The sequence below is a fragment of the Oryza sativa genome, chromosome 4, assembly GCF_034140825.1.
Source record: "Oryza sativa Japonica Group chromosome 4, ASM3414082v1".
NCBI lineage: Eukaryota > Viridiplantae > Streptophyta > Magnoliopsida > Poales > Poaceae > Oryza > Oryza sativa.
Window position 1 is genome coordinate 20,839,171 of NC_089038.1, and position 57,099 is coordinate 20,896,269.

At 42.2% G+C, this 57,099-nt stretch overlaps 6 protein-coding genes and 1 long non-coding RNA gene across 10 annotated transcripts; 5 read left to right on the forward strand and 2 right to left on the reverse strand.

The window, feature by feature from the left end:
- Positions 1–2,901: 2,901 nt before the first annotated feature.
- Positions 2,902–7,920, forward strand: LOC4335795 (OVARIAN TUMOR DOMAIN-containing deubiquitinating enzyme 6). The gene is made up of 8 exons (XM_026024784.2): positions 2,902–4,292; positions 4,561–4,722; positions 6,069–6,146; positions 6,622–6,700; positions 6,795–6,940; positions 7,050–7,118; positions 7,248–7,416; positions 7,512–7,920. Exons 1-8 carry the CDS (start codon positions 3,594–3,596, stop codon positions 7,760–7,762), a joined length of 1,653 nt encoding a protein of 550 aa, XP_025880569.1. The 5' UTR covers positions 2,902–3,593; the 3' UTR covers positions 7,763–7,920.
- A 21,215-nt stretch (positions 7,921–29,135) lies between these two features.
- Positions 29,136–30,442, forward strand: LOC9266763 (small RNA-binding protein 11, chloroplastic). Of its 2 annotated transcripts, XM_015778682.3 has the most exons (5): positions 29,136–29,325; positions 29,414–29,476; positions 29,560–29,628; positions 29,731–29,837; positions 30,060–30,442. In XM_015778682.3, exons 1-5 carry the CDS (start codon positions 29,199–29,201, stop codon positions 30,168–30,170), a joined length of 477 nt encoding a protein of 158 aa, XP_015634168.1. In that variant the 5' UTR covers positions 29,136–29,198; the 3' UTR covers positions 30,171–30,442. The 2 variants fall into 2 exon arrangements, with proteins under 2 accessions (XP_015634168.1, XP_015634169.1); XM_015778683.3 differs by lacking the exon at positions 29,414–29,476.
- Positions 30,443–30,849: 407 nt separating this feature from the next.
- LOC4335798 (probable F-box protein At2g36090) lies at positions 30,850–32,065 on the reverse strand. Its single transcript, XM_015778681.3, has one exon. The coding sequence runs from the start codon at positions 32,021–32,023 to the stop codon at positions 31,088–31,090; it is 936 nt and encodes a 311-aa protein (XP_015634167.1). The 5' UTR covers positions 32,024–32,065; the 3' UTR covers positions 30,850–31,087.
- An 8,389-nt stretch (positions 32,066–40,454) lies between these two features.
- On the forward strand, positions 40,455–42,010 carry LOC4335799 (photosystem I subunit O). Its single transcript, XM_015778435.3, has 4 exons — positions 40,455–41,168; positions 41,256–41,340; positions 41,449–41,628; positions 41,745–42,010. The coding sequence occupies exons 1-4, from the start codon at positions 41,102–41,104 to the stop codon at positions 41,839–41,841; spliced, it is 429 nt and encodes a 142-aa protein (XP_015633921.1). The 5' UTR covers positions 40,455–41,101; the 3' UTR covers positions 41,842–42,010.
- Positions 42,011–44,279: 2,269 nt separating this feature from the next.
- Positions 44,280–49,874, forward strand: LOC4335800 (putative pentatricopeptide repeat-containing protein At5g37570). Of its 3 annotated transcripts, none has more exons than XM_015778509.3 (5): positions 44,280–46,449; positions 46,568–46,683; positions 46,770–46,924; positions 48,675–48,775; positions 49,477–49,874. In XM_015778509.3, the coding sequence occupies exon 1, from the start codon at positions 44,400–44,402 to the stop codon at positions 46,035–46,037; it is 1,638 nt and encodes a 545-aa protein (XP_015633995.1). In that variant the 5' UTR covers positions 44,280–44,399; the 3' UTR covers positions 46,038–46,449; positions 46,568–46,683; positions 46,770–46,924; positions 48,675–48,775; positions 49,477–49,874. The 3 variants fall into 3 exon arrangements, with proteins under 3 accessions (XP_015633995.1, XP_015633996.1, XP_015633998.1); XM_015778510.3 differs by having other exon boundaries at positions 46,613–46,683; XM_015778512.3 differs by having other exon boundaries at positions 46,619–46,683.
- Positions 49,875–51,711: 1,837 nt separating this feature from the next.
- LOC9271494 (uncharacterized) lies at positions 51,712–56,874 on the reverse strand. The gene is made up of 5 exons (XR_010740759.1): positions 56,669–56,874; positions 56,403–56,479; positions 55,003–55,113; positions 53,827–54,807; positions 51,712–52,094 (listed from the first exon to the last, which is right to left on the reverse strand). It is a non-coding gene; the product is annotated as an uncharacterized lncRNA (long non-coding RNA).
- On the forward strand, positions 53,595–54,549 carry LOC4335802 (protein GL2-INTERACTING REPRESSOR 1). The gene is made up of 2 exons (XM_015781544.3): positions 53,595–53,701; positions 53,814–54,549. The coding sequence occupies exon 2, from the start codon at positions 53,839–53,841 to the stop codon at positions 54,187–54,189; it is 351 nt and encodes a 116-aa protein (XP_015637030.1). The 5' UTR covers positions 53,595–53,701; positions 53,814–53,838; the 3' UTR covers positions 54,190–54,549.
- Positions 56,875–57,099: the final 225 nt, after the last annotated feature.

Sequence of the window (57,099 nt, forward strand, 5' to 3'; positions counted from 1 at the left end):
CATGACAAGGATGAAATGCATGGAGATAAAATGATATGTACCACTTCTTATCTCCTACTTTTTGATAGGTTCATATATATGATTTCCATGTTATTGATATATAAGTGTGAGACTAATGTTTACTTGAGTCTTATCTTATTTAGTCTCATTTACATTGAGAACATGGAGATCATGAAGGTATATGTTTTATGTTGGTCTACATTATTACTACATATGCCTTCTCTTTATGTGTATAGGATAAACCCCAATTGGTCATTCTCTAATTATGCATACACTTGCATCTCTTGTATTTATTTGTATGCATATATTTAGGGGGAGCAAATCCTATACATTTATTGTGCATGTTCTAGATCCATGTTGTTCACCTATTATTTATATCGGATCTTTGCACTTGAGCTTGCATACGAGTATATGACACTTGTGATGTTAATGAAAACTCAACGAACATATCTATATCTTTCATATGCAACCGGTTGGTCATCAAGTGAAGGATGACAACCGATTTGTTGAGACTAATGTTCTCCTTTGAGATGTGAAAAGGAATAGGTCCCACTACAATGAGGCTAATGAATGACACCATGGGTTAATGGTCACCAAGCCAAGGACATCGTCATGTTGGCAAGAATGAAGTCAAACTTGTGATGAGAATAAAGTCTTGACAAAGGATGGTAAAGACCTCGGCATAAATATGGTTCAACTGGATGGTCACAAGTGTTGATCTTGGCTCAAGCATTAACCCCAAGTTGGATGGCGCAAGGCAAAGGTATAATGGAGCTAAGAATGTTTTCTTAGTCTTTTCCCGGTCTTGGTGTTTGGTGTAGACCGGATTTGCTAGATAGACGCCGTACTATCAAGAGGGGTCTATGAAGCGAGAATGTGGATGATCTTGCGCCATATTAGTTCATATGCATGTAGGTGCATTTGGTGGGCTTGTCTAGCCAAGTGTGGTGAGTATTCTCAAGTCCTAAACAAAGAGAGATGTGGGCAAATCCTATAGGTTTGGGTAGCCTCATGTGGTTATGTCCGGTGGAGTATCCTTTGGAGTGTGAGCCCTTTTTCCCTGAGAAAAGTTGTGTTTCTTGGATGGATTGTTCATGGGTTGGATAGCCCTTTGAATAAGCTTTCCATAGAGTCCAAGAACGCCAAATTCCGAGACCCGTGTCAAGAAATATCGCCGTTTTACTAACGGTTGGTTGTGCTGAAAAGTGACCTGCGGTCTGACCGTGGGCCTTAGGACGGTTTGACCAGGCCTGTTAGCCGGTCTGACCGGCGTGATAAGGCCGGTCTGACCGGCTTCAATGGTCTGTTGCACTGGTCTGGTTTATGGTGGCGATACAGAGCCACCAGAGCCGCAACCGGTCAGTCCGAGCCGATGACGGTCTGACCGAGCCGTGGACGGTCTGACCGGCCTCTACACTGCGGTCAGACCGACCAAGTTGAGTGGGCTCAATGATTGCCCTGTAACGGCTAGTTTTCTAGCCGTTACAAAGTAGTCCGGTCTGACCGGCCTCACAACAGCGGTCTGATCGGCGGAGCACAGAGTTGGGGATTTCGGTTCCAACGGCTAGTTTTGGTGGTTGGGGGTATATATACCCACTCCCCAGCAGCAAGGGCGAGGTTTTGGCACTCCATTACATTATCTTGAACCCTTGCAAGAGCTCTCACACCCTTGGGCACTTAGTTTATCTAGTGAGGTGTTAGAGAGTGAGTTAAGCCAATCCAAGTGCATTGTTTCATTGTTATAGCTAGTGTGGTACTTGATCATCCGCGGCAAGCATCCTAGACTTGTTACTCTTGGAGGTTGCCGCCTCCTAGACGGCTTGTGGAGGTGTTGCCCGGTGACCTCTCCGAGGAGATTGTGGAGGAGGCCTGGCGCCAGTTGTGAGTGGTTTGGAGTTCACCACCTTCGGAGTGAAGGAAGAACTACCCTAGTGATCGAGGCTTTGGTAGTCCTCTCCGTGGGCCGGCTCCCGCCTTGCCCCCTTTGACGAAGGGGGCGTGCGATGGCTTCGTGGTTGAGCGGTGGAGTTGGGCTCGCCTCAACGGGGATTAGGAAACCGGCAAGTTTCCGAACCTCGGTGAAAATTCCTTGTCTCTTGTCTCCTTTATTTTGTGCAAATTTACTTTGAGCAAGTTTACATACTAGAGTTTATTTGTGCTATTATCACCCTAAGCTTGCAAACCTCAACATAGGCTAGTTTCTTTGTGCATTTACTTGAGACTAGTTGATTTAGGTTTTGAATTGTGCAAAACCATTTTGATTTACGCTTCCACATACGAAACTCGGTTTTAGCCAAAAGTTTGAAAAACCGCCTATTCACCCCCCTCTAGTCAGCCTCCTTATCCTACAACCGCTCGCCATACTCCGGTCTGATCGGCCTACCCTAGCCGGTCTAACCGCAACCATCAGACATGTCCATGTTCATCACTTGATAACATTATTCATCATCACTCCTATCTGACTGGTATACATGCCCTGGTCCCCCCGGTCTGACCGGTGCAAAAAAAAATCAATTATCCCACATGCCAATTAATCAAGATATGATAGTCTAATATTCTAGAGGTTTCTATAGGGGTAAGATGTGTTTGTGTTTTTATAACTATGAGTGTACGCATATTATGAACGTCTGCATTTGTTTCGTGTTTATAAGAAATATTAAAGAAGCTTCGCCGATTATTCTCTGGAATTAATCACTGCCATGAAACTGCGAGACAATAGCTGACGAACCATCCCGTGCAAATGCCACAAACGCGGGCCACTGGATTTCCATCGACGCAAAACCAACAGCATCGCGACGTACCGTCCATCCCAACGGACGCTGCCATGTGGGCCCCACTTGTCATCGCCTGGTAGCGCTCCCCCTCCACGTATAAAAAGTTTTGCACACCCAACCTCTCTTCGCCCCTTCTTCCATCTCCATCGTCTTCGTCCTCTTCCGATACCTCACCTCACCATACAGCTGCTTTCTCTCTCTCTCTCCATCCACCCGAAGCAGAATCCCCAAAACAACAGCGAGAGAAAAAAAATTCACGCGGCGAAGCCAAAATTTTTTGTTGATTTCGATTTGGACATAAACCCTAGCTCCAATCTCCCCATCGCCGCGTCGGCCCCGAACCCGTGCGCCCCCCCATCGCTCGCTGAATCGAAGGGCGCCTACCAGTCGATTCCCCCAAGACGAGGTAATCCGCTCGACCCCCTCGAGAGAGAGAGAGCCTGGGAGAGAAATCGGTGTTGTTTTCTGCTGAATCGATCGGGTTGGCGGGCGATTTAGGGTTTTGGGAAGGGTGGCTCGCCGCCCTCTCCGAAGGGGACTAGCCTGCGCGTCTCGATCTCGCGGGGAGCTAGGGTTTTGTGATCCGAGTGCGAGGAGGGACTGGTGTCGCCCTGGTTCTGATGAGAATTGGCAGTGGAATGCTCAGATTGGCTGCCGGCGACGACGAGAGGAGCAGCTCCCTTGGCAGCGGCGGCGGAGGAGGCGCCAGATTCACCGCCCCCAAGGTCCGCACGCGCGATAAGGGCGCGCTCGTGGCCCTCTGATTCGAGGAGGGTTGCTGGTGCGTAGACGTGGAGCCTTCTCTGAGGAGAGTGGGAGATGACGAGGATCTTCGTGCAGCGCGGGGCTGCCGGCTCCTCGTCCAGCTCCAGCCGCTCGGGGTCACAGACACTGCAGCAGCAGCAGCAACTGCAGGCGACATCAGCGGTTGCCCGGGAGGAGGAGCTGCCGCCGCAGCCTCATCAGCATCCATCGGAGCTCACGGCTTCAGACAATATAACTGACCATCTAGTGGAGGATGCTGATAACAGCAGTAATAGTAATAAGCCATTGGGGCTAGATGATCCCACATCAGAGAGTTCAAGCTCTGCAGAGGAGAGGGCTGTTATGGAGAAACCTCCCAAAGACGACTCCAGTGTGATCGATCCTGCTTTCTTGGTGGAGGAATTAACAGGCCTCCAGTTTTCTGATCAGTTTGAGCAGGAAAATCTAGTGCAGTCAGGTATTGGTCCATCACAGATTGCTGGTGCAGCATCACACCCACCACCTCCACCAGCTCCACCAGCCCCACCACCGAAACCATCGTCTGGTAATAATGGGTTAAGGAGAATGGGGTCTGGAAGCTCAAACAATGCACGGATTGGATCTTCAAGAAGGCCAGTTGCTTGGCCACCAGTGGCAGTTCGGTCATCTGCTTCGGGTTCCCGACCTTCTTCACCTAGATCACTTGCTGATAGTGAAGGGTATAATAGTGCAGATGAGCAGGGCCCCTGTTACGCCTCTAATTATTATGATTCGGTATGATCTCTTGTCTGCTTCTATTTTATATGAAAACTTTAATATCGTATTTCCTATATCAGCTTTGCCATTTGTCAATGATTGCATGGCATGAAGATGATGTCTAGGATGTGGAGATAATGTCATAGATCCTTTGGAAGTTTGGATCCTTTGTAGTTGCATGATACAATAACATTATTCCTTTTATCGTTAATGGTAGGTTTGTCACATTCGCAAACAGGCACCTTTTTGTTTTTGACAACAACTAATGTAGTTTATATTTCCTCAGGAAAGGGAGCGCATGTTTGAACATGACCTAAGACGAGTGAGAGGATTTGAAATCAATAAGATGGCTGAAGATGGGAATTGTCTGTTTAGAGCAGTTGCAGATCAAGTTTATGGTGATCCAGAAGCTTATGACATGGCTAGGCAGATGTGTGTTGATTACATGGTATGTTTATTGTTACATCTATATCCTTTGCCATTAATCCATAAACTAGATTCACAAGCTTGGAGGCAGTGTTCTAACATGTTAATCTGTTGCATTCAACCTTGCCCCTTATTTGTTCACTATTGGCAGGGCTAGGCAGATGCGTGTTGATTATATGGTATGTTGTGTCGTTGCATCTGAGTAGTAACACCGTATATTATATGTATTCCGTCCCTAGGTTCAATTCATAAGCCAACATTAATATTTGGTTAATATTTCTCATTCTCTACCCTGTCGCATAATTTATCTCACTATTTTATACTAAGTTATTGGCTCTGTAAGATCTTGGATAAGTTTGGGGAAGCAATATGGGTAGATGGTGGAACATTACTAGTTTGAGACAGCCTGCAGTTTCGTCTACTGTTAGTTAGGGTTGAAACATAGTTGCAACTTGCTTCTCCTTTGCTGGTCAGGGTAGATATTGGTTTCTGCTGTTCTGTTTCCTTAGAGGTAGCACTCAGCTAGTTATACAGGAATTAAAATTTAATAATGAACTTACCAAGGGAAAAGTGCTGTCTGTTCTACCTTTTGACTTACATATTTTGTGAAATGACATATTAAACAATTATATCGTGTGCAACAAATGTGAAGCCATGCCTAGTTCATTGTTAATGAAGCATTTGATTCAAGTTCAAGTCCAGACTCAACTGTATCGTTTATCGTTGAACTGATAAACTTCTTGGCAAGGATCTATTTGTTTGCAGCATGATTTTCTTCACCGTCTTTTGCCCAGTCATCTACTTTCACAGTTTCACATGGAAAAAAAGAGAGAAGTTTTGAGGGATGCTCCTGTCTTTATGCCAGCAGGACCTTTTTCTTTCCTAGTGTTCTGTTTTGGTTTCTGTATTTTTTTTAATGCATCTCCTGTCTACTATGCAATCACCAGGACATTGCTTTTCTAGTGTCTTTTTCTGTATATTTCACGCATTTGGGAGTTTTCTTTAAGAAGTTGAAAGCATTTGGAAGAACATACCAATTTGAGTTTGCAGCATGGTATTAGGCATGCATTGAAATCGTAATTACTCCCTGTCGTCTGAGTTACTTGACACATTAGCACCATGTGCATAGAACAAGGAGTATAATTCAAATTTCTGATGTGATTTTGATTGTATACACATCTCATCCACAATAAATCACTGTTCCTGAAAGGGGCATTCTGTATTCTGGAATATATTGCCTCGAAAGCCCGAAGTAATCCCCAGTTTCCTGAAACCTGAATACCTGATCTATTTTAGACTATGAGGTAACAGTGACTTCCCCTTTGACCAAGTGGCTGATATGCTCATTATTGTTATCAATTCTTCCAGGAAAGGGAACGTGATCATTTCTCGCAGTTCATGACGGAAGGTTTTACATCATATTGTAGGAGAAAAAGAAGAGATAAGGTATGCTATTCAATAGATCCTGGCTGTTTAGGATATATTCCAACTGCTTGCTGCTTTTCCTTACACTGAGTGTCTTCGAACCGTTGTGCTGTGCTTGTGAACATCCTCGTATTTTTTTTTTGAAAATGTTATGAAACTAATGTTTTTCAGTCAGCTGACTTGTCTTTTATTTTAATCTACTATAGAGCATGTGCGCCCCTGGAAAGCATGTTTTTCAGCTGTTTGAATCTTGTTTTGCAGATCTTAATGAACGTCTGCATTTAATTTTTTTAACCATTTATGCTTCCACACAACAGCTGTGCATTTTCCCTGACTTTCAGAATTTCTTTTTTTTATTAAAAATAATGCTATCATGTAGATACTGAGCGCTTGTTTTTCAACTTCAAAATAAAATTAGGACTTAGGACAAGGAAAAATTTAGAACCTTACCTTCTTCCACTGCAAATAATTTATGTTGACATGCTTGATTCTCAAGGTATATGGGAACAATATGGAGATCCAGGCATTTGCTGAGATGTACAATCGTCCGATTCACATATATTCCTATAGTACAGGTAACTGTAACACATATGTTGCTATAGGATTTTAACCCTTCTCTGTAGTTGCATAAACTCTTTCATAGTCTCATATTGTTTGCTCTTACTGCAGAGCCCATTAACATTTTTCAAGGAAGCTACAATACAGATGTCCCTCCAATTAGGCTAAGTTACCATCATGGTAATCATTACAATTCGGTGGTTGATCCTCGTGGGCTGACAGTAGGGGCAGGCCTGGGATTTAGTTCCCTTAGAGGGGTATGTCTTGGTCCATGGTTATCATTGCCCTTATAGCCTATTCTACAGTTGAGTGTTTGCCAACTGGTATTCTTTGTTAATAAATGAACTTCATTTCCTTTCTGTACAGACAAATAACGTTGACAGGGATCAGGTGAAGGCTGCAATAAAAGCACAGCAAGATCAGCAGATTGAGAATGTAAGTACTGGTAATTGTTTTCAAGGGGTACTTGCCATCTCAACATCTGCACAAATTAATCAGGTTTACCTTGAATTGTTAGAGTATAAACCGAAATATACTTAATTCTTTTCTTGCCGGCAACATCAGGCACTTCTGGCTGAAGGACGACTATACTCTGATTTGGAGTTGACAGAGAAGGAAATAGAGCGGATGGTGATGGAGGCCTCACGAGCAGAGTATCTAAAGCAGCAGCAACAACAACTTAACTTCAGAGAGTCATCAACATCAGGGGCAGAGCCATCTTCTTCTGCTGCGAGTAAGCCCACCATTCTTGGCATTGGACTACCTGGTAGACCACATACAGAAACTTTGATAGGTTTGCTGAAACCATCATGATTTCCTATTCTGCAGTTAGTGGGTCTTCTCGGTCAGCTGGGACTGCCGATAGAGTTGGCGAGGAGTGCTTCGTTCTCCCGGACACCGTGCTAACCCGCAGCATGCAGCTCCTCCTGGCAATGGGCTTCAACTACATCCAGGTCATGGAAGCCTATAGCATATTTGGCGAGGACGTCGACTCAATGATCTACTACCTTGTGGAGATGGGAGGCACCGGAGCCTCTGCAGGTGGTAGCAATCGCAGGAAAGGAAAAGCTGCTGAGTGATCTGTGTACCTTTCACCGGCTATGACGAATCGAAATAAAAATAGTTATGCATAAGCCACAGGAGAGGGATGGCAAGACTCGTGGATTAAATGAGCTGAAATGTCAATATACTTTCCACTGTATGGAGTGATAACAAAATAAAATTCACTTCTTCCATATGTGGCCTGGCGTTTTCATGGCTGTCGGCACTTGTCCACAGATGTCTACACGGAAAACCCTAAAACATTGTACTACCTCCGTCCTATATTACTTGCTTTTTTGAGTTTTTTAAGTTTTTGTTTGTCAATGTTTGATCATTCGTCTTATTCAAATTTTTTTGGAATTATTATTTATTTTGTTTGTCATTTGCTTTATTATCAAAAGTACTTTACATATGACTTATCTTTTTTTATATTTACACTAATTTTTCAAATAAAATGAGTTTTTGTTTGTCAATGTTTAATCATTCGTCTTATTCAATTTTTTTTGGAATTATTATTTATTTTGTTTGTCATTTGCTTTATTATCAAAATTACTTTACATATGACTTATTTTTTTTTATATTTGCACTAATTTTTCAAATAAAACGAGTTTATGTTTGTCAATATTTGATCATTCGTCTTATTCAAAATTTTTTAGAATTATTATTTATTTTGTTTGTCATTTGCTTTATTATCAAAAATACTTTACATATGACTTATCTTTTTTTATATTTGCACTAATTTTTCAAATAAAACGAATGGTTAAACGTTGCAAATAAAAAATCAAAAACGTCACCTATTATGGAACGGAGGGAGTATAATGCAACCAAAGGTTGCGAAGGAAGTTGTTGACGTCGAGGGATTCAAGCATGAGTTCTGGCAGTATGCCAGTATTACCAAACATTGTATAATGCAACCAAAGGTTGCGAAGGAAGTTGTGGACGTTGAGGGATTAACGCATGAGTTCTAGCAGTATGCCAGTATTACCTGCAGGCTCCGGTCTCAGCTAGATGCCATAACTGAAAGTATTTATTATAGCTAAATAACACAAGATTTGGAGGGAGAGATGTCCCTCTAAACAGCCGGACGTCATAACTGAAAGTATTTATAGTTAATTAACACTGGGTTTTGTAGATTTAGAGGGAGAGATGTCACTTCAAACATTTTTTAAAAATAAATTATGAACATGTTGGAGATTGAATACAGAATAAAACCACACACCCATTGTCATTGCACTATTAAGTGTATCTCAAAGTTGTACGCACGGAGAGTGGCGTAATTCTAATAACCAGATTTATTTGCACTTAACAGTATATTTGTAGTTTTACGCACGGAGAGTGGCGTAATTCTAATAACCAAATTTATTTGCACTTGACAGCAGAAGTTTTGTAGGTATTTTTGTCAAGCCATCCATGAGATTTCATTTGAACGAAGTAATTCTAAGTCATGAGATCATCTATTAAAACTTCTCAATTCAAGTTTCTCAATATAATGCTCGTGTTTCTGAATGCCTCATAAGATTTCTCAATATAGTGGTTCATAAGTTCTCTCAATGTTGTGCGTGATGTAATACCGATATAAATAGTTTTGCTTGATCTACTGAATCACAAAACCATTTGCCATTTTTAGCATTTTCCATTTGTATTCTATACAGTGAACACATTCCTCGAGCCTGAGCCTGAATTTGAACGCAGCAGCGCTTTTCCAAAAAATAAATAAATAAATAAATAAATAAATAAATAAATTGAACGCAGCAGTGCCAATCAACACTACTGAATCTGAACCGAATGAATTCACACCGGTTACACTATAAAATACAAGTACATTTCTTTTACCATTACCGTTGCTACAAACAAACACCACAATAAATTCAGACAAAATTTTCTGACACACTTTGCAAAATCGGCAGCCTCTTGGCAGCACACATCTTTCTTGCAAGAAAGATCCAACATTTCAGCCAACGAGTAATCCCATCAAGAAGAAAACAACAGTTTCTGAATTAGAATGCAATATCGAGGAAATGGTGGTTGAAACACTGAAACTGATAAAAACACAATCACTAGAACCAAAGCCAGACATCGTTTGATCATGTCTTTTTGTATCGAAAAAATATTATTACTATTTATCTATTTGTAACCGTATGGATCATGTCATTTTATATGCCACAGATATACTTTGAATCTTTTTTTCTACCATATTTTGGTATAGACCAAAATACCCAATCCACACATGGAGGAGGAGATGCATTTGTAAGCGACAATGTAACGTTATAATGCACGTGTGACAAGAGCAACATTTCTCATATGAAAAGTGACAATGTAATGTCATAACGTGTAACAAGAGCAACATTTCTCATATGAAAAGTGACAATGCGATTATGCGACGTCATAATACATGTGTAAGTTGCTATTTACAGAGATACACACTAAAATGTGGTTGAATTGGACAAGATAGCACGATGATAGACACAACGGCACTCCCACCGATGATGAAGAGGAGAAGGTAGGCCCGAGATTCAGTGTATAGTGATCAGGGACTAGATGATTGCCCTAGTCAGCTCCGGATCGATGTGCGGTCTCAAAGGTCGATCATGGACGAGTGCTGCTAATAGAAACAATGACAACGAGTATCACATTTGGATTCGGATTCCATGGAGTATTTGGATTCGAATGAGCTTTTCTCCGTATCATGATGACTCAACATGTTGTGAGAAATTGTTTCCTTAGAAATTTTATTTTGGAAATAGAAGTGCATACACGCAATTTGAGAAATTCCTAAGCAATTGTTCCTACCCACCAATAACGGAACAACATGTGCAACTCTGCAATTCTTCCATGATTATCATAATTGGAAAAGACAACCGCGTACAATATAACGTAATTATAAATAGACCTTCCAATGAAAAAAAGTTGAAAGAAATACTACTTGAAAAACAATACGATTGTACTATCTCCGTCCCATAATAAGTGTAGCCATGAGTTTCCGCGTCTAACTTTGATCGTCCGTCTTATTTAAATTTTTTTTATAATCAGCATTTTTGTTGTTATGAGATGATAAAACATGAATAGTACTTTACTTGTGACTTATGTTTTTAAATTTTTTCAAAAAATTTTCAAATAAGACGAACGGTCAAAGTTGGGCGCGGAAAACTATGACTGCACTTATTTTGGGACGGAGGAAGTACATCGACAGTTTTAGCAGATAGAACAATATATACGACGGATATTTATTGAAGTAAATATTTGATTCTAGAGACAAGGGAGCTGTGTTAAAAAAAGTAGAACTTACACAAACGGCATAATTGGATCAAGACGACTAGTAACCCATATAGCTAACTACAATAATGAAAGCAATGAGAGCATACTCATGACATGTGAAAAACAGGCCAAAACCAGTTCCACGATACTTGGCCACCATCCCTAAATATTCGCGGTGCAACCCCGCTAGGAGAACGAACCGGATGGTCAAGATGGCGAACCGGATGAGGCGGCGACGACACCCCCGGCAAAACGCAGTGCTATCATTGTTTTCTTCTTGAATCTTATTCCCGCCTGCCACCAAATCTGTCTTCGCTTCAGCCTTGGAGCCGGAGCCGGAATCTGCACCACCGTCCTCCTGGAGCTCATGGATGGATTGCTTGGAGTGCTCCATGAGTTATTTTTCCTGAAATCTCTCAATGCTGTGAAAGGGATAAGCGAATAATTATAAACGATTGTATTCTTTTCAAAAAAATAAACAAATAAGCGATTGTATGATATTTTTCACTGGTTGCTGATTGCAGGAGGTGGTTCTCAGGTGCGATACTTATAGTAGATTAATCGAAGAAACGGGAGTCAGCATCGGAAGTAGCTTAGGTTCGGTTCGGTTCTGTTTAGGACTCGCGTCGCGCGCCGAGTTTGGCCGCTGAACGATTTGGCCCTGGATGCGCTGCTCATCGTCATCTACCTGGGATCCACGGATTCACCCATCGCTGAAGATACTGGAGAACCCCGCGCCCTCCGTGTCTACGCGTCGTGGCGAAGTCCTGTCGATGTCGTTGCTCCTTGCTCGGTTCGTGACCTCCGCCGCTGCCATTGCTAGATCGCGACGGCCTCCATGTCCTGTGCGGCGAAGAGGAAGCGGATGCCCAGGAAGTGCGAGTAGGCGCGCACGAAGGCGGAGAATCCGATCCCGACGTCTTGTCCTGGCCGGCGACGACGAGCGGTTGCGGAAGTCGGCGAGGTCGAAAGGGACGCGGCAGATCGAGGCGCGCCGCGCGTGGGGCGAGGGTGAGGTCGGACCGCAGCCGCAAGCCGTGCGCGAGCACGAGGCGCTCCCCTCCGCGCGGGCGGCGGTGTTGAAGGTCAGCACCTGCTTCTCCAACTGCTCGGCTCGGCCATGCGGGTCGCCTCGGCGTCGCGGCTCTCCTCCCCCACTCATGCACGCTCGACTCGTTCATAGCCGGCGGCTGGTCCTCGACGTTGTAGATCTCGTCCTCCTCGTACACCGCGGACACGTTGCACGGGATCAGCCTGTCAATGAACATTGAACACCATTGTTACTGTGCATGAATTTCAGTGCGGTTTAACAAGATGAAAGCAATCAAGCGCACAAAAGAAACATCTCGGAGAAATTCAGAGTTCAGGGAATGATATGAATTTATTTTTACATCCACCGGAATGGATTACTATGATGAATTATTGGTCACAGTTTTCTTTTGTCGGAACTGTTAAGCTTAAGTATATAATAGAGTAAATTGCATCGGTGGTACACGAACTTGTTAGGTGAATGTAATCTAGTACATGAACATGTAAAATGCTCGTTTTGGTACACGAACTTATATTGCACGTGCGAACGATCAGTCTTGGAAAAGTACTAAAGATTGTGAGCTACAGCATAATCAGTACAGATATGAACAAAAAAAAAGAACTATTTTGATGATCAAACAAGTTGATCAGCATGACAACATGTCATAATTCTAATGGATACTACAAGTTTATGTGCTGAAACAATTGGTTTCAAATCACATACTCATACGGTATGTTCTAAGGTGTGGTTACAGAAGCTATACTGTCAAAAATTGATGATCCTAAATAAACTCCTAACGTGATCCAAAACTCAGACTATTCTTAATCAAGGCTCAGTAGCGTCCCCGTTAATCCAATGCATTGTGCTCAATAAAGCTAAGCAAACATTTAGCTAGATTCAAAAACATTTCGTCAGAATAACATGAAACAGAAAATCAAACTTTCTGATCGTGCCTATTTCCCTATTCGTCCACTTCATCATAGCGAAATCGATGAACTAACCCAGCGCACAATTCTAAAGAATTCTCAACGGTTTGGCGTTAGAAGTGTTCATGGATTAATTTGCAAGCAGCAGAAGATAAGGTTGCCATGAATTCCTCTGCACATACAACTAATTCAGTGAATGCAAATATCTAGCTAGAGAATCGTGTGAAGTACATGAATGATCAGATTCGCTGCACCAAAACCATAAAACACGCGTGAATTCACATGAGGATGAAATTAAATCTTGCAACAAAAAACTCGATCATAATAAGAGATCCTACATCGCTGGCCGGTCTGACTGCCACATAACCCACAGTCTAACCAGCCACACCCGGCCGGTAAACAACAACCGTTATTTCACAAAACCAATCATCTATTATACTCCGAAATCTCATAACAAGAAACTAATCTTTCACACATATAATATCACAAACCACCAATATTATTAACACATAAAATCTAAGTCACTACTTCATTTTACATACGTAGACGAAGAGCTTGCTGAAGATGGTGGCGAAGAATGAGAACCACATAAGTAGGCGGTGCAGGATCCATGAAAATATTGCTTGCCTCGCTTTCTTACTTTTTTTTTTTGACCGGACTCTTACTCTTACTCCAACGATGCAGATGTGCAAGGGGATACAAGGAGGGGTTTGTGGCTATTTGCATAAAGGCAGTTGTAAAACATTTTATTGAGCAAAACAGTAAAACTGTTGAGTAATTAAAGTAACATTAAATCTCCACTGATCAACGCTACACCACGTTGAACAGGCCCAACCAACCCACCTGAACTACAGTGTATTGGGTCGATTTATTAAGATGGGACTAATCACGGTGAATCTGGTCGACCGCCCATAACCGCGGGCACGGCTATTCGAATAGTTTTACTCTGATCAGAGGTGTACAACTGTACCCACGAGACACAGCCCCACGACACGTTTCCGTACGCCGACATGCCACCACGACATACCGGAAAGAGGCCGTGACAGGACCCTTCGCATAACCCCCTCTAGCCAAGCACACCACACCTCAGGTTTCACCCTCGTCCCCAGCGGGCAACGGGCAGTCCCCTCTCGTGCCTAGGTGAATCCGGAAGCGACAGAGGCCGTCGCAGGGCCCGCCCCGCTCCATCACGCCCACCCTTGCCTGGATGCGTCGACTAGAGGAAAGCTACACTACAAGCCCAGCCGTTGCCCACGCTGGCTTGTGGTAAGTACGATAAGTTCTTCCAGGGCATCTCGCGAACCGGTCCTTAACTGCCATGGGTGCGACCAGCAAAACCATGCACCCATAGCCCACCATTCAGTCGCATTTTAGTTGAATAATTACGACCATGAAGCATGGCCAGATGTCTCGAGCACGCAGCTCACTCTGATACTAAAAAGGTCTAATACTGTAATTATCCCATCAACTGAGCTAGTGGTAATTAAGCATGGCTAAGCATATAGTTCTAGCTAAGTCATCAAAGTAACACAAGCTAGGCGATTTATTACCCATGGTTGACAAAGGACAGATATCAAGTAAACATGGCACAAGCGAGCAGATAGGTAAAACCCTGACCCCATGTGATTAGCAAAACATGCATATTTATTTGCAAACAGTAAAACATTTGTAAATTGGGATCAACATGCTCAAAGGGAATGTGTGACTTGCCTTGCTTCTTCAAACAATCTTCCGAACTCCTATCCTTGCGACCGTGATCTTCCGAAACGACGGATTCTACACGTAGGCACGCAAAACGAGGAAAAAATCTAATAAAAACCAAGGAAACAGTATATAAAAAGTAAACAAACATGTAGAGCTCAATTTTAGATGAATTTTGCAAGTTGAATGGCTCAATTCGGAGTTCGAATGAATTAGATATGAATTTTAGAAGTTTTGAGCCATTTATATGAATTTCTAGAATTATTCACGAATTATTGCGCAATTATTATTTATTTTTACAAAGGAAAAGGACCTCGCTGACGTCAGCAAGGGGCGGCCGGCGCCGACATGCGGGCCCCACACGTCAGCGAGTCAAAGGGGGAGGGCGCACGGTGGACATGGTCCACACGTGGCCTCGGGTGCGCCTCCACCACGTGGACGGCCCAGATCGACCTGAGCCGATCGGGCGGCCGAGGGGAGCGGCAGCCAGGGGCACAGGCGCGGCACGAAGCCGGCCCGGCCGAGCCAAGGCGCGGCGGCGGCGGCATGCGGCCACCGGCGGCAGCAGCCGGCGACGTGGAACGGCGGCGGGCGGCCGGAGGACAGCGGCGCGCACGGGGACGGCGACGCACCCCAAGAGGCGGAGATCGGCAAGAAAGGGGGACGGGAAAAAAAAAGGAAGGGAGGAGAGGTCCTCACCGGAAGCGGCGGCCGGCGCGGAGGAAGATGACGGCGACGACGATTGCCCGATGGCGGCTTGCGAGGACGGAGGGCGGACGGGGTCGCCCTTGACCTTCAGAAGGAGAAGAGGGAGTTCGGGAGGGGAGGACCGATGCGGGGTGACCGGTAACGACGGCCGACCGCGACAATATGAGAAGGATCTCACCGACGACCGAGGAAGGAGGAGCTCCGGCGGATTTCCGGCAAAGAGGGGCGGCGACCGAGGTCCTCCTCGTCCTTGCGGAGCTGAGGGAGGCAACGGCGCGGGTCAGCGTCGACCGAAGCGGCGGCGCGACGCGGCTGGAGTCGGCGGCGGCGGCGGAGAGAGGTGGTTCGCGTGGCTACGGCGCTACGGAGGTGGAGAGGGGAAATGGAGCGGTGGCCGAGCTTGCCCGGGCGGCGGCAAAGCTGGCGGTGGCGGCGGCGCAGCGCGGAGACGGCGGTGGTGGCTGAGGCACGCGGCTGGAGAACGCTGGCGAGCGGCGGCAATGGGGACCGGCGTGGGGAGAGCGGGGAAAAGCGCAGGGAGCTCGGGATGGAGTGGGAAACGAAAGAGGGGAGCACGAGGGTGCTTTATATAGGGCTCGGGGATGGAGATCGTGCCCGGGAGAGGCGGGATCGGCTGGCGACGTGGGGTGGCGAAGTGGAGCTCGGGATGGCAACGGTTTTCGCAGGGCGTGGGGGAAACGGCGCGGACGTGGGCGGCGACCGCGTCCACGCATGCGCGGGAGAGGGAACCACGCGAGGAAGGCGGCGACGTGGGGAGCACGGGGTGGCCATGGCGGCGGTTGGGGCGACGGGAGGTTGGGGAAGAAGATGACAGGTGGGGCCTCGGGTCCCACCTGTCGGGGAGAGAGAGAAGGGAAAACGGGCGAGGGAGGTAAAGCAGACTTGAGGGAGAGAGAGAGCCGAGCGGGCCGAGGGAGGAGGCTGGCCCGAGAGGGAGAGAAAAGGGGCGCGCAGGCCGTGGGAGGGAAGGAAGACTTGGGCCGAAAAGGGCCCAAAGAGAGGAAGGAGGATTTTATTTGTTTTCTTTTTATTTTAATTGATGCAATGATCTTTGTGCTATTAAAACTATTTCTCAAGCTCCGAAAATTCACGGAAAATTCCGGAGAGTACATTAGGGCACAAAGAATATTACAAAATATTCCCGGCCAATAATTTTTAAAGGAAATTTTAATTTCCTCTATAATTCACTTGATTAAGTTGATTTAACTTTTATTTAATTTCTAGAAAATGTATTATTAATTGATTTTTATTCCCGAACGAAAATCAGGGCGTTACACTGAACAAGGTTGGTTTAGTGATCAGGTTTTGGATGATCTACAGGGGAAAACATAGATGCAATCAGATTTTCCAGAAAAGAGTAATCAGAGGGAGGGAAAGCAGATAGTCATTGAGGGGGGACAGATTGGAAATGTTGATCTCAAGTACAGTGGTGAACCAAGCACAGAGGTTCCTAAGGGGGGGTCTATTGATGCCTGACATGATGGTGGTGGAAGACAAGATAAAGTGTTCACAAATATTAAGAGACAAAGAATTGGCTTTTAAGTTACAGTATGAAGATTCAACTATGATACAGCTGAATGTTTGTGAATCAAAGAAATCCTCAAGTGAAGAAGGGGAGGTGCTTGGTCAGGTGGACAAGATACAGTCTTCTCAGGAACAGTTATTTGGAGGAGGGCAGATAAATGATCAGATAGACAGCATATCTAGAAAAGTTGCAGAGGGGATCCTAGAATTGGAGATGGATGAGGAGGATAAGGAGAAAGTTTCTTTGAAAGACAGTGAAGATTATATGGATTCTCAGGAATCAGAAGGAAGTTTTGGCCAAGAGATTAGATATAGACTTGACTGAAGATGTGACAGGAAGTCAAGAATAGGAGATGAGGAGGAACAAAAGACCGAAGGACAAGGAGGACAAGAAACCTTATGAGATGGCCATTGAAAGAAAAGAAGCCCAAAATGCTTTTATCAACAAAGGTCAGAACCAGATCCCTTCCTTTATACATGATTCAAATTTGTCTTTAGTTGACATGGCTAGTATTCTAGGGGTAAATCTTGGTTGTGCTGTGGATGATGTAGAATCCAATGTGCATTTGATTAAAGAGTTGGACTTGGCTAGAATTAACCTCTTTATGAAAGAGGGACAAAACTCTGATTGCCATTTTGATGATGTGTCCAATAGGGAGATAAATCCTGTGATACTTGAACTTAATGATTCTAAAAATTCCGGAGAGGAGGTTGATGACTTTGAGGAAATTGAGTTTATGCTCAAGCAAATACAATCTTCAGCTAGAAAAATGAAACAAAAAAAGGGAAACCTTGAGATTTTCAAGGTCACTCCTAAACTTAAGAAAAGGAAAAAGAAACCAAAAGAATTATGAAAAGGCATATTCTGGAATATTAGAGGCATGGGGAACCCGAAAAAATAGATCATTTGCAGGACCTAATTAGGGATTCAAATGTAGACTTTGTGGGAATTCTTGAAACTATAAAGCATGATTTCTCTGCTGGCTTACTTCATAGCTTAAGTGGACAAAAAAAAATTAAAATGGGAATGGCTACTCTCATGTGGCAGGTCAGGGGGGATTCTAGTGGGTGTAAACATATACAAGTTATCATTTGTAAATGTTACTATGGAGAATTTTCATATCAGGTTAAAGTTGTAGAATATTTGAGACAAAAAAACATGGGATCTGTTAGTAATATATGGGGCTGCTCAACCAGAGCATAAGGCTGTCTTCCTAGCTGAATTGGCTAAGGAGTTCCAAAAATCTAAGGGACCCTTTGTGGCTGGTGGAGACTTTAACATTCTGAGGAAAGAAAGTGAGAGAAACAAAAGTTGGGGGTTATAATAAGTGGACCTTCCTCTTTAATGCAATAATTAAGCAGAACAATTTGAGGGAGGTTCAAATGGGAGGAAGACAATTTACTTGGTGTAATAACCAAGATAACCCAACTTTAGAAAAATTGGATAGAGTGTTCATCAACAATGAATGGGAATTTGTTTACCCTCTCACCTCTGTTCAATCTTTGGTAAGAGCCTTCTCTGATCACAATCCCATGTTGTTGGACACTAGGGAATTAGTTAAAAAAAAGAGTATGCTCAGATTTGAATTTAGTTGGTTTATGAGAGAGGATCTAGGGACTTTGGTGCAGGAAGCTTGGAACAAATCCTTTTCAGGTAATAGCATTGAAAAATGGCAAAAGAGACTTAGCTATCTAAGGAGGAAATTAAAAGGTTTGAATAAGAATTGGTAAGGAGAATATAGGAGGAGAAAAACTGAAATTTTGAACAAAATTGATGCAATTGACTTAAAAGCTGAAAATGTTGGCTTGAGTTGTAGAGATAGAGAAGATAGAAGAGCCTGGAATTGCAGCTGAAATTCACTATTAGGGAGGAAAAAACGAAGTGGTTCCAGAGGAGCAAAGAAAGGGAAATCATGGAGGGAGATTGTAATACCTAATATTACCATGCCAAAGCTAATGTAGGAAGAGGAAAATTCTGATTCACTCTTTATCTCAATAGGAAGGTATCATTACTGGGCAAGCCGAGCTTTTGACATACATTACTCACTTTTACAATGAGCTCTTTGGTAATCCCAAACAGAATAACTTGTTTTTAAACCTAGAGGGGATCACAAAGGTAAGAAGATGCAGAAATGTTAATAAAACGTTTCACTCTGGAAGAAGTGAAACAGGTAGTTTTTGAGCTAAAACAGAATAAGGCTCCTGGTCCTGATGGTTTCCTTGGTGATTTTTATATTAAATTTTGGGATTTAATAAAAGGTGATTTACTGGATCTGGTTAATGACTTCCATAGAGGTGTGCTAGACATTGAGAGACTAAATTATGTCATAATTACTAAAGACGCTGCTCAAATACAAAAATTTAGACCAATATGTTTGCTGAATGTTAGTTTCAAAATCATTACAAAAGTGTTGATGAATAGATTGGATAGGGTTATGGCTTCTATCATTTCAAAGAACCAGAATGCTTTTCTCAAAAATAGGTTTATCATGGAAGGGATTGTGATTCTACATGAGGTGTTGAATACTTCACACAAAAAAAGCAAAGTGGGATCATTTTTAAGGTAGATTTTGAGAAGGCCTATGACAAAGAGGACTGGGTGTTTATATATAGAATGCTTGAAGCAAAAGGCTTTCCTGATATGTTGTGTGATTGGATCATGAGAGTAATTAAAGGAGGAAAAGTAGCAGTGAGAGTCAATGATGAGATAGGTCCTTACTTTAATAATCATAATGGGCTGAGACAGGGTGACCCTCTCTCCCCTCTGCTATTCAATTTGGCAGCTGAAGCACTCACTACGTTAATACAGAGAGCTAAAAACAACAATCTGACTGAAGGTCTGACTGTCAGTGGTAATGAAAAGGTGGCCATCTTGCAATATGCAAATGACACTATTTTCATGCTGTCTGATAATTTGAATTATGCAAAAAAAATCTAAAATTCATTCTTTGTCTGTTTGAGCAGCTCTCTGGTTTGAAAATAAATTTTAATAAAAGTGAGGTTTTCTGCCTAGGAGAAGCAGTTGAGAAACAGGAGCTTTACATCTAGATTTTCACTTGTAAAGTACTCACTCCGTCCCACAGTATAAGGGATTTTGAGTTTTTGATTGCAACGTTTGACCACTCGTCTTATTCAATTTTTTTTTGCAAATATAAAAAACGAAAAGTTGTGCTTAAAGTACTATGGATAATAAAGTAAGTCACAAATAAAATAAATAATAATTTCAAAAAAATTTGAATAAGACGAGTGGTCAAACATTGCAAGCAAAAATTCAAAATCCCTTATATTATGGGACGGAGGGAGTAGGTGATTTGCTTATGAAATACTTGGGAGTGCCAATTGATCAAAAAAAGATTGCTTAATAGTGACCGGAATGTTGCTGAAAATAAAATGGAACACAGCAAGACAGACTCCAATCAATTGGAGGAAGATTGATTCTTAATTTCTTATCAATTCAAGCCTTAGCAATGTCCCTTTATATATGCTCTCCTCTTACCGATTGACACATGGGCTAGAGAAAAAATATACTATTTTAGAAAAAGATTCCTATGGCAAGATGAACAAGGATGTAGAAATTATTTAGTGCAATGGCTTGTTGTTTGTTCCCAAAAAGATCAAGGGGTCTGGGATTGCTGAATTTTGCAAACAACGAACATAGCTTTGTTGTGCAAATGGTTATGGAAATTAGAAAATGAAAATGGTGGTGGCAAGATCTTATTAAAGCCAAGTAGCTAAAAAACAAAACCCTCTCAGGAGTATCAGTTAAACCTGGAGACTCTTATTTTTTGCAGGGCTTGATGGAAATAAAAAATGTCTTCTTTAAATTCTGCACTGAAAAGTAGGAAATGGGGAAAACACCCTTTTTTGGAAGACAGTTGGATTGGTGGCCGTCCTCTGAATATACAATTTCCTTCATTGTATAACAAAATTTTCAAAAAGAAAAAGTTTCAGTAGCCATGGTTAAAAAGGAAGGTTGGGGTATAATCAAATTCAGAAATACTTTGCTTGGAGAGAAGTTGAGAGATTGTAATAAATAAGATAAAATCTATGTGTGAGCAGATGCAGCTGCAGGTTGGCAGCTCTATTAGGGTCTTGTGGAATCTTACGTTGATGAGTCTTTCATAGTTAAGTCTTTATATAAAACTCTTAAGATTCAACAAACACATTTCCCCTTTTAATTTATTTGGAAATTCAAAATCCTCTAAAGATCAGATTCAACAAACACATTTCCCCTTTAAATTTATTTGGAAATTCAAAATTCCTTTAAAGACTAGAGTGTTTCATAATCTTGTTATTAAAAAGAAAATTTTTACTAAGGACAGTTTATTCAAAAGAGGGTGGAAAAAAGGAGATAAATGGTGTCAATTCTGTTACAATGAGCAATCAGTGCAACACTTTCTTCTGTTATTTGGCTAGATTTATTTGCAATGTGTTTTGTTGTGCTTTGAGTTTGAAACCTAACTTAGCAAAAAATCAGTTGTTTGGGAGCTGGCTTTCTGGTTTCAATAAAAACATAAATATTTGATGATGGTGGGTGTGGCTACAGTCATTTAGGCCAATTGGAATACCAGAAATAAAACATGTTTTGAGCATATTTTACTAAATGATCCAATTGAGATGATATATCTAGCATATAACTGGATTGAGTGTTGGGCTATTTTTGCATAGAATGGAAGCAAATCAAAGAAGGATGTTGTTGTTCAGTTTAAGACATGGCTGAAGGGTCTACACAATAAGGCTGGAGGTATGAAGAAAAGCATTTTTAGGGTGTAGTTTGTTTGTTGTGTTTACTTAGGCCATCGTTGCTATTTTGTCCTACCCTTTTAGTTTCCCATTTTCTCTTTTTTTTTCTACTATGTCATTTCTGATAATAGAAATGTGGGCTCTTAGTCCTAGTTCAAAAAAAAGTTTGAAAAGTTCATGAATTCCGGACATGTTTTGAGAAATGAGAAGTGTCGGTAGGATTTTTGTCGGGAAACTTTTATAAACATAAACGGATATGATAAGGCTTCTATCCGTCGAAAACTTTAAGAAAACAAATTTGAAAACTTTTTATAAACGAATTTAGTTTTTTTTTCTCGTAATCGAAAAAAAGAGTATTTCTCATATACAAATAATTAGCTTCAACCTTCTTTATTCTAAATATTTAGATTTATACTATGTATTGAGTTACTTAACTAAATAGATGTATTATTTTAGTCAAGTACTTTTTAATTTTTTTCCTAATGAATATTTTTATTTTTATTAGGACACGCCATACTACTTATAACTATAGTTATAGATTAATATAGTTCTTTTTTTTCTAATAAAATAAAATGTACAACTAGTTGTATTATTATAAATTGATAAAAAATAGAAATATTAATTTATTGTTTTAAAAAATATTGAGTTATATCTCTTCGTTGATTTCTTAGGATATGCTTTGAAAATCCCTCCTCTTACATAAAATGATATATGCATTAACAAATATGATTAATTAAGTGTAAGCTTTTTTTGAAAAATAGATCAATATAATTTTTAATGCAATTTTCGTATAAATCTTTTTGTAAAAAGAATATTGTTCAGTAGTTTGAAAACGTGCGCGCAAAAAAACGAAATAGATGAATGAGAAAGTAAACCAAAAGTACTTAGCCTTATCATTGTTCAATAACGGAACAACTATATATAACTCCACAATTCTTCCACGATGATTATAATGGGAAAAGACAATCACATATAGTACAACAAAGCTCTAAAGTATTCCTTCCATCTAAAAAAGGTAAAAAAACTACTTGGAAAATAAAACAAAGGTACAGTCGATTAGAAGATGGAGCAATATATATAATAAATACTCCTATTTATTGAAATAAATATAGGATCCTAGAGGCAAGTGAGCTATTAAAAATTTGCCACGTGCTTCACCGCGGTTCTTGTTTTCGAGCTCCTTCCATTAAGAAAGGTAAAAAAAACTACTTGGAAAATAATACAAAGGTACAATCGATTAGAGATGGAACAATATATATAACAAATACTCCTATTAATTGAAATAAATATAGGATCCTAGACATAAGTGAGCTATTAAAAATGTGCCACGTGCTTCTCTGCGGTCCTTATTTTCGAACTCCACGAGGCTGCACTGCAAAGCAGGAGTGTGTGTTGGCCGTTGCTGGCTACCGCCAGAGGAAGCGTGCCCCACGCCTACGCTTGACAAGGGGTAGTCCTAATGGGCGGGTGATCGCTCCCTTCCCTTCCCAGCGATCACCCGCCCCTCCCCCTTACTACCCCTTCCTCCTCCCCTTCTTCTCTTCCTACTACACCATAAATATTTGAATTCAAATTCAAATTTGAAACGGGTATGTAAACTTTTTGCTTATAAACTTTGGGTCTATAAACTAATATTTGAATTCAAATTCAAATTTGAAACGGGTATGTAAACTTTTGACCTATAAACTTTGGGTCTATAAACTAATATTTGAATTTAAATTCAAATTTGAAACAGGTATGTAAACTTTTTACTTATAAACTTTGGGTCTATAAATTAATATTTGAATTCAAATTCAAATTTGAAACGGGTATATAAACTTTTGACTTATAAACTTTGGGTCTATAAACTTTAGGTGTATAAACTTTAGATGTATAGAAATACTATATACAGAAAATATTTGAATTCAAATTCAAATTTGAATCAGATATAATTCAAATTCAAATTTGAAACGGGTATATAAACTTTTGACTTATAAACTTTATGTCTATAAACTTTAGGTGTATATAAATACTATATGTAAAAAAATATTTGAATTCAAATTCAAATTTGAATCGGATATATAAACTTTTGACTTAGGTCTCTAAACTTTAGATGTGTAAACTTGAGGTGTATAAACTTTAGGTGCATAAATTTACTAAAATAAGAAAGTAATGCGGTGTCAAAAAAGGAAACCAGGTGGAGGGAAAGAGGGGGAGGGGGGGCGAATTGATCGCTACCCCCATCACCAGGCGAGCGATCGCCCATTAGCATTTCCGCTTGACAAGCACCGTACTGGCCTTCGCGAGCTCGCACTACTGCAGCACCCTACCTCCTCACAATTGTGGAACCAACTGCTGCTGCTTGGAGGAGGAAGAGAGGGGAGGAGGGAAGAAGGAAGAAATGGCTGACATGTGAGCCACATTATTTTTTCCCTTTTTTTTTAAAAAAAAAAAGATTGTAATAGTAATGCCACGAAGATTGCGTGCTGCGGGAAAGTCGTCATGGGAGGTCGATTCGGCCGCCGCGACGGCTGAACGAGAAGGCCAGTGAAGATGCACCATTTTCGCTAGCGGTGGCAAACCATGAGCGAAGATACATTTTCACTGGCGGATAACATAATGGAGCCGCCAACAAAGATAGTTATCGTTGGCGGTTGCCTTATAACAGTCACCAGTGAAAATGATCTTCGCTGGCGCACTTAAGCTACATGGCCCGCCAGCAAAAATGCACTTTACCAGTTGCTTGCTGACACGTGACCCGCTTATGAAGATATTTAATTATTTTTTAGGAAAAAATTGAAACTATTTTTAGTTTGTTCACGTACTTAAGAATCACACATAGAGGATATATTCAATCGAGCAATCGATGATAAATGTTTTCTTATTGTTGCTTGCAACATCTATTGATAATTAATAGGGTTAATTGGAACCATGTCATTATAAATTTCATTGTTTGGAAAAATGTCATTAATGTTCATCTATTTGGTATTATACTATTCCAATTTCACAGGTATAAGAGATATGCTACTACGTACCCCTCACTGTATTTCTAACATTTTAGGACCAAATTACCCCTTTATTTTTCTTCTTCCTTCCCCTCTCTTCTCTCTTTCAGCCGACGAACTGTAATGACCTCATGCTCGAGGAGATGGATTCTAATCATTTGGGCAAATATCCACCCGTTTATTACATGCCAATTAAATGGTTATTAAAAAAAAAGACAAGATGGATCAATATGTAATATACATCATGTAAAGCCTTATCTTATGTCATACACTTGTCATACATAGGTAATGACACTAAAAAAATGAGTTCAATAGGAGCACCCAACAAAATATACCATTGAACAAAACTTCAGCACGACAAAAACAAGAAGGTTAAGATCACGGTCTGACAGTGTATCAGCACTATTAACGTATCCACAATTTATACTCATTATCATGCCTCAAAACTGAACGGCAACTATCCAACACTGATCCTTGGGTTCTTTCGTTGTTACAGTATGAAAATTGAACCCATCATATTCACCCAACAAAAAGAAGCATTCAGCTTCAGTGCACAAATCCAAGGATAAAAGCTTAAGACAAAAAACGTACAGCAGCTGCCAACTTCTGTTCACATCTGTTGGAACAGTCTCAAGCATCACCATGAACAAAAACACGGTCCTTATCATCAAGAACTAGGAAGAAACAGCTTTTCTTTCTTCATCATCAGTGATCGGTAGTTTCGTAGGCACGTCAAAGCTTGCCTTTAGCGTGCGAAGTCTTTACTCTGTGCTGATTAATGCCTGGAGCAGGGGATGCCCTGATTCTGCAATTGAGGTGCCCGCACCATTAGATCCTGGATGCCCTGATCTACAACAGCAATGCCTGCAGCTGCAAGACCAACCAACTGTTAGCAGCCAATTACACATGGAAAATATGACGGGATGGATGATGTCAATGACCAACCAACTGTCAATGATTTCTAAGGCAATTCTGAAAATATTATAACTAGTTTGGTGTGTTTACAGTCCTGGGAGCCAATACTGGAGCTGCTACTAGCATGAGTTCAGGAACAAGGTAACTTGTGCAGGCTAGAACTATAGTAATTGACATCAGCAGCATGGCTCCAATGTGCACCAATTCGGCGTCACATTGGTCAACCCATTTTCTGGGGGTGCCTAACAGGGCGAAACTAACTAGAATCAGGCTCTAATTCAGTAGTAATCCCATAGATTGGATAAACTACTAAGTAAAAACTGGCTTGACCTATGTATCTTTTGGTCTAGTCTTGGTAAAATTGAATTGGTTTCTGTTGTTGTTGAGTCCATTTGGACCCCTGGTACCTGTGCACCTATTTCAGGCTGGCTGGCTGGCCATGTGTCACACAGGTCTTTTTGGTTAATTCATTTGAAGATTTTGCCTAAGACTTGCTGCATACTAAGATACCTGCCGGGCATTTGAAATTTGGTAACCCACTTCATTGTCCTGTACATATACAAAGGCTTCTGTTCGCTGCTAGTACTACCTTAGCTGACCAGAAGTTAGGAATCAACGATGCATTTATATGTGTGTTTAGTTCACGTCAAAATTGTAAGTTTGGTTTAAATTGGAACGATGTGACGAAAAAGTTGGAAGTTTATATGTGTAGGAAAGTTTTGATGTGATGGAAAAGTTGGAAGTTTGAAAAAAAAAGTTTGGAAGTAAACTCGGCCTAACCTGCATTTGCTGTTTTGGTTGAAATAAGATTCAGAGAAGATTCGTTGGTACCATTAAAGAGAGGACCAATTTTCCAGTTGCTCACTAGGTGATTTCAACCAGAAGCTCCGGTCGAAGCCCCATGTTCATAAGACCATGCTAGCAAAAAGATAAAATTAGTAAAACAAAGCAGATGTTCAAATATCGCTGGGATAATATACCACTCTCAAACGCCAAATAGACCGTTCTTAGCACCAGCAGAGGTGGGGAAGCGCGCATAATACCAATGCCTCACTCAAGATGTGACAGGCAAGCCCCACTGCTATATGAAGAGCTAAGGGGCTGTGTGGTTTTCGAGACTTATTTTAAGGTCCTGTCACATCGAATGTTTGAACACTAATTTAGAGTATTAAATATACACTAATTATAAAATCCATTTCATAATATTGGACTAATTCGCGAGACGAATCTTTTGAGTCTAATTACGCCATAATTTTGACAGTGTGATGCTACAGTAAACTTTTGATAATTATGGATTAATTAGGCTTAAAAAATTCGTCTCGCGGATTAGCTCTCATTTATGAAATTAGTTTTTTTATTAGTCTATGTTTAATACTCTAAATTAACGTCCAAACATCCGATGTGACATGGGCTAAAAAATTTTTAGCACCATCTAAACACCCCCACACAAGCATAAACAGGAGAGGGGTTCCATGTTCCATCAACAGTGAAGGTAAAGAATACTGGCTTGCCAATGGTATAGCAGAAGGGAACATCTTTGGGATCTGGAGAGGTGGGCATCACTGCCAATATTTAGAATCACAAATGTAAGTTACTTCTAGATTAGACAAAAAGAATGAAAAACTTAACGTAAGAATCAGTAACAGTATACTATATGTAGGTGCAGCACGTGCTCTTATTAGGGAACTTGCTGCCTATGGAGTCCCGAAAGCCAGAACAACAACAACGAACACGAGGAAGAGCTCCTCAAGGGGGATCCCATGGGATCATTTTGTAACCTAGTTTGTAAAAACTCTGGGTTTTTTTTCTCTCTTCTCCTAATATGAAATAGGCAGAGCTCCTGATTTTACCCCTAAAAAAACACGAGGAAGAGCATCAGATAGAACGCCTTACGGACAAAAACAACACAAGGGTCATTCTTGTGCTGTCGACATACATAGCATCCTCTTGCTTATTGTAATGAATCCCATGTCTTTCTAGCCAATCCTTCTCCATACCTCAGATGCTATCTGCATTTAAGTGATCAAATTTTCAATATGGCAACATATTTCAAAGATATTTGGAACAACTTAATAGCACAGATCGTATGCTTCAATATGGGTAAATGGATTGGCATAATATAACTTCTTTTTAAACTGAAACTGGCATAATATGACCATAATGATGGAAAAACCATGTCACCGCCTCACCGGTCTTGACTTCCTAGGAAGTTGGGACGCTTGTGTCGGGAGGGGTTTGCATCGATACCTCAAATCAAACGCATCACTAGGCGGTCATGTCAGCCTGCAGGGGATTCCCTGGTCGGATTGAGGCGTGGCGAGGACGGCGCTAGAGGTGGCTGCCGGCGAAGCGCTCCTAATTGAACCTAGAGCAGCACTGCTAGCTACTAAGCTTCGTAGCAAGTTGGATTATAGGCTTAAACAAACAATCGGCAGCAAAAAAACTCCGATCGGGTCAATCGGCGCCACTGTTAAACCCTACCTATTGACTATTCCCGCCGAAGGCACCGGGGTGGGGGGGAGGAGCATGCGAAGGCCATGACGAGATAGATACTTACAAAGGGACGGTGCACCAGGTCACCAACCAATTCTGTCGACGGAGTCGGGGGCGATCGCCGCGGCGGCGGCGAGTTGGGGAGGAGAGGCGGCCATGGAGCTTCGCGTGGTGAGTTGGGTGACTGGTGGTACCAAGAAAAAACGTGCAATAAAAACCACCAATTAATTGAAAACCCATGAAAACTATATCTAAATTTCTCTAAGTTCATGAAAAAAAAATGCAGAGATGGTTATAGTTTTGAAATTATTTTACACAAAATCTTAAATCCGATCTCCAAGAGGAAAAAAAGGGACAAATTCCATGTGAATATTACCCTGATACTATTCATCCTTTTTTTTACACTCAAACGAAGTTAAATTTAGACTTGATATTTAGACATAATGTATTTTATGACTATACCTATATCTAATATTTTTTTAAAAAACTTTTATGTTTGATTTTCATAGGTTTTATTTGATGGTTTTTACTTAATATGACTCAAGTATGAATTATTTACCAGTAGAACTACGTAGATTGGGGTAATATGTTGTTTTTCAAGGGGCGAAAACGACTCAGAAATGGATGGAAACCACCTTTACCGCTTTCGTTTTCAAATCTTTTTAAGAATCACAATAAAAAAAATCCTGAATTCAAAAATGGAATCGAATATTATCGGATACGGAAACAGAGCTAATACAAAATGACGCGGATATGGGAACGGAAATATATCGGAATATAAAAATCCCTCTAAGTGAGCTTCCAAGTGTTTTTTTTTCTAAAACAATAGATAAAATCCAAAATTTTAGCAACTAACATCCCAGATCACTTCGTCACAAAACCGAGTAAAGTTTGTACTTACTGCCACAAAGTGAGGTGCATATCTTGATCTCTCATTGTGGCAATCACAATAGGAAGTGCAGAATAATGCATCACATAACACAATCACTCACAGAGTGAAAGTCACATTTAAATTGTAGTATGTCTTCTGCTCAGGTCCAAATCCCCCAAAACCACGAATTCCGCGTGGACCGCGTCGAGGAAAAAACCGAACTTTCCTAGTGTCCCCTCCACACTCTCATCGCGTGCTTCCTGCGCTCACTCTCTTCTGGAAGAGCTTATTCCCGGCGCGACCATGGCGATGGCGGCGCTGCGTGAGGCCTCCCGCCGTCTGGTCTCCAGGAGGGAGTCCCCGGCGGCCTACGCGCGCCCCTTCCTCCTCACGCACTCCCGGGGCATCACCTACAGGCTCTTCATCGGAGGTAAACCTCACCCCCCGTCTCCGTCTCCTCCCGTTTCCTGACTCGCGCATGCCGCTTGTGTAACATCTCCACCATGGCGTCATCACAGCGCTGCAGATCTTTGCTCGCTCGCCGTCTCTCGTGCGTGCAGATCTGTGTGATTGGCGGCTCGGCAAGTCGGCAAGCCTGTGCATGCATAGTGTTCGACGAAATGCCCGAGAGACGCATTCACCCTGAGTTTCTATCCTTTTACAGGGCTGTCCCAATTCGCGACCGAGGATAGCCTGGCAGAAGCTTTCTCTCAGTATGGCCAGGTACTAGAAGGTACATTTACTTGTAACTTACCAGAGCCGAGCCTAGAGCACACTTTGGTTTATACTTCTTGTCATTACTAGTAAGTTGGAAACTGTTCTTGTTCAAATGCAGCAACAATTGTCACCGATAAGATGACCAACAGACCAAAAGGATTCGGCTTTGTGAAATTTGCCTCCGAAGAAGCCGCCAATAAAGCAAAGGAAGAGATGAACGGCAAGGCAAGCTTTTTGAAACAGTGTATTTTTAGTTCAGCCTAGGCCTTGTTTGGAATGTTGGATTACCACATGAACTTCACAGGAAACCCCAAAATCCAGTTTAAGGGTTGGTTGTTTCTTTCCTAGCAAGTTCATGTAGAATATCAGTCTTGCAAACAAGGCCTTAGAAGTTAGAAGCACACTCTGTTTTTCCTACTTGATTTGATTAACGCAAACTTGCAACAGGTATTGAACGGCCGAGTTATCTATGTCGACATTGCGAAGGCCAAAATGAATCGTACTACAGATTCCAGTCCAAGAGCGACAGGTCCTCCTAAGCCACCTGACCGCTGTTGATAGCATGCGTGTCATCTTCATACTTTCCTTTTTATCTGCTGCACGAGTAGTCTATTGTTAGATTGGGAGTACCTAAAACCATAGAGAGTAATATGAACGATATTACAAAGCTTAGAATGTTGAATGTCCAGTTTTAAAGTTCAGGTGCTAATGGATTTTCATCCAAAGTTTATGGGGAGGTTATTGGGACTTCTTCCTATTATTATTGAGAAGTTCATGCGTAATAATACTGGATTTCCAGTTTTGCAATAAAAGAAGATGTGCCCGATCAACAGCTCAGATTATGATATAACATCACATGCTCTTGCCGATCAAATACTGTGCCCTTTCCTTCTTTGTCATGGACAGTATCTATAATGCTGTCGCCATGAAATGATCTGAAAAGTGCTGTTCATATAGTTGCATATGCTCTTGATGAAGCTGTGGTAGAACAGTGTCCTTCCTCCATGTCTGTCCAGTGTTCTGTATGGAACTAATAATGAATTGGTGTTTTCAAGTACTCCTAACTTAAACTTCATTTGATTTCCCTAAAACTGTGGAACAGTACCTTGATTATACGGAAAACATGAATTGTAATGCGATGGACAGACGGCACATTTTTTTCTGCATTCTTGTATTATTTGAAGGGAAAACATTACTCTTTCTTTTTCAAATTGAAACGTAAAAAAGCACTACTACATGAGATTGGAACATGCGAACAATGTCAATTCTACTAGGCTTAATGTCACATCCTAGGATCAGCTCAGGTGTTTTATCTCCTATTTTAAATGGATGATAAGCACCTGGCCAATTTTTATAGTTTAAGAATAATGTAACTACGGTGGAAGAAAAATACACGCGAGTTCTCTGCTCGATTTGTACACTGATGAAGAGAAGGCCACATTTTGTCCTCTCTTTTTCCTAACCGCAGCCGCCGATCACCGGAGCACCACGGCGGCGACGAAGCTCAGCACGGCCATGGCGCTGGCGGCGGAGCAGCACAGGTCGATGAGCGCCTCGCGTCGCGCCTTGCTCTCCTTCCTCCCCTTCCTGCTCTTCACGAACTCGTCATACCTCCTCTTCGCCTCGTCCCGTTCTCTCCCCCCGCCTATCCTCTGTTCCTCCATTGCCGCAGCGAGGAGGCGGAGGCTTCGCTCGCCGCTCGCCGCGGCGCCGTCGGCGTCCTGCACGGCGAGGCTGACCTCGCTGATGTTGCCGGCCCCCTCGGAGCAGGTCACGGTGGTCTCGAACTTGCACCCGCCCAGCACCACCGCGAACCTCACCAGCGTCTCGCCGGTGTACCAGTGCCGGTCCACCGCCACGGCGCGCCGGCTGGACACGTTCACCGCTCGGCCGCGGGCAGGGTCGACGACCACCCAGCTCAGCTCCAGCTCCGCCGGAGACAGCGCCGCCTCCGCCGCCGGCTTCTTGCACTCCACGGCCTCCACCCGGAACGGCGAGCCGAGGAACCACGGCGACGACGCGGGCGTCTCCACGACACGGGAGAGCAGGGGCGCCCCCCTGTAGTAGACGTCCACCGCCGAGACGAGCTCCGACGGGAGGGGACCTCCGCCGCCGCCGCCGAGCTCCCCGGCGTCCGGGCGCGGGAACGGGAACGCGTCGGCGAAGAGCCGGCGCGGCGGGACCACGGACAGCAGCCGCGGGTGCCCCGCCATGGACGGCCACTCCGCGAGGCAGAGCGCGCGCCACGTCTCCGGGTCCGCGGCGAGCGCCCGGAGCCCCGCCGTGGCGCAGCTCGCCGCCGCCAGCGACCGCCCGTCCAGCCGCCGCAGCGCGCGCGCCAGCACGTCGGCGTGCAGGTCCTCTATCGTAGTAGTCGCCACCATTTTCTCTTCTTCTCTCCCTGGCGCCATCACCCTCTCTCTCCTCTTTTGTACGATGAACCGGTGATAACTACTGCGCCTCCGCCGTGGTCCGGCTTTTATATAGCACTCCTCCTTGTGTGCCCTACTAGTAGTAAGCGCGGTGAACTCTGGTCAAAACCACAGCCGTCCTGGCTGCGACGTGGTCCAGTACCTGTACAGTGCGTTGGTGTGTTTCACAATTTTCTTTCGTTTTAACCCGCATGCCGGTGTGGCCGTGTGGGCGCGGCTTGCAGTGCAGGGCGCCGGCGTGGCAGCCGACGAGAAGGGGTCGGTGGCGCGTGCCAGGGCCGCGCTGGCGCCCGTGGTACGGCGCGACGCGGCTCGCCTCGGCGTATCATCTCAGGCCGCGAACGCGTGGCGCGCCGTGTCTCCTCCGTGCCACGCCGCGGCGCGTCTACCTGACTCTTGAGTCGGTACGCGTCGTGCGATCGGCTGGTTGGTCGGGCGCAACCGCAAACGCAAGCGAGACGTGCCGTTCGTTGCACTTGACGTGACAGAGAACCAAAAGAAAAACAGGTTTTGTTTCCCTGTGCCTTTCACGGCGACCGGTTTTTCTGGCTTGATGGCAAAGCAAATCTGTTGTGCACCGGTGTACCGTGTGTCCGTGTATCTGATTCTTAATTGCGTTTAGAAGGATATCGTTTTCCTCGCGGGGGGGAGAAGGCCGTCGAACGATCGGCACGGCATCTGCATACCGCTGAGATGCTGACGATGGGGGCGGCTCACCGGCATTAATGTCCTGGGAGAGTGAGATCGAGGGCTACTGGACGTGTTACGTGTACGACGGCTTGGCCTGCGTACGTACAGCTACCGTGTGCTGCTGCGCTGTTGCTCTTGCAGATTTCTCGTCAAGAAAGGCGCATTGATACAGGGATATGTACGTCCGTGTGTGTCGTTCCTATCCTCTCGCGGTGACACGATAAGCCTCTCCTAATAATTCTTTTTAGCACACGAGCTTTCTCCTGATCTTGCGATTTTCTGCATGATCTCTCGTTCGGTGTTCGGTGAAGCAATCAAAATGAGAAACAAATGTGGTAACTTTCTGCTTACTACTCTATCCATCTCATAATATAAGAAATTTTAGAGTTATGCACAGTTATTAAGATGGAGGTAGATGGAAAAAGTGAATGATGGAGGTTTGTGATTGGTTGGAAAGAGAATGCTGGTGAAGAAGTTGTTATATTTTAGAACAAATTCAAAGAGAAGTTATTGTATTTTGAGACGGAATGAGTAGTTTAGATGCACAGCAATGCTACGCTGTTGTTCTGTGATTGTGCTTCAGCTGGGGAAAGCAGAGCAATAGTATTCAGAGTTTAGAACTGTTTATATGCATAATGCAATTTTCTCGCGCTCCATTTTTGAAGTTCCTCAGCTTTCAAAGCCTGGGCGATCAGTCTGAGCATGTCGGTAGAGTCGCGGTCATGATTGCCAGAGCAATTAAACTGAAGATTAAATAAAGTCATATTGGAGTAGATTCAGATTGGCCCCGCAATAAGATAATCATATATATCCTTTGATTTCTTTTCTCATAATGGTTTCTGAAGCCTTGGCTCGGCCGGCCGTCATGGGTTGCCTGAACTAGCATCAGGGTTTCGGGGCCCAAATCCTCATATGGTCATATATAACTGCATGACGTTGCAATATGTATGGCAAGGATCTATTTTACATGGGTAAATTTGTTTATTACCGCTGTAAAAATCACGAGCTAAAAAATACATGCTACTCCCTTTATCCCATAATATAAGACGCGGTCAAAATTGACACGGTCTCCAAAACTAATCTTTAACCTATAATTTTCCATGTACTATAAGGTTCCTAGCCACAAAACTATAACCATATGAAAGTAAATTTAAATATCAATCTGATATAATTTTTAACAAATAAAATTTATTTTATACTCCATTCGTCCCTAAATATTTGATGTCGTTGACTTTTTTAAACATGTTTGACTGTTCGTCTTATTCAAAAACTTTTCTGAAATATGTAAAACTATATGTATACATAAAAGTATATTTAACAATGAATCAAATGATAGGAAAAGAATTAATAATTACTTAAAATTTTTAAATAAGACGAATGACCAACCATGTTTAAAAAAACCAATGACGTCAAACATTTAGAGATGAAGGGAGTATTATACTAAGTGTTAGTGAAATATTTTAAATGCTAAATCTTTAAATACGTGTGCGTCTTATATTATAGGATGGAGGGAGTACGTCATTAGTATGTAGATCCAGAGATCCAGCCTTTATATGTCATTATCATGTTACGATGTTATGTTACAACTCGAGTATCTTTAAGATGGTACTAAGTTATCCGATTTTACATTAGTATAATGTTTTGAGTTACCATGTTTTTAAGAGAAAAGATAGTTTTACCAAAGATTTGGATGCTACTATGGTATTACTTCCTTCATCTCAGAATAAGTTTGTTTTCCATCTATTTGTCTTACAGAGACGCCATCTTTTTCAGCGATCATTGCATTAGAGTATTGGGAGACAAACGTATTGAGATTTGCTAAAGTGGAGAATAATTATATTGGAGTTTGCTAAAGTAAGAACATTCTTTTTTTTTCCTTTGTATTGGCATGGGTAGAAATGGGCTAAAAATGAAGTCTTAGTGATGGAGATAGTACACGGGAACTGTCTAAAGATTTCAGATTGCAGATTTCAGGCTTCAGGCTTCTTTTGTTTGAGACCAAAATTAACCAATCAAAAAATAAATGTTGATATTGCCAAATTATTTGGCTTAGGGCTTGTTCACTTTATAGTCACTTTTAACCTTACCAAAATTTGGTTATACTAAATTTTAACACATTTTTACATTACCAAATTTTTAGTGCTAGATATGTTTTGTTTGAAGCCTTATCAAGTTTTGATGGAATTTTTACGAGTGGAAACTTATAAAACTACGGGCCTGTTAACTTTGGGCCTGTTCACTTTGGCATTGCCAAAATTTTGGTAGGATTTCTTATATAGTTACCAAAATTTGACAGTAAACTAAATGTAGCCACTTTTTTTGGCAACTTTACCAAAATTTGGTAAGGTTGAAAATGGCATCAAAGTGAATAGACCCTTTGATGCCGAAAAAAAACCTTACCAAATTTTGGCAATGTTGTCAAAATTTTGACAACTTGCCAAAATTTTGGTAGGATTTCTTATATAGTTACTAAAATTTAGCAGCAAACTAAATGTAGCCACTTTTTTGTTAACTTTACCAAAATTTGGTAAAGTTGAAAATAGCATCAAAGTGAACAGGCCCTACCAAAGGTTGGTAGGGTAACATTAATAAGAATATGTATAATTTGTTGCCTTACAAAAATTTGATAATACCAAAATTAGTAGGGTTAAAAGTGACACAAAAGTAAACAAGCCCTTACCAATCAAAAGCCTAGTCAATTTTCCCCAAAAAATTAGTAATTACCATTGTAAAAAAGAAAAATGGTAAGATCACAAATGGTAAAGAACCATATAAGCCCTAATTAGAGCTAAAGAATGCAGCTCAGGAACATGTGGCAGTGATCTCGGCACAAGGCATGTTTCGGAGTAAAAACAGATTCTTCAAAAAAATAACTTCATACAGACAGAAATTCAACATTTTCAGTCTAAAAAATAAGAAGATATTTGGAGGGAGAAATGTCCCTTCAAACATTTTTTTAAGAAAAAATTATGAGCATGTTAGGATCAAACACAAAATCTTGGAGTTGAAATTACATACCCCTTACCGCTCCACTGCACTGTCAAGTGCATCTCAGCATTTTAGTCTCACAGAGAACCTTCTGTTGTGTTCTAGACTGAGATAATTATTTTGGTTAATCCAATTAATCATTATCTCGAGTTACAACATTTTTTCTCTCTAGAGAAACATCTCCATTTTCTCATCGTCTCCCGGTTTAACTGCATTATTATATACTTCCTCCGTTTCTTAATGTAAATCATTCTACCATTTCACATTTATATTGATGTTAATGAATCTAGACATATATATCTATCTAGATTTATTAACATCAATATAAATATGAAAAATGTTAAAATGACTTACCCTATAAAATGGAGGGTGTAAAACGGAGAGAGAAGCTGTTTTCTGCGCAGCTTGTTTATGACTCGCGCATATTCCTTGTGGACAATTAGTCATTGAACTAGGACAAGTCTAGAAGTGGAATCGTGGAAAGCTTCGATTAGGTAAAGAAAATGAATGTAGGAACTTCATCTGGACCAAATGCCACATTTGACATCCAAGTTAAGATTCCCCATGTTGTCTCATGCGCGCTCGCAAGCCTCTCCTTTGCATGTCGCCGTGTCTTCAGCGGTCAAGCCGCCTTCATCGATCCTCTATTTGCACGTTGTGCAGTACTGAATTATACTATAATTCTGATTCAGTACAGGTGAAGAGTTTTTTTAAAAAAAAACTGAAAACAGCACTAGAGTGTCTTTTCATTGAATAGGGCGTACAGGTGAAGAGTTAGAAGAGTGCTTTGGCAGCACCTCCAGCCTCAAGCTTGTGATCCCGTATTCTGAGTTAATTCCATGACCTAAACTCAAACCATTCGGCTCTTCCTCTTGTGTAGTATATATCTGTTGACCTGCTGCTGTCCTGGAAGGTTTGCTTGCTTTTGTCACCATCTTTTCGTTTCTAGCGGTATTGCATCGATTGATCCATCTAATCCAGCATGTTACCCAGGGAAAAACTTGGCTCGAATCAGCGGCCGCGCGTGCGTACGTGCTCTTTGGTGCGATCGGATCTGATAAGAGTCCTGGACTCTGGACGTGTCTTGTTAGGAAGGAATCCCGTCGACGAAGGCTGTTTGGTCGGCGTCGCTCTCGATCTCACGGGCTCACTGTACGTAGTACGATGCAGAGCAGTTCATCTCATGGCTTCGTTTGACTGACAACGGGCGATGATCGGTTATCCTGTAAGACACTCTCCGCCAGAAGCTGTGTACGGGATGGGAAAACTGAACTGATCGCTGATGTATCAGGATCAGTCGATCAGAAGTTCAGGACAGATCGGACGCCGCGATCGGTGGCGCGTGGAATCGACGGAGAAAATTTTGGTTGGATGTCGGTACGCCCCAAAGTTCCAGTTAAACACTTCCACACCCTCTTGCTCTGTGGCTCCGTGCTTCAGCGACCTTCCCATGGTACGACGGCCAATGAACCGAGCTACTCGTCTACTCCTTTGCTAGAATGCTAGCTTCTTTCCCCGCTTCAAAATAAACCAATATAAATAATAATAGGATATAACCTAGGATAATAATCTGGATATCGTTATCTTAGATCCTCTAGATTGTTTTTTATTATACATTCTAAAATATACTTCCTCGATCCCAAAATAAGCGCATCAATTTTTGTGTCCAACTTTAATCGTCCGTCTTATTTAATTTTTTTTATGATTAGTATTTCTATTGTTGTTAAATTATAAAACATGAGTAATACTTTATGCGTGAATTATGTTTTTAGTTTTTTTAAAAAAAATTAAATAAGACAACGATTAAAATTAGACACAGAAATTCATAGTTGCGCTTATTTTGGAACTGAGGGAGTAGCAATTTTGCACACGATTGGACACATTCAAATACCATGAATATGGATAAGGATGTATCCTAAGCCGAGTTTAGTTCCAAACTTTTTTTTCAAACTTCCAACTTTATCATCACATCAAAACTTTCTTACACACAAACTTTCAACTTTTCCGTCGCATCGTTCTAATTTTAACCAAACTTTCAATTTTAGCGTAAACTAAACACACCCCTAGTATCATGAATTAGATAGATATCTATTCATATTCAGATTTATAGTATTATAATAAGACCAATTCAGTACTAAGTTGCTTTTTTTAAGATGGAGTGAGTATCTCATTAGTCGCTTGACGCATAGTTATAAATGAACAGTTGGTGTACTTAATGCGAAATTTGTTAGGAAGCAAGTGCAAGCTGATTGCAATCAGGGAGCAAAGACATCGCGATGAACCATTCAGTAATACTCCGTCCGTCTCATCATAATATAGTGATTTAAGATAAGATGTGATATTTTATACTACAATAAATTTTGTCTTAGGTTGCTATATACTATATCCATCTCAAAATATGTACATCCGTGGATATCTGTGTCCAACGTTTGACCATTCGTCTTATTTAGAAAAATAAAAAAAATTAGTCACACATAAAGTACTATTCATGTATTATCATCTAATAACAATAAAAATACTAATCATAAAAAATATTAAATAAAACAAATAGTCAAACATTGAATGAACAATGCAAAACATTATTTATTTTGGGACGGAGGGAGTATATTATGAAAAGTAACCACGCTAGTGTGTATGGTAGCCGCGGAATGGGCTGGCCTTCGGGAGTTCGGGATCTTTACGGATTGGAATAAGTGCACTTTAGGTCTCTCTATTCGTCGCTCAGTCCGATTTTCGTCCCTGAACTGTAAAACCGGGTACAACCCATCCCCCAACTTACGAAAACCGGACAAACGAGGTCCCTCGGCAGTATGGAGGGCAGTTTTGGCCGACGTGGCGTCTATGTGGCTAATTTGACTTGATCTTCATCTGACGTGATATTGACATGGCGCTGACGTGGCAATTCGATCCAGAAAAATATTAAACCCCGTGGCACCCACATGTCAGTTTGACACACAAATTAATAAAAAATAGTGGGGCCCACGTGAGCCCCACATATCATTCTCACCCTTCTCTTCTTCCTCCTCCCTCCCTCTCCCTCTCCCTCTCCCTCCCCTCTCGTGGAGGAGTTCAGGGCCGCGCATGTGGGCGCGGTGCCGGGAGCTGCACGACCGAGTCGTGGCGTCCGCGTCCCCTTCCCTGCTGCGGCAGCCCGCGCTGCGGTCCCTCCTCTGCCTCGTTGCCGTCGAGCTGCAGCTCCTCAAACTCCTAAACGACACCACTAATCAATGGATAGCTAGCTAGAGGAAGAGCTCAACTGCATGTCTGCCACTCTGCATGCTTATGGTTCATGGTGTTTATGGTTGGGGGTTGAAGCCAGCTTGAACACATGTGTAGTACTTCGGTCAACTACATTGGTAGAGAGTATAATTGGACTGAGCTGCGTTGGATGGATGTGAAGAAGAGCGAGACGGCACGAGGCAAGTAGCAGGTGATGAGGCTGCAAAATGAGAAGGAACATGAGCAAGTGACGACGACACAGTCGTGCAGCTTCCGGCACCTCGCCCGCGTGAGCTCCAGTTCGTCGGAGTCGGGCGGCGCCGTGGCCCCGAACTCCTCCACGAGCCCCCGCGCGGGGTCCGCGCCGCTGCCGTGGAGGAGGAGGAGGAGGAGGAGACCACGGCGGCCGGCTGTGCCAGTGGGAGAGGGGGAAGAGGAGGCCGGCGAGCAGGTTGCCGCCGAGTTGCAGCCGCACACGGGCGGGAACTTAGCGCCGCACCCCGCCAACGACGAGGTTCCCGCCGTTCGCTTGGCTCCACCGCCCCGCCGGCTTCGGGCGCCGCCACTGCGCCCGCGCGTCCGCCCGCCGCTGCCCCACTCCGCCCCGTCGGCTTTGCGCCGCCGTCCGCCTGCCGCCGCCCCCCACTCCGCTCCGTCGTTGTCCCCGGCGCCGCTGCTATGTGGGGTGAGATGGGGAGAAAGAAGAGGTGGGGTGAGAATGACATGTGGGGCCCAGTGGCCCACGTGGGCTCCACCATTTTTTATTAATTTGTGTGTGAAACTGACATGTGGGTCCCATAGTGTTTAATATTTTTCCAGATCGAATTGCCACGTCAGATGAAGACTGAGTCAAATTAGCCACATAGGCGTCACGTCGGCCAAAACCGCTCTCCATACCGCCGAGGGATCTCATTTGTCCGGTTTTTGAAAGTTGGGGGACGGGTCGTACCCGGTTTTGTGGTTCAGGACAAAAATCGGACTGAGCGACAAATAGGGGACCTGAAGTGAACTTATTCCTTACGGATTTGCGTCTCCCGCCCGCTGGGTTAAGAACTTACGACGAGCCGCTGTTTCTGATCGTGTGCAACGGTGAATTGGTAAAGTCTGCTGTCTGCAGCGAAGCCCGGTATCATGCCTTGTGAGGTGAACGAACTAGGCGGGCCGGTGGCTCATCACATCCACACAAGTTATCTACCTGTTCACCACTTTACCTCGTTAAACAGCTCCAGTTCACCAATTGCATAGTCTAGAGTCTAGACCTCGATCACATTCCAAGGTAGTAGCACGAAAACAGAGTACCTGATCTGGAAAAACATAGTGCCGGCCATCGCCTACCAAAGTATGATTTGCGGGTACACTACTACGTGCAGTTAAACTTGTCGAAACAAAGATTTCGGTAATACGAAAAAGGGTGGCTATCAAGCTAGAAAAGTGGATGGGTTTAGAGACACAGGTTCAGGCCATCTCAATGAGAAGTAATACCCTACTCCTGTCCGGGGATTAATCCACCGAGTATATTATTGATCGTATGATCTGGGAGAAAAGTTATGTCCCAAGAGATACTCGGACCCCTCTTTATATAGGGAGAGGAGTCCGTATTACAAGGTATAGCCTATATTCCTAACGGAATAGGCAAATAAAGATAAAATACAGTCGTAACCGACTAGAATCCCGAGTATTTCCTTGATATACAAGTTAAGGAATGTAACCCGAGTCCCTTAAAGATATTCTACCTATATATGGCATTCCATATCCAGTCGGATATACATGCCGTGTAAATATGGGGTATCCATAATCTCCACAAAACTGCCATAGTCTTCTACTGACGAAATTAAGTTTGCCTCGGTAGGAACTACTAGCTGAGTACTCAGCATACTGGACGGCAGAAACAGCCGTGGCACTGGCCTTATCCACTCATATCCAAGTGGAGTCTCCCAATAGGCCGCTGCACGGGCGACGAATCTATTTCATCCGCTGCAAGTGATCCACATCACGCGAGCCCCCACAACGATCCGCGCCCGCTCATCCCCTCCCGCCACGTCCGCAACCGCAGCCACCACCACAAAATAAGGCCTAACCTACGCTGCCACAAACCACGGAGACAACACACGCAGCTCGCCGACCAGAGACAGAGAGAGACCATCTGCTAGCTTAGCTGCCATGGCCGCCTCCACCGTCTCCGGCCTCGCCGGCGCCACCCTCGCCCGCCGGCCGGCCTTCTCCACCGGTGCGTGCGTCACAGTCACAATCATCTTCTCACGCGCTATAACCGTGTGTTTAATTTGATCTTGGAATGCTCGATTTTTTTGTGCAGGCTTCACGACGGGCGCCCGGGTGTCGGCGAGGAACCCGCTGCTGACGAGGAACCTGGAGAGGAACGGCAGGATCACCTGCATGACGTAAGTAGCAGTAGTAGGATCACCTGCAAGAAGAATTCTGAGAGCAGCAAGCGTACGTGGCGTGAGATTCTGACGGTGCGTACGTGGTGTTGTGTGTTGGGCCTGCAGGTTTCCGCAGGACTGGCTTAGGAGGGACCTGAACGTGATCGGGTTCGGGCTGATCGGGTGGATCGCGCCGTCGAGCGTCCCGGCGATCAACGGCAACAGCCTCACGGGGCTCTTCTTCTCCAGCATCGGCCAGGAGCTCTCCCACTTCCCCTCGCCGCCGGCGCTCGACTCGCCGTTCTGGTCAGTACCTCTATCTTCTTCAGGCACGCAGTATAGTACTCCTATATAATTAGTAGCAAAAGCGTTCAGTGGCTACGTGTCTAATTGTTCATGTGGGTTTTGTGATTAATTTGCAGGCTGTGGTTGGTGACGTGGCACCTTGGGCTGTTCCTGGCGCTCACCTTCGGCCAGATCGGGTTCAAGGGCAGGACCGAGGGCTACTTCGACAAGTGAATGAATCCACAGTGGCTTTTGGTTAGCTTGACTGTACGGACGGATGTGTGCGCTGCATATCCTTCCTTTTGTATAGGGCTCTGATTTGATCCTCTTGCGGATGTACGCTGTTGTAATTCTCCTCAACTCCTTAAAACTTTAAAGGACAAATATATGTGTTGTGGCTAAATCTTTTTCGCAATTAGACACAGACGCACGCACAAACGACACTGCATGTACAGTTGTACACAATTACACACTCGCACAGACCACCAAAATTACTGGACCACCAAAATTTTGTAGTATCACAAAACCAACCCATGTTTAACGGTATCGACCAATAAATACCATAATATCTGATATCATGTAGCAAATTTTGCCATTTAACAAATATTTAAGAACACAAAATTGATTGGTTTGTAATATAACCTTTCTCTTTACATAATTCATTGATTATACAATTGTCAAATATTTTAGAATTTGTTAAATAGCATTATTGAGGAGTAAGATCCTGGCTATAGTATTTGTGGATGTAGCGTATAAGATCGGTATAAGGATATGCACGTAGATGTCATAAGAAGAAATGCAATTAGATTTTTACAAGTTCGAACCCTCAATGTGAGTAATAGTTCTATTCATGTTTATATCTATTGACCGAAAGTATCACACTGAGTATGATGTCTGAGGTGGGATCTCTAATCTAGCATACTCAACTAACCTTGACTAAGAGCAGGTACAATAGCAGGCTATAAGCCAACTATAAACATATTTTAAAAAGATAAAGAAATAGAGAGAATAGCAGTGGGCTACAGATCTGTAGCCAGTTGCAGCACGGACTCCAAAACATAATGTGTGTATGATATATAGGATCAGATATTAATAGTATAGTAAGCAACTATTGTATGAATTGGTTATTACATTGGCTATAGATAATTTAGAGCTAGTAGTGGGCTATACTATTACAACTCTAAAGATGCGGCAACAATGCAATTGGCGGCTAGCTCTGGGCTTCCCCTAAATGGATTTGGCATGAAGGCTGTGGCTTGAGATTTGACGCCCTATTCTCCTAGGACGTGGTGTGTCTTTATACCGGAATACGACCCTGGTTCAAGTAGATCTTGATCCCAAGTAGGACACTAGATCTTGTCCATGAAGCCATAACGTCTATGACTTGAACTATGCAATCTTTCCTTGTGTGACGCGTATTCACTCCTAGTATACCCCTATTCATAGATATCTTTTTGTGTACAATTACTCCCTCCGTCTAAAAAAAAAGACAAACCCTGGTTTCCGTGTCTAATGTTTGACCGTTCATCTTATTTGAAAAAATTATGAAAAAAATTAAAAAGATAAGTCACGCATAAAATATTAATCATATTGTATCATCTAACTACAATGAAAATACTAATTATAAAAAAAATTCATATAAGATAGACAGTCAAACGTTGGCACGGGAACCCAGGTTTGCCTTTTTTTTTTGGGACGGAGGGAGTAGATAACTACATTCCCCGTAAAGTAAGTATGAGTGTATGGGATACCTCATATCTACTACTTCCTCCGTTTTATATTATAAGATTTTCTAGCATTTTCAAAAGACTGGACCGACATATCTTAAGATTGATGAAGTCAACACGAACATCTTGCTGTCGATAGGTATCTCGTCTACCACTGAAAGAATAATTAGCCATAATTACAAACACCTGTGATATACTCTCTTATTTCCTAAATATTTGACGCCGTTGACTTTTTAAAACATGTTTGACCGTTCATCTTATTCAAAAACTTTTATGAAATATGCAAAACTATATGTATATATAAAAGTATATTTAAGAATGAATCAAATGATAAGAAAATAATTAATAATTGCTTAAATTTTTTAATAAGAACGAACGGTCAAACATATTTAAAAAGGTCAACGACGTCAAATATTTAGGGACGGAGTGAGTAGGACTTAAGGTCTGTTCAGATTATAGCCAAAATAAACCTAGACATAGACTTATTCAAAAATTTTGGCAATATTGTCAAAATTTTGGCAGGATTTTTTATGTATTTACCAAATTTAACAACAAACTAAACATAGACATTTCTTTGGCAACTTTACTCAAAAATAGTATGGTTGAAAATGACATCAATCTGAATAGCCCTAAATCAGGCTGGCCTGGGTCAAATACAAGAAACATAACCGGTGAGCTATTCTTGAACGAACGTAATTCAGGATACAACATATTGTTTTGATTCTACATAATTTATAAGTTGAATTTCCAAAACTCAATCAAACCATCAATCTTCAAATATTTCAATTGGATATATGAAAACCATGTGTAGATTTTCTTTTAAAAAAATCGTAAACATGTACAAAAAAATTCTGAATTTTTACATTAGTTGCTCGTTTGCTACTGGGCTAGCTAGCAGTCTAGCACCACACCAACATGGCTAGGCCCAAGCCCAACTCGTGATCCAGTCATCCATAGTCGACTCGACTTTGGGTTCGAGCGATCGAAACTCGGTAACCCAGGCGAGGCGAATCCAAATGCGACCACCCGCTGGCCGGCCTCCCCGCTCGCCGCCGCCGCCGCCGCATGACCACCGCCGTCCTCCGGCCATCCCCACCGGTCGCCACCCTCCTCGGCCGCTGCCGCACCGCGCGCTGCCTCGCCCAGCTCCACGCCCGCATCGTCCGCCTCGGCCTCCACAACCACCACGCGCTCCTCGCCCGCTTCGCCGCCGCCTGCGACGCCCTCTCCTGCCCCTCCGTCGCCGCCTCCCTCCTCTCCGTCGCCGTCCCGGTACGCCTGCGGAACGCCGTGCTCGCCTCCCTCGCCCGCCACGCCCCGCTGCGGGACGCGCTCGCGCAGTTCAACCTCCTCCGCGGGGGCGCGTCCCGCCCGGACGCCTTCTCCTTCCCTCCCCTCCTCTGCGCCTGCGCGCGCGCCTCCTCCCTCCCCACCGGCGCTTCCTTGCACGCCGCGGCCATCCGCCTCGGAGTCGACGCCGACCTCTTCGTCCGCACGGCGCTCATCCAGTTCTATGGGAGGTGCGGCGCCGCTGCCGCCGCCCGGGCTCTGTTCGATTCACTGACAAACCCCAGCGAGGTCTCTTGGACGGCCATTGTCACTGCCTATGTCAACTCTGGTGATATTTTGACTGCCAGGGAGTTGTTCGACCAAATTCCACACCGAAATGTGGTGCATTGGAATGCCATGGTTGATGGGTATGTGAAGTGCGGTGACTTGGAGGGTGCAAGGAAGCTGTTTGATGAAATGCCTGAGAGAACTCCTGCAGCGTACACATCATTGATTGGCGGGTATTTAAATGCAGGGAACATGGGAGCTGCGAGAACATTGTTTGATAAGCTAGAGGACCGTGATTTGTTCGCATGGTCAACAATGATATCAGGGTGTGCACAGAACGGTTACCCTGGAGAGGCTTTGAGGATTTTTAACGAGTTCCAAAAGCAAGAAATATGTCCAGATGAGCTTGTTATTGTTGGTTTGATGTCAGCATGCTCCCAACTTGGTAACATCACATTGGCAAGATGGATTGAAGGTTACATCATGATTTATCCAATAGACATGAACAATGTCCATGTGATGGCGGGTCTCATTAACATGAATGCAAAGTGTGGCAACATGGAGAGAGCTACTCTTTTGTTTGAATCTATGTCAGTTCGAGATGTTTTTTCATATTGTTCAATGATGCAAGGTCATTGCCTCCATGGTTCAGCTAGCAAGGCTGTAGAGCTTTTTTCTCAGATGCTCTTGGAGGGCATCACCCCAGATAACGCCGCGTTCACAGTTGTTTTGACAGCTTGCAGTCATGCTGGCCTAGTTGAAGAAGGGAAAAGGTACTTTGATATGATGAAGAATGAGTATATGATTGTACCATCTGGTGACCACTATGCTTGCCTTGTCAGTCTTCTCGGACGTTTTGGGATGCTGAGAGATGCATATGAGCTTATCAAGTCAATGCCTGGAGAACCTCATCCAGGAGCATGGGGTGCATTGCTGGGGGGATGCAAGTTTCATTGTGACATTGAGCTTGGAAAAATTGCTGCAAAGAAGCTCTTTGAAATTGAACCGGAAAATGCTGGAAATTATGTCTCGTTGTCAAACATTTATGCTAACATTGACCGATGGGGAAATGTTTCTGAAACTAGAGCTGAGATGACAGGAAGAGGGATAACGAAAATTGCAGGCTGTACCTTGGTTTTGCAGTAGCATGGTTGAGATGAGTGAGGGATTTATTTTGCCATATGTTTACTGGCCCTACTGGAAAGTTCAGTGAACATCTTTCTGAATGAGAGGAAAAACCATGTGTGCTGTAATGCTGTGCATGTTGACTCATGATGGTTATGAGATCAATAGAAACCAAGAGTTTACACTCAACCTGAGAATGCCTACAATAAATCTGGCTTCATGACATAAATGATGTGCTTGTTAACAAGCTGTATGGGAGTTAATAAGAGGAACGGGACCATCTTAAGTAGACTGTTCTCTTCGGAGTGCTTTGAATTCTTTCTGCCGTTGATACCTTATGAGAACCAGAGGATTCCGTGACACTGGTTTGATACCATCCACTTCTGTTGCTGAGTCTCATCCACTTTTTCAATTGTTGATGAGACGACTCCCGGTGAGTGCTCGCTTGGTCATTCCTAATCTTCTTTACTACCTATCTTAGTTATTGTTCATCAATTCGAGCTTTTTTATAATGTGATTTCTACTGAACTACTACCCATCATGCAAACTAGGATGGTTACATGGGGGAAAAGGTTGCTGATTATTTGCCTTGGCAGGATCAGTATGTGATGTGGTATCCTGATATTGGTTGTCATTAATCAGAAAAAACAAGTATATAGCTCTTCAGGTATGTCCTTAGGATTCCTATTATATCTTGGTTTCCATGTGTGGCTTGAGCTTCAATGCCCTCACTAAGTATGTTCAAATACTCAGATAATTGTATCCAGAAGTTTCATTTTGAAACAAAGGCAGAAGCTCTGCCTTAATTCATTGATATAGAAGAGGCAAATAACAACTGTATATCCAGAAGTTGTGGAGTGCAAAATTTTGGAGTTTTGAGCATCGTGCCTCGGCTATACTTCCTGAAGGTGAGAACTACAGGGTTCAATTAGACTTGCTAACTGAAAGTAGCACATAGAATGTTTGCTTATATTGCCTTCATGCATGCAATAAGTGTGTTATTTGCAGGAAATGTGAAAAACCATGGATGTTATTTTGCATCAAACCAAACATACTACTGTGTGTCTCTACCTTACCAAATATTAGCAATGCCAAAATTTTGCATGACAAGAATTCGTTAGGGTTGATTTGGGCGATAAACCAAACAGCCTTATTGTCACATTTATGCTTTGAAAACCATTAGGTCATGTGATCACAGTAAGGATCAAGGTTTTAGTTGATTGAGTTTACGAAACATTACAAGAGCTCTTCTTTTCTTGGAATTACTTCAGTAATAACATAATTCATTTCAATTCCAATCATGTTTCAAAATTCTGTTGCACCTGCATACCCCTTTTGGTGTTGTTATCAGCCATTAATGATACCAATGACCTATCAACTCGAGGGCATATGCTCACAGAAATATAAACCTGGAAAAGTCAATTATGGCTTGATGAAGTCTAATGAGTAAGCTATGCTTACAGTAATATTTCAGGCAGTTTCCATTAAGGCCCACGTGTAGCGTGTCACCTCTGGGTTAAGAGGCGCGATGCTTTCAGATTCCTCCATTTGGAATTTGGTTTGCAAATGTGGTAACTGGTAAGGTAGTAACATGTGCTCCTATTAAATTGTGTCCCCTCATCCTAGTCTTAAACAAAAGTGATTAGACTTGTTGTTGAGTGGCGTCAAGTGGACCACCTTCTGCAGGCCTTGTTGCTGTTTCATCTGCATAGTGCCTGTCACCTGTGTGGCTGTGTGTGTTTTTGTGGCCCAGCGTCATATCACTGAGAAATGTTTGAGCTGAAAGTTTTCTGACTGTACAACGCTATGCTAAATATACACATGTATCAGACAATGAATTCGCTAACGATACTGCACGAAGTGTCTTCTATAAAATGCAATGTCGATGGTAGGCTGGTAGTTATCAGCTTGCAGTCTCGGACAGGCACTACCGCCACTATGTTGCACTATATCATCTTTCTTCCTGAATCTTCAAATCAAATATAGCCAGATTTATCTAAGATCTGTGCATGGTGATGTAGTGGGATCATTGGCAAGTCATGATGTTTAGTATTTTCTGATTATAAAAAGGATATCAGTACACCCATAGATACATGATAATACCTGTGCTCGAAGGTTTGGTGTTTGCATGTGCTCTCCTAGGTATATAGACCTCATCTAATCACCTAGCCTGTTGGAGAACCTCTACCATAGGTATTGCACGATCCTTATTATTTTGGTGTGTGAATCTATTAGGCTCCGTTTATGGCAGACAAACTTATCTTCATGTCGATTTAATTATTAATAACTTGCCCACGCATTCTGCTGCACCAGTGCTCTTCCAGGTCAATGAGCTTGTTATTAATGAAATCATGCGTTGATTCAAACATCTCCCTATAGCATTTGTATTAGTAGCACTAGGGAGTAACGACAGTTTGGGCAATATATAAACAATGCCATTAAATTCTCGGGCTATCTGGTTGGTCCATGTTAGATTCTTAGTGGGATGTGTGAATTGCAGCACTATGTCTCCGTGTGGGCATGCGCACGAGTGTATGTGCATGTCGTATCACATGTCTAACACCACGGTGCACGAACTGAATCCTGGAACGTTGTCCCGTTGAAGTTATCAGCAATTGGAGAGGGGAAGCTAATTTTGTCCTGCTTCTTCTTTGTCAGGGATAACAAAGAGGTTATTTGAGCAAGTACCCGCTGTGCTGCGAGTAAGATTCGAGTTATCAGCGGTTGTTTAGGTTGGATCTCAAAGAATCAACATACTGGTGAGTGTTCATACAAGTTCACCCTTCTGGTTGATTAAATCATATGACCAATTGTTTTGTGCTAGAGCAAACCAACATTGCTTTGCTTAATGTTTTCATCAAATGTCAACTTTTTTGCATTTGTATATTGCATGGATACTTCTCAGTATATCTTCTAAACTTTCAAACTCAGAAGATATTGCATAGAGATAAATAGTGAGTATATAAGATAAAGCTAGAATTGTACGAACAATTAAATGGAAATAAATAAGATTTAGACTTGTCCTTAGAGTTGACATTAGGTCTGGACTTTGTTGTCATGATAATTATGGTGGTATTATTAGATTTTAGTTTTTCTTTATTGAAGACATCTATGAAGCTAATGGTTGTATTTCAAACCATTTGGGTTAGTAGTTATGGTTTTTCTTACAATGTGTCAGCTTCTTGCAATAGTTTAGTCACAAGTTCGTACCATCATTAAAATGGAGTAATCCCTTCACTTAAGCGAAGATTAATGCGATGCCCTGCACTTTGAATCCACTATCTTTTAACCAAAGTTAAACAAATCCTATTGCTTAATGCATGGTTAGTTGCACACGCCCGTGCGTGTGAGCGGAGATTAGGTGTTTGACTCACTGCTGCAGCGTTAATGCGCAGGATCTTTTTAATTAGGATTAGAATATGATATTTGGCCTAAACTTATATAAAAGTGGGTGTTACAGGAGGCCGTGTGGCACTTAACCCCCACGGCGCTGTGTGGTTAAAATATTGAGGAGATGTTCCCTTCGTGGGCGGGATGATCTATTGTCTATTCTCTCGATGCAAGCAATGAAGGCATGGAAAAATAACTGCCGACGGCCAACTAGGATTGTGAAGATTTTTTTTCCTTTTTATTTAAGAACTGTGAAGATCTTTCATTCTGTGTTTTCTATCGTTCATAAAACCTGTAGGGTATGTGTCCGTTGGAAGTTGCGATCGTCTGTTTCAAATATTTGAACTTAGCTTAAATTTGAGGTGTAATTATCAATGAAACTTGTTCATGGATGTCTAGCTGTTGAAGTTTATTTGTATGAATGAAACCGCAGTTGAAATAAAACTTCCTTTTTTTTTTCAGGAAGTATCCTAACATCTCAAAATTCTGTCTACCCTTTGATTCTTGCATTTTGTCCATGTTTATCCATTGCACAACCTACAGAACAATGAAGTTGTTTACTAAAACTGCTGCTGGTGACATCATTTTCGAAAGCAGCTGTTCCTTATGGTGGATTTTACAAGTAATCCATCACAAATAAATGATTTGGAATAGACTCTGAAATGCGAATTTAACTACTGATTTCAACTATGATTGATATTGTGAAACATAACACCGTTATAGTATTATGAAAATGTATTTTAAGACAGATTTGAACATACCATTTTCATATATCCTTCTAAATTTATAATTATTTAAAAGAGAGTAGTGGTGGTGTTGGGTTTACCATAAGTCCATCACCAACTCCTAAAACTATGACATGTGAAACACATATGTCCATTCTCAAAACCAAATATAAGTAATGATAAGTCAATTGAGTCAGTTTAAAATTTTTTACAGCTATATAAAACATCTAATTTCATTCCAGAATTAAACTCTAAATTCAAAATAGCTTTCTTTTTTCAATGCGCCGATGTGATTTTCTATATTCTGTAACAACGCACTGGTATTTTGCTAGTATTCCTGCACATTAATTACACAAGTGTATATACTTTGACTATGGATGTTTAACCTCACCCATTTTCGACTGCGTCTCCACATGTAATATTTATAGACACTAGAATTTAAACCTAAGATAGATTCATATACCCAACCCGCTACTACAACCCACTACTACACCGCACCACATCCTCAACTGCACACTACTACACCGCACCACATCCTCAACTGCACATGTAATATACTGTACGCAGTGGTGGATCCAGAAAAAAAATAGTAGTAGGGTCTGAGCAAACTAGATAATGTTACAGTCCCCCCTCCTATCTATATATGGTAAAAAATTTTAGTGGGGTCTTCGTGGGGGCTCGAGACCCCGCCACCCCTATGCTGGATCCGCCCCTGACTGGACGATGTTGTCAAACGAATATTGTAAAGTGTACAAACTTACTTATCAAAAGTGTACTCCCTGTGTGTTTCTGAATATAACTATCTTTTAGAATTCAAATTTTGTGTACAAATATAAGCATTTCTTAGAGTCCTACTCTCACTACTCAGTCTAATATCTCCCAATTTTATCTTCAACCATCATCCCACTTCCAAGTTCCAACTATCCATTGCTTTATTTACAGACACTATAGTTTTTATCTCCAATCTTAATATGTACTTTCTCTGTCCCAAGATGTAGACTTTTCACATAACGTTTAACAAGTCATCTTATTAAAAAAAATATAAATATCATTTATTTTGTTGTGTGTTTTATCATAAAAGAAACTATAATATTAACTTATACATTTACATATTTATACTAAATTTTTAAATAAGGCAAATAACAAACATTATAAAAAAAATCGATGACATCATATATTGGACAGAGGGTACAATAAGCAATGTAAAAAGTGCTTATATTTGGAAACTGATGGAATAGGTAGTCACGCTGACAAGTGACATGGACTAGCCATATAAGATCCACTTAATAATACGGCCTAATTAAGCCATTAGCATCCGACATACTCCCATCACCTCTATCCAATTCAAACATCTAAGCGCGACACCTCGCAAGTCTTCACTAAGCGAGTGGCATATCAGCATCATCTGATCATCAGCACCACAAATACTATATCAGTAGCACAAATATCAGGGCCTCCTTCAGGACGTTCACTGAAATTCAACTAACTCCCACGAAATTCCTATAAAATTCATGCGTTCCAAAAGAGCTATCATAGTATTCATCAATACATACCTCAAAATAAGACAAGCAACAAGAGAGTCCACTAGAACAGCAGCTGGAGTTTAAAAAGTAATTAAATTGTGAATTTTGCCAATAACTTGGTACCTTATGCGAAATCGCAATATATCCAACTATTTTGCATTGGAGCTCATTGCCTTTGCAACCACAACAAGAAGGCGCGAGAAAACTCAGTGGAGATTATTTTTCACTCATAATCTCTAATTAAGCTCCTTAGATGCCACCATGGAATTAAAGAAGAGCACATGGGTTTGGCCCCCATACACCGACTAATGGCAATATATACGTGCAAAGATACATTTATATACCATATCCTGTACTAAGCAATAACCTAGTGGCACAGTTATGAGCTCGCATTTGGGTCAACCTTGCCTTCATAGTTGCCTTCAACTCCGAGACTTTACCTGCAATTTTAGACGCATCATCGATGAATCATGATGAATGGTGGTGAAATATTATAAAATCAGGTAAACTGAACTCAAACCTTTGATCCCGAGGCCGATAGCGTTGGCTCTGGATCCCAAAACCATCCATTACTGCTTCTATTTGCCCAAAACGGGAGCATTAATGCTAGAATTAGTCCTAACTGAGGCAAATTATTTTCTCTACAGGTGGCTATCTCTTAACCTTGATGAGTAGCAGCATTGACCAAACCCAATGCAACACACAAACCAAAACAACTTTAAGTGAGTTGTATGTCATCATCATTAATCAAGGTGGGATATGTAAGCAATCTCGGGGATTACATTAGTGGGTTGATACTAGTATGACTTTACAAAGTTTAACCCTTTTCTTAATTGTAAGGTGATTAAGTCACACAATCAGGATGCAACATCTCCATAACACTAACAAGTCAACTAACGAATTTAATATCTGCTCTCGGCATTTAAACACTGCAAGCTGGAAACAAGAAAAACCCCAACGGAGCTGAGATTTCAAAGTGCTGCTCTTATGTGCATCAAACAAAGTGGCATTAATGTATTACTTATCTCGTCGTCATTGTATCAAGATGCGCACCAGAAGCAACGCATCGGTGCGTGCAAGAACATAGGTGTTGCGTTGCACCATTTAAAGACCTAATTGCATAAGGTGCACTAGCAGCATATCTATTCAAGAAACCTATTTATTCGATTAACATAACCATGGCTCAACATTCAAGTTCTCTCTTCTCTCCTTTTTTTTTTGACAGCAATGCTGGGCATTTGAGATGGTGTGCCCAATAAATTCCATTCAAGGCCACATTGAAGTAGTGAAATGAATTGGAGGTCAGTCAAATTTCTATAATCTTTAGAAGCAATCAAAAAGGACAAATAGTTGATGAGTTTCAACTTTCAACTCCACACCTAAAAATAATAAATAATTGTCATAATTACCCAATAAGTCCAGCTAACTTGCTTACATGGCCACTACAAAGTTGTAAAATCTACTGGAGGTAATTAAGTCACTAGCAAACTTTTGGCACAATTAAACTAGACATGCCTATCATGGGTTACAATTTTCAACCAGGCTCACTGTTGGGAGATTGCCACAGTCATCTAGCATGTGGCTAAAGAAAACTACCGCCGAAGTAAGAAAAAAAAAGAGAAGATTCATCACTGGAAATTTTCTTCTTTCAGATAAATGAAAAAAAAACATTTCTTTGCCTTGTGTATATGACCAACCATAAAGCCTCTCACCTCGCACTTCTCTCCCACCCAACACAGATTATTCAACCCCTACCATGCCACTCTCCAGCCATGAATACCTTGGTAATAAAATGCGTCCTTCCTTAGCCTCTAGTACATGAAGTAGTAGTAGTACTGCTATACTCTTAATGCTGCATTAAAGAAAACCAATTGACCTCCCCCTCACCCTCACCCATCTCATCCCCCTATAAATACTTGCCATCTCTTCTCCGTCCAACCACACCACCCAGCAAGAAGACCCCGAGCAATTCTACCCGCTCGGAGCTCCTCCCCTTTCATCGTCTCCAATCACCATCATCTGCACGTCTCACCGGCCCTACGCAACAGTAAGTTCCTTCGCCATCGCCATGTCTTCTCCTACCTCTAAGCTTCATATGACAGTCGTGCAAAAGTTTCCATTTGACCAACCGGCTAACGAACGTTTTTATGGGGGTGTAGGCAAGTGGGTTACCTCTCGATCGGGATGAGCCGCAGCAACAAGAAGAGCTCTAGGGGCATCGACCTGAAGCTGAACCTCTCGCTGCCGGCGAGAGGGGACTCGTCGTCCAGGAGGGCGATGGCCGCCGACGAGGAGTCGTCGCCGAGCTCGTGCCTGTCGTCGGAGAACGAGCACGGCCTGCAGTGGTCCAACAGCCCGGAGGCGACGTCCATGGTGCTCGCCGCCTGCCCTCGCTGCTTCATCTACGTCATGCTCCCGCAGGATGATCCGCGGTGCCCGCAGTGCAAGAGCCCCGTGATCCTTGACTTCCTGCAGCAGGACAACGGCAACAACAACGCCAACAGCAATAGCAGCAGGAAGACCAGGAGAGGGTGAAGTTAAACAAAAGGGGGGGCAATTCTCCGTTTGGCAGAAGATCAACATCAATCAAGAAAAAGAAAAGCGTCTATATGAAGTCCTAGGTCCAGTAATTCTCTTTTGTTTTGCCTATTCCCCCAGTGTAACCATGATATATTCCTTACTAAAATTGTGAGACTAGCATGAAAATCCATGTGCTGGTGGCATAATTTTGATACATCATGGATACACTGGGGACTATATCCATCCCCCTCTCCTGGCTTCCTTCTTTAGTGGTTCTAAATGAAGAAGTTTTGCTTAGACATAGGACCAGACTTCTCATCTTTGTTTTGTTTTTGTTTCCTTTCCGAGATGAAAAGAAAACATTTACCCTGAAAATGTTGAGATGATTATTGTTCTGAATCACATGATGGCTTTCTATCAAGCTCATGAATTCTGACTCGCTGTGCTGTTTCATTAGACAAGGTAATCTAGTCGAGCATAGAAAATGGGGAAAAAATCACAGCAAGAACAGTCAATCACATAAATGGGATGTTTACGAGTCTGTCATCACAGGTTAGCTGAACTAACCAATTGGTACTGCTGCTCCCACGTTGCAACATAATGAGGTCGCCTTCCATGGACACTCTACTATCTCTGAAAAAGACATTATGTAATTGAAAAAGGTATGCAATTTTCAAATTAGGACGAGATATAGTATTTGAAATTGTTGAAAAAAACGCTGTTGATGATGCCATGCAATGAATAGCGATTAATTTTGGCATCCGTCATTCTTATCTCTTCATAATATACATCCATCTGAAATACGTGCTGTGTGACGCAGCAACCTACCTTAATTGCTTCTCTAGTCAACTTTGCCAAGCTGATATATTTATGTTCACTTGATAAAGACATCTCAGATTAAGTCCAGATCTTCATAATCACACATAGAGACCAGCCATTCTACAAGTTGATTCAAATCATATCAGAAGGGCAGAGAGCAATAACAAATAAAGATGGAAAAAAAATGTGCATGAAAAATTAGATGTCCCTTGGTCCCTGTTGACTGGTAACGGCAAACTTGTCAATTTTATTCATCAATCAACGAAAACAACAGTGTCTCTAGCTGTATTCTAGTATTTTAATGACAAGACAACTGAAAAGGAATGGCCCAGCCAATAAAATACAAAACTGAATGGCAAAAAGATTAAGAAAAGGTAACTAGAACTAAATTGCAGGCCGAATATATTATGACTTAGCCTAAAAAAAATGTGGCTAACCGATATAATTGATATATTTGTGAGATTACTTGCACTCGCCTTGTCCTGAACAACTAGAGGACACATCATTTAAACATAAATACTCCTGCAACATAAGGACATAGCTAATTGCAAAGAATTGCAATACCAGTCAGGAACCCAACAATGCAAAACAGACAAAGAAAGCATTACCCATGGTTCTCCACTTTTGTGGAACTAAGTTCATGGTCCAAAAATAGAGTAGGCAAGAGAAACATGAGATCGAAGACAAATGAGGCTTGAGGGGGTCACTAAAAACAGAGATAAACTGCATTTGTACACTTGTGTTGAGTTCATGGATCTCCTGAACTCCATAGAAAATCAGCATTCAGTATGCAGAAAACGCAAGAACTGGTATATTGATCCAAAAATGCTAAATCGAGTGCAAATTACGAAGCTCAACAAAGTCTTTTTTTTTCTTTCATGCTGATGCACTTTTGTCTTTCGGTGCATTCTTATAAAAGGAAGAACAAGCAGAATATAGATTCCATCCTAATACCAGTAACAGGGATGAGCATGACTGCTACATAAGCATAGAGAAGACCAGAAATGAACCAATGAGCATTCATTCTGTTGCTCTGTTCTAATAAACTTTATTAGCTTCCTATTGTGGGACATCATCAGGACAACACCTTCAACACTGTAAATTGGCGGAAAATTCTTCTGAATCATGGAGCTAGCAAAAGTGAGTTATGACATCACCACCAATTGTGCTCAACTTGTGCAATGCACACAACCGAAAAAGTGGGGAAAAACATTATGAGTGCCCATGAATATTCGTAAGGCCCATACATTGAATTGGATGAATGAATAGACTCAACATTACCACATTACGAATATGAAGAGTCCGAATATCAATGATTGAAGTTGTGTCGCTGTATGCAATACAGCATAAACATTCCATCTCCAAACATCTCAAAGCTAGACACAACAAAATCAAGTTTCACAACTTACAGTTCCTGGTTGGATAAGAATGAATCTTTCAGATGACCGAAGAAACCTGCAGCAATCCACCATCCATCCAGCAGGATCTATGGTATAACGCATCAAAATTGGTTAAACGGGCATACGAAAGCGACTCCAAAACGTCGAATCCAACAAAACCCCCAGATATTACCGGGCACCCTCTTTTCTACTACCTAAAGCTAAAACTAAAAGCAACTCAGCATTGACCCCCAAATCAAAATTTTAGGTGAAAAAAAAAACCTGCCCTAAATTACCGCCTCGGATCGGAGACCAAATAACACGGCGCTAATCCGGAATCGCCCGGGACTCCTGGAGCAAGCCCATCCGCAGAAGAATGGCTACTAGATGGAGTTGCTTGCTCGAATTACCTAGTTAGAAGAAGCCGAGAAGACGAGCACTTCCGCTTCGATTCGTCTTTTGATTTTCGAAGCGAAAACCCCAGGAATAAAGTCGATTTTACGGTTTCCGCCCTAGGGCTTTCCTTTCAGGTTTTGCAGAGCTCATCATGGGCTTTTGATTGGGCCGGGCCTTGTGAGCAATAGCCCAACTAATAGAGCTAATAAATCACGTTTTTCCGCAATATGTACTATGTCAATATGATAAATGATCCTGCGTTTAATTTTGCTTTTTGTCGCTGCTAAGAACATATAGCCATATTTTTTTATGACTAGCAAATATGCCCGTG

Excerpts from the sequence above, each read along its gene's own strand:
- LOC4335795 (XM_026024784.2), top strand. The coding sequence starts at position 3,594 with ATGACGAGGATCTTCGTGCAGCGCGGGGCTGCCGGCTCCTCGTCCAGC. Across the intron at positions 4,293-4,560 it reads CCTCTAATTATTATGATTCG|GAAAGGGAGCGCATGTTTGA; the intron begins GTATGATCTCTT and ends ATATTTCCTCAG. Across the intron at positions 7,119-7,247 it reads AAGATCAGCAGATTGAGAAT|GCACTTCTGGCTGAAGGACG; the intron begins GTAAGTACTGGT and ends CGGCAACATCAG.
- LOC9266763 (XM_015778682.3), top strand. The coding sequence starts at position 29,199 with ATGGCGATGGCGGCGCTGCGTGAGGCCTCCCGCCGTCTGGTCTCCAGG. Across the intron at positions 29,326-29,413 it reads CTACAGGCTCTTCATCGGAG|CGCTGCAGATCTTTGCTCGC; the intron begins GTAAACCTCACC and ends GCGTCATCACAG. Across the intron at positions 29,838-30,059 it reads AGGAAGAGATGAACGGCAAG|GTATTGAACGGCCGAGTTAT; the intron begins GCAAGCTTTTTG and ends AACTTGCAACAG.
- LOC4335798 (XM_015778681.3), bottom strand. The coding sequence starts at position 32,023 with ATGGCGCCAGGGAGAGAAGAAGAGAAAATGGTGGCGACTACTACGATA.
- LOC4335799 (XM_015778435.3), top strand. The coding sequence starts at position 41,102 with ATGGCCGCCTCCACCGTCTCCGGCCTCGCCGGCGCCACCCTCGCCCGC. Across the intron at positions 41,169-41,255 it reads CCGGCCGGCCTTCTCCACCG|GCTTCACGACGGGCGCCCGG; the intron begins GTGCGTGCGTCA and ends TTTTTTGTGCAG. Across the intron at positions 41,629-41,744 it reads GCGCTCGACTCGCCGTTCTG|GCTGTGGTTGGTGACGTGGC; the intron begins GTCAGTACCTCT and ends ATTAATTTGCAG.
- LOC4335800 (XM_015778509.3), top strand. The coding sequence starts at position 44,400 with ATGACCACCGCCGTCCTCCGGCCATCCCCACCGGTCGCCACCCTCCTC.
- LOC4335802 (XM_015781544.3), top strand. The coding sequence starts at position 53,839 with ATGAGCCGCAGCAACAAGAAGAGCTCTAGGGGCATCGACCTGAAGCTG.